Source organism: Mus musculus, chromosome 17 (genome assembly GCF_000001635.26).
Source record: "Mus musculus strain C57BL/6J chromosome 17, GRCm38.p6 C57BL/6J".
Taxonomy (NCBI): Eukaryota; Metazoa; Chordata; class Mammalia; order Rodentia; family Muridae; genus Mus; species Mus musculus.
In genome coordinates, this window is record NC_000083.6 from 19,831,743 (window position 1) to 19,903,831 (window position 72,089).

The 72,089-nt window shown below is 37.0% G+C and overlaps 1 pseudogene; it reads left to right on the forward strand.

Annotated features, from left to right (window-relative positions):
* Vmn2r-ps123 (vomeronasal 2, receptor, pseudogene 123) lies at positions 6,823-42,614 on the forward strand (annotated as a pseudogene).

Consider the following 72,089-nt stretch of genomic DNA (forward strand, 5'->3'; position numbering starts at 1 on the left):
CGGCCTTCATTAAAAAAAATGAGAGACCCTTAAAAACAACTTAACAGTTTCCCTACATGCTGTAGAATGAAAACTGGTAATCTCCAAAAATGGCAGGTAATAATCAAAATCAAGGCTGAAATTATAAAATGGAAACTAAAAGAACAATACAATCAACCAAATAGTAGGTTGATTCTTTTAGAAAATCAACAAGATACTTGAATCCTTACCCAAACTAACTAAAAGTAATAGAGACAAAATCAAAACTAACAAGACCAGAAAACTGGTAACAGAGCAAGATTCACCAAGGAAATCCTAATAAAGTTTGGGTATTATGTCAAAAACCTTTGGGAATTATCTAAAAAAATGGACGATTTTATTTGTAGAAATTCTGATTGTATATGCTTCGCTCAGGGAGTGTCACTATTAGGAGATGTGGTCTTGTTAGAGTAGGTGTGTCATTGTGGGTATGGGCATTAACATCCTTGTCCTAGCTGTCTGAAAGGTAGTATTCTGCAAGCAGCCTTCAGGTGAAGATATAGAACTCTGAGCCTTGCTTGTCCTATGCCAGCATAGATGCTGCCATTTTCCTGCCTTAATGATAATGGACTGAACCTCTGAACCTGCTAGTCAACCCCAATTAAATGTTGATTTTATAAGAGTTTCCTTAGGCTACTAGTCTCTTATCTGTGAGTACATACCATGCATGCTCTTTAGTGCCTGGCTTACCTCATTGTGATGGTTTGTATAGGAACTGTCCAGAGAGCGGCATTATTTGAAGGTGGAAACTGTTGTAGTAGGACTTTCACTGTGGGTGTCAGCAATAACTCTCTCATCCTAGCTGCCTGGAAGCCAGTATTTTGCTAGTAGCCTTTCAATAAAAAGTAGAACTCTCAGCTCCTTCTGAAACATGACTGCCTGTATGTTGCCATATTCCTGCCTTCAAGATTGTGTACTTAATATCTGAACCTGTAAGGCAGACCCAATTATATGTTGTTTTGTAAGAGTTGCCTTGGTGATGGTGTTTGTTCACAGCAGTAAAACCCAAATTAAGACAGAAGTTAATTTTAGGGACTGCGGTATTGCTATGATAGGCCTGGCAATGCTTTTGTCTGGAAGAATAGATTTGGGACTTTGAATTGGGAAAGCACTGGAGTACTTTAAGTGAGGCTTAACAGGCTAGCCAAGTAAGAGTATGAAAGACTTTATTGCTCAGATTGATTTGAATGCTGCAGATCTGGTCCAATATGGTTCAGTGGAGAAGAATTTCACTATGTCATTACTGTGTCTGTTTTCTTTTCTTATATTCATTGCTGTGTCTGTTTTCTTTTCTTGAAGAATTTGGCTGCTTTCTGCCCTTGTCTGAGGAGTCTACCTTAGACAATAAAACTTACAAAATTTAAATCTATATTACATAAACCATCTAAATAGACCTATAGCTTATAAGAAAATGAAAGACGTCCTTGAAGGTCATATATACAAGAAAATTCCAGGACATTTTGTTTTAACACACAATTCTTCTAGACTTTCAAATAAACCCTAATATCATAATGCACAAATGAGTTCATAAAATAGAAACAAAAGAAAAGCTATCAAATTAATTTTATAAGGACATAATTACACTGATATGTAAACAACACAAAGACTCAGTGAAGAAATGTGGAACTTCAGATCAATTTTTGTCCTGAATATTGATGCAAAAATACTCAATAAAAAATTGAGAAACTGAATCTAGGAACATCTCAAAATAATTTTCTACCATAGTCAAGTATAGTTCCTCATACCAAAGATGCAGGTCGAAAAAAGTTTGTGTCAATGAAATCTACCATATAAATAATACAAAAATCAAGTATACTTGATTAGAAACTTCTTGGAGATATTAGGGATAAAATGGACGTGCCTAATCTATGTAAGAGCACTATACAACAAACCAATAGCCACCATCAATTGAAGAGAGAGAAACTTAAAGGACCTCCATCAAAATTACGGATAAGAAAAGACTTGTCACTTAATGAGTATTCAGTATAGAACTTTGTTTTAGTTAGAGCAATAAGACTAGGGGGATACAAATATAAAAAAGAATGAGTCAAAGTACAGCAAAGTTGCTGATGATATAATAATATAAACGAGCAAAAGCAAAAATACTCCAGGGACCTACCACATCTGAGAAACCTTTACAGTGCAGTATACTGATACAAACTTATCTCAAAATTATTAATAGCCTTCTTTTACATAGATTATTAATGTGTTATGAAAGAAATCAATAAAGCAACACTATCCACAATATCTACAAATAATATAAAAATATCTTGTAACTCTATCCAAGGAAGTATAAGTCCAGTGTGACAAAATCTTCAAGTCATTGAAGAAAGAATGTAATGGTATGAGAATATGTAAAGATCCCCCATCATGGTTTGGAAGGATTAACAGAAATAATTTTCATCCTACTAAAAGCAATCTACATATTCAACTCAATTATCATCAAAATTCCAGCACAATTTAAACTTGAAAGAGAAATTCTCAATATCATATTGAAAAACAAATAGCACTGCTGCAACAATACAGCACAATAATAGACCTGTTAGACGTATCACCATACAGGTACAAGCTGTATTATAGAGCAATTATGTATATACATATATATATATGCATATATATGCATATATATGTATATATATGTATGTATGTATGTATGTGTATATGTGTATATGTGTATATGTGTATATGTGTATATGTGTATATGTGTATATGTGTATATGTGTATATGTGTATATGTGTATATGTGTATGTGTGTATGTGTATATGTGTATATGTATGTATGTATGTATGTATCTATCTATTTATCTATGTATCTATGTATCTATGTATCTATGTATCTATGCATATATGCATATATGCATATATGTATCTATGTATCTATGTATCTATGTATATATGTATACATGTATACTATGTATATATCTATGCATTTTGAAGAATGAATACAGATCCATATTCTGCAGCAAAATCAAATCAAACTGGATAAAATAAAGCAAGATAAAACATAGTACAATAAATCTGATTGCCGAGAAATTGGAGAAGTGTGATGACTATATTGCCATAGAAGACAACTTCCTAACAGATTATGAACAACTCAGTCATAAAAATCAACAGTAAATAAATAGGACCTCATAAAATTAAAGTCTTTTAAAAGGCAAGAGACAATGACAAAAGTCGCAAAATACAACCTATATAATGGGAAAACATATTTTTGTCATATATATATGACAAATATATATATATATATATATATATATATATATATATATATATATATATATATTCTTGCCTTAAACATAGCTTATTCACTTTAAATCATACTCAGTGTCCCTTCCAGGTAACCTCCTTCCACAATCCATCTCCCCATGTCCTCTTCTCCTTCTCCTCTGAGCATGAGTTGTCTTCCCTTGGTATCTCACAACCATTGCATATCAAGTACCCAAGGCTATATACATCTTCTCTCTTGGAGTCTAGCCAAGTAACCCCATTTGGAAGAATATATCTGACAGCAGGCAAAAGCTATTGTTCATTCTCTCTCTCTCTCTCTCTCTCTCTCTCTCTCTCTCTCTCTCTCTCTCTCTCTCTCTCTCCAACAAAGCAGGATCCACTAGAAGACCAAGATGCATATGTGCTGCAAATATGCCGAAAGGTCCAAGTCCAGATCATTTACCTTATTTGGTTGGTTTATATATATATATATATAACTTCAGAGAAAATGGACTGGAAATATTTTTAAAAAGTAGACACAAGAAGCTAGCAAAAGAAACCTTTCTAATATCGAATACAATAGACTTTCAACCAGAAAATTAATCAAAAGAGACAGTGAGAAAAGTTTATACCTATAAAACTACTAATCTGCCAAGACTATATCTCAAATTTGTACATGTATGCCCCAAACACATGGGCACCCAAATGTGTAAAAGAAAAATTGCTAAAATTTAAAAAATGGGAGATTTCAACACCACATCCTCCCCAATTGGCAGGGCTTCCAGACAAAGGCTAAAGAGAGAAATAATGAAACTAACAGACATTATAAATCAAATGTAACTAAGAATATCTATAGAAGGTATAGACTGATCCAAGTACAATTGTATATACCTTTTTCTCAACACCTCATAAATCTTCTAAAAGTTGACCATAAAATCTGTCAAGTAAGCCTCAACAAACACAAGAAATTTAAAATAATATTTTGTGTTTTATCAGACGTCCTTAAAATTAAAGCTGGACTTCAACAACAAAAGAAACAACAGAAAACCTAAACACTCCTGTGGAAGAAGAATTCATGTAGAGAACATTTCTCCTGTTACTGTGAGAGGTTGGGAGAATAGTTGTTTTTGCAAGGATTTGATTATATAGGGAGGTTGTTTCCAGCTTGTTAATGGTCAAGGATGAAAGAAAAATACTCATGGATCTCATTCTCTCTCTCTCTCTCTCTCTCTCTCTCTCTCTCTCTCTCTCTCTCTCTCTCTCTCTCTCTCTCCCTCCCCCCTCCCCCTCCCCTGCCCCCTCCCCATATCATTTCTCTTCTGTCTAGTGTTGGTAAAACTCGGAGTAATTATATGGTGGAAAGGAAAAGAAGGGTAAAATATTATATCTTTATTTAGAATATGAAAGTGACAAAAGTCTGTAATTTCTTAGGTTGGTAAGGATTTTTGGAAGATAATTGAAAAATATTGTCATAAATATCTAAGTAGATTAACAATAATTACTTAAAATCTATGTCTTACTACTTATGTCTTTGTCACTTGCTTATCAACAAGCTGTTAAAGAATTTAGATAAGTAACTACATAGGGTTTTTGGTCCCACAAGAAAATCTTTTCCCAATATACCTGATTTAGATGGGAGACCCAATTCATCAGAGGGTTGAAGAAGGTGGCTGCTTGCTAAAATGAGAGTAATTCACATTTTCTCTGGGAAGAGAAAGTTAAGTCCCTTCCATTAATATAGGAGTGTTACCTATCCCCATGTCAATGTCACTACTGGATACTAGAAATTCTCTGTGATTACCTGGAAGAAAGTTTTGGCAAACTAGAATTGCCCTTTTCCGTTTAAGCCATGGAGTGATTATTTTGGTTTCTTTATTGTACCAATATTCATGTTTAGTTAAGAGGCCTGTCTCCTAATACACTGTGTCCATGATAATGTCTTTAATTGTATAATAAATGAGCTTGAATTTAAAATCCTTTGTTTAAGATTCTATATTTTAAAAAGCCACTATAACAAACTGTTAGTAATAATTAAGAAAACCTTCTTGTGTGTAAGTCAGTCACCTTACAATTGATCAAATCTGGTAGTGCATTCACAATTGCCACTGTAGTCATGCTCAGAATTGATGCACATATTTACATGAAGAACCCTAACATTGGCTGCTATATATGTCTTGCAGCGTAAGCTTATCATGACTAACAAGAAAAAAGTCTATTTTGATTGACTTTAGACAGATAGGTTCTCACACATTTCAGAGACCTTGAGAAGGTGGTATATAAGTTATTTTAATACAAAAGTTTTTGTGATAGAGAGACACACCAAGTAAGGCAACATTCTGTGTCTCCTCCAAAGATGATGGACAAAAGTCAATCTTCACCTTGAGTTTGCTACAAATGTCTTAATAATGGCCACTAGGCTATAAAATGCCCTTTACCTTGAATGATGACAGTATAGAGTCCAAACTGTTGACAAGCAAGGTACTGGATTGGCAACTACCCCAAATTTCCAAGACAAGGTAGTAGATTCCTCCAAATTTGTGGATCGCAGTCAGAACTTATGAGCATGACTGACAAAATGGATGTCTCCACTGACATAAACTTTGGGTGCAGTCCCTGGAGCCATTATATCTCTGTCTTTTTATTTAAAATAGAAGCTACTTGGTCTACACATCCTGGTTACTCAGGTGAAATTTTTCCTCACAAATATTTGATGGATTTAAAAAGTAGATTAATGATAGAGATTCCTAAGACAAGAGCATAACATTAATCAGTGAAATTCTGAAAATATTATCATAACACAAACCTAAAAACTTACATTTCCTTACAATATCTTCTGAATATAAACCTTAAATCTACTTATAATTTTGCTCATTTCACATAATTCCTTTAGAGACCTTTGGACTTTACTTAAAAATGTAAATACAAATTAACTAGATATTGTAATAATAAGTCTTACACTGACAGTTCTCATAAGTTTTATTATTGTATAAAGTTTACAGATATTAGAGATAAAGTCCCTTTCTTTGACAAAAACAGAAAAAGTTCAGATAAACTACACCAACGTGTATTGTATAAATTTTCTTGGTTGTGTTTCCATAATTCACACTTCTTAGTTGCCACCAAAATCTCTGAAATATATTAATTTTGAGTGGTTATACCTGCAATGTTTTATTTTTAGCCTTTTCTTTTTTAGATAGTTGGCCTCCTGTGAGGTAACTTTTGGGATCAACATAAATTGTTTTTCATATTAAAAGTTTCTTGCTTCACAGGGTTAGCCAACTCATCCCAAGAGAAGACCAGCCCTGAGCCCTGGCTGTTTGTAGTCTTTGCTGAAATCATAATGCCTTTGGCTAGTGAAGAATATAAACAAACTTAATTCCAAACTTGTTTTGCACATGAATAGAGGGCCACAGTGGCAGAGTCCATGTGAAAAAATAGTTTCAAAATTCACAATAGCATTCTCAATTCCCTGGAATAATTAGTGTGACAGACTGAGTCATGAACAAATATAAAACATACATGATCACAAAAACATGAAACAAGCATATATATACTGGACACTTTATTCTGCATCAAGAAGACCCTTATACTGTTAGGATGCTCTCTTGTATTTTTATCTTCTGGTTCTTGCAAATAAATAAATTTGTCTCTGCTTTTACCTATGATATCAGTAGATGTTATTACAAAATTTCTGAAGAATTTCACCATGAAGGAGATGTTGTGATTGGTGCATTTTTCCCACTCCATACTTTCTACACTGAGAAGAGAATGCCACACCCAACTGTACCATATCAATATTTGGACTATCACATACAGTGAGTAGAATTATTATTTTTTTTTTGAGTTCAGAAGTTTTGTGACATTGAAGGTGTAGTCATTAAATTTTACTTATTGTTTATTTTTTATTTTGATACATTCACTCTAAGTTTCTAAATTCTTTTCATCAGTTTTATTTTCCATTCAGATTGTTTCTGTCACCTAAGGGAAAAGGAAATAGAAAGTTCAACTGTTTTCACTTTAGATTATTCATTTGATTGTTAAGCATAACCTCTTATTTGTCATTCTTGATATGCCACAATGTCTGAAGGTTTTTCAGTGTCATGATTTCAAGGAATGATGATTTATTCTAATCTTTATGGTAGAAGTTCTGATTGCACCTATGATGTTAGATGATGACACTAAATACTAATAAGTTCTGTTTGAATATTGTGATACCTGAGAGAAGAGGCCATGTGCGTTTCATGCAGCTGATTCCAGAGTTAACAACATCACAATTAGAAGTTGTGAATACTTCTATGTTCCATATATATTTTATCTATTTCATGTTTTATTATAAGTATTTCTTTGATAATTTAAGTTTTATTGTCAGACACATTACTTGTATTTACCTGTTTACACTATTGGTTTGCAGTATTTATTCTTATTTTTAAATATGTGTCTACCAAGACTTTATGACTATGACACTTTTAATTTGGTTAGGTTTCTTAACTTTAGTTAAATATTCCAGGTTAATGGGTATTGTTAAACAGGTATTGCTGAGTTGGACAGAAATATTCATGTATGTTTCTTAATAAAGTAAATAAGACGACTTAATCCAAGCCAGATTTTCATATCCCAAGAACACCTTCTTATATAGGTACGGAATAGGGCGTGTGGCATGAAAAGAAAACAATATTTTTTATATAAATCCCTGTGAACACATGAAGAAATGTGTTAGAAATCAAGAAGCAGACAATGACCAAAAGAAATACATAAAATTTTAGAATCACGAAAATTGAATTTGACAAAACAACAGTTAAAAAAAAACCAAATAAGTGTAAAGGTGAATTGTGCTCTACTAGACAATACTTAGTGCTTGAAAAAAATCTTTGGAGGTATTAAGGAATTAAATTAAAGAGAGTGAAGGTGAAAAATGTTTAGATAGAAATTAAAACTTAACGTTTTTTTGTTTGAACAATTTATTTTGAAATTTTAAAACATAACAAATATAGGTGTATAATTTTTTTAATTTGGATAAAATATTTAATTGCATTTCTAAATTTTTAGGTGATGATATGTTGACCCCCCCCCCAAATCATAATATTTTCTCATATGCTTAATAGATGTGGCAACTTTGGTTGTTGGGTAGGCCCTCTTCTATTTCATTATAATTAATGCTCTTCATAAATCCTCTTTTCTGGTGCCCTTTACTCTCAGCAGTTCATGTGCCATGTGTATGGGTATTTATTTCTCTTATTTTGTGCAGCAGCAAAGGCTTCACTGTAAAGAATGTACTTCCTGATATGTGAACAAGTAGTCTGGTTTGGTCTTTATAAAGAAGAGCATTGATTCCTGTGAAAAACATTTAACTTGCATAATATCAGAAAAACATAAGCCAAATTAATGACAAAATCCAGTCACTTTTATTATAATGTATTAAGCATATTTGTTGTGTAGTGTGTTCCTTATGAGTATGGAATGATTTTAAGAGAAAAGTGCCTGGTTTTATACTCTCATTTGTGGTACAGTCATTAAAAACTTGTTATCACATCTATTCTTTGCATGTGTGTAAATACCTTTGATGTAGCCCAAATTTGCTGGAGAAGGTAAAATTGTTCAAGCAAATGTATTTCTGCAATATGGGTGCTAAAATCAAAATCAGGTTCCCAAGTTCATCAATAGGATCCTGAAATGAATAAGTCATATTATTGGCCAATATGTTCAATCCTTTGGTTGACATATCTTGAATCTGTCCATTGCAAACTGATAATTTTCTCTAGCGGCTTATGAGAGTGAAATATTTTCTTTCACATCAAGTAAAATATGGGTTTGATCTTATACATCAAAATTAATTTCATCAAATTACTATTTATTTTTATTCTTTATAGTTTGATAAATTTGATATAAGAATTCCATTCTAGGTACTTTTATTTTTAATAGACTATCATTTTACTAGGGCTATGCAACATTGTGTACAACTTTACATATTAAAAGACAAGCCACTTTTCTAGAACATTTCTCATGCAGATAATGACATTTGGGATTCATTCTCACCTTTATTCCCTCATGCATATTAGCAGTGAATATTGCTGCATTGTAAACTATACTGTGATTCTGAATTGGCTTTATAATTGATTTATTTCTGTGAATTTCAGGAATGCAGTTTTTCAGGACAAAAAAAATGACTGATTTTGAATGCAAACACAGTTCCTTCATGGCTTTACTTTTGTTTGAATTAACTAAAAAAGTTCTTTCTTGGTGTCTACCTGTTGTAACCACTGACCTTCATTCATCCCATGTGCACTTCTCCTTAGCAACAATGTCTTTTCTGTGAGCACTCTTTTTCTCTGTGTATATTCTAAGGAAGACATAATCTGCAGTTATATTCAATCAAATTTTAAAGTACAAACAAAAGCAGCTCATAACATAAATTTCAGACTTTGTAGCATATGTTTGTTTGGCAAGTTCTCACTGTAGTATGGACTTATGGCCCTTTTTGTTTTGTTTTGTTTTGTTTTTGTTTTTGTTTTTTTGTTTCCTTTTGTTTGTTTGTTTTTGTTTTTTTGAGACAGAGTTTCTCTGTGTAGCCCTGGCTGTCCTGGAACTCACTTTGTAGACCAGGTTGGCCTCGAAATCAGAAATCTGCCTGCCTCTGCCTCCCAATGCTAGGATTAAAGTTGTGTACCACCACTGCCCAGCTCATGGTCCTTTTTTTTATCAGCACTGTAAGGTTTATTTTACCATTCATCTTCTATAAGTGGATGAGTACATCCAACTAAAACATTATCATACAATACTAATATGACAGTTGTAGAGTGATTTTATGAAAAAAATAATTCATTGTGAAAATTATAATCTTTCCTGTTTAAGAACATTAAAATTGGGTAACTATTTCACAGCATTCATCAGTTACCTACAATTCTATGTTTGTGTGTATGTGTGTATACTCATAGGAATGTTTATTTGTGTGTGTGTGTGAGTATGAGGGTGCATGTCTATTCTGTGAGTGTGAGTATGTGTGGATGAACTTATGAGTGTGCATTTGCATGTGTGTGTGCATTATTTGTAAGATCAAGTCCGGCTGGGCAATTAATGAAAGATGACTCCATGAAATTAAAATGAGAAAGGAAGTACATATGAAATTGCCTAGAAAGAATGAAAGGAGGGAATTATACAATCACTTTATAATCTAAAGAAGAGAAAGATAAAAATTGTTTTCACTTTCAAATTATATTTATTATAAATTATGTGTTTTAAACGTTAAGTATGCAAAAGAGAGTGATCAAGACTCTTTTATTGAAGTTGCCTCTGATCATGGTTCTATGATTAGACTTTGAATTTCTCTGCTCAATTTGTAGTGATTGTTATTTAATTTCCCACATGTATAGAATTCTCAAAAATTGTATGTATTTTTAAACTTTTATATGTATTTATTTGAATATATGATATTTATACATGAGAAAATGTAATAGATCTTGTTTATCAAATTAAACATCCTAATTAACCTTTTTTCCTCTGCTCTATATAATTTCATTTAAATTTTTATCCATTTGCTTTCCTTTGAAATTAATATTTATTAATATTTACCATTTCTTTTTTTAATTAGGTATTTATTTCATTTACATTTCAAATGCTATCCCCAAAGTTCCCCACATGATCTCCCCCACCCCCCACCTGCCCCTCTCAATTCTTGGCCCTGATGTTCCCCTCTACTGAGGCATATAAAGTTTCTATGACCAATGGGCCTTTCTTTCCACTGATTGCTGACTAGGCCATCTTCTGATACATATGCAGCTAGAGACACGAGCTCCAGGGAGTACTGGTTAGTTCATATTGTTGTTCCACCTATAGGGTTGCAGATCCTCCCAGCTCATTGGTTACTTTCCTCCATTGGGGGCCCTGTGTTCCATCCAATAGTTGACTGTGAGCATCCACTTCTGTGTTTGATAGGGCCCAGCATAGTCTCACAAGAGACCTCTATATCTGGGTCCTTTCAGCAAAATTCTCCTAGTGTATGCAATGGTGTCAGCGTTTGGAAGCTGATTATGGGGTGGATTCCTGGGTATGGCAGTCTCTAAATGGTCCATAGTTTCATCTCAGCTCCAAACTTTGTCTCTCTATCTCCTTCCATGGGTGTTTTGTTCCCAATTATAAGAAGGGGCAAACTGCCCACTGTTTGGTCTTAATTCTTCTTGAGTTTCATGTGTTTAGCAAATTGTATCTGATATCATGGGTATTCTAAGTTTCTGGGCTAACATCCACTTATCAGTGAGTACATAATGTGTGAGTTCTTTTGTGATTGGGTTACCTCACTCATGATGATGCCCTCCAGGTCCATCTACTTGCCTAGGAATTTTAAAAATTCATTCTTTTTAATAGCTGAGTAGTACTCCATTGTGTAAATGTACCACATTTTCTGAATCCATTCCACCGTTGACGGGCATCTGGGTTCTTTCCAGCTTCTGGCTATTATAAATAAGGCTGCTATGAACATAGTGGATCATATGTCCTTCTTACCGGTTGGAACAACTTATGGATATATGCCCCGGAGAGGTATTGCGGGATCCTTCCATAGTACTATGTCAAATTTTCTGAGGAACTGCCAGACTGTTTTCCAGAGTGGTTATACAAGCTTGCAATCCCACCAACAATGGAGGAATGTTCCTCTTTCTCCACATTCTCTCCAGCATCTGATGTCACTTGAGTTTTTGATCTTAGTCATTCTGACTGGTGTGAGGTGGAATTTCAGGGTTGTTTTGATTTGCATTTCCAGGATGATTATGGATGTTGAACATTTTTTCAGGTGCTTCTCAGCCATTCGGTATTCCTCAGGTGAGAATTCTTTGTTTAGCTATGAGCACCATATTTTAATGGGGTTATTTGATTTTCTGGAGTCCACCTTCTTGAGTTCCTTATATGGATATTACTCGTCTATCTGATTTAGGATAGATAAAGATCCTTTCCCTATCTCCTGGGGGCCTTTTTGTCTTATTGATGGTGTCTGGTTTTCAGAGACAGGGTTTCTCTGTGTAGCTCTGTCCTGGAACTCACTCTGTAGACCAGGCTAGCCTTGAACTCAGAAATCCACCTGCCTCTGCCTCCCAAGTGCTGTGATTAAAGGAGTGTGCCACCACCGCCCGGCTGCCATTGCTCTTCTATTCAGGAATTTTTTTCCCCGTGCCCATATCTTTGAGGCTTTTCCCTACTTTCTCCTCTATAAGTATCAGTGTCTCTGGTTTTATGTGGAGTTCCTGAATCCACTTAGATTTGACCTGAGTACAAGTAGATAGGAATGGATCAATTCACATTCTTCTACATAATAACAGCCAGTTGTACCAGCACCATTTGTTGAAATTCCCTGGATGGTTTTTGCTCCCTTGTCAAAGATCAAGTGACCATAGGTGTGTGGGTTCATTTCTGGGTCTTCAATTCTATTCCATTGGTCTACTTGTCTGTCACTATACCAGTACCAAGCAGTTTTTATCACAATTGCTCTGTAATAAAGCTTTAGGTCAGGCATGGTGATTCCACCAGAGGTTCTTTTATCCTTGAGCAGAGTTTTAGCAATCCTAGGTGTTTTTGTTATTCCACATGAATTTGCAGATTGCCCTATATAATTCGTTGAAGAATTGAGTTGGAATATTGATGGGGATTGTATTGAATCTGTAGATTGCTTTTGGTAAGATGGCCATTTTTACTATATTGATCCTGCCAATCCATGAGCATGGGAGATCTTTCCATCTTCTGTTATTTTCTTTAATTCCTTTCTTCAGAGACTTGAAGTTCTTATCATACAGATCTTTCACTTCCTTAGTTAGAGTCACGCCAAGGTATTTTATATTATTTGTGACTATTGAGACGGGTGTTGCTTCCCTAAATTCTTTCTTAGCCTGTTTATCCTTTGTGTAGAGAAAGGCCATTGACTTGACTTAATTTTATATCTAGCTACTTATATGCAGCTATAGCCATGATTCCACCATGTAAACACTTTAGTTGGTGGTTTATTTTCTGGAAAATTTGGGGGTACTGGTTAGTTCATATTGTTGTTCTTCCTATGAGGTTGCAAAATGCTTTACCTCCTTGGGTCCTTTCTCTATCTCCTTCATTGGAGACACTATGCTAATTTCAGTGGTAGGCTGTGAGCCTGAAACTCTGTATTTGTCAGGTACTGCTAGTGCCTCTCAGAATACAGCTATAACAGACTCTGTCAGCGAGAACTTGTTGGTATCCATAAAAGTGTCTGGGTTTGGTGATTGTACATGGGATATATCCCCAGTTTGGCAGTCACTAAAAAGTCATTCTTTCTGTCTCTGATCCATATTTTGTCTCTGTAATTTTTTTCATGGTTATTTTTATCACCCTTAAAAGAAGGACTGAACTATCCACACTTTGTTCTTCCTTCTTCTTGAGTTTAAAGTTTTTTTGTGAATTTTATCTTGGGTATTCAGAAATTCTGGGCTAATATTCAATTTTCAGTGAGTGCATACCATGTGTGTTCTTTTGTGATTGGGATACCTCACTCAAGATGATATTTTCTAGTTCCCTCCATTTGCCTAAGAATTTCATAAATTCATGGTTTTTAATTGCTGCGTAGTACTACATTGTGGATATGGACCACATTTCCTGTGTCCATTCCTCTGTTGAGGGACATCTGGGTTTTTTCAAGCTCCCTGCTATTATAAATAAGGCTGTGATGATCCTAACTGAGCATGTGTCTTTATTACATGTCAGAGCATCTTCTGGGTAAATGACCAGGAGTGGTATTAGTGGGTCTTCAGTTAGTATTATGTTAAAAGTTTTTAGTAACTTTCAAACTAATTTCCAGAGTGGTTGTATCAGTTTGCAATCCCACCAGCAATGGAGGAGAGATCTTCTTTCTTCACAACCTAGCTAGAATCTGCTGTCACATTAGTTTTTTATCTTAGCCATTCTGACTGCTGTGAGGTGGAATCTCAGGGTTGTTTTGATTTGCAGATGAGTAATGATGTTTAACATTTCTTTAGGTGCTTCTCAGCCATGTGGTATTCCTCAGTTGAGAATTCTTTGTTTAGCTCTGTGTCCCATTTTTTAATTAGGTTATTTGTTCCTCTGGTGTTGAATGTTTTGAGTTCTTTGTATATACTGGATAGTATTCCTCTATCAGATGTAGGGTTTCTAAAGTTATTGTCTCAATCTGTTTGTTGCAGCTGTGTCCTATTGACAGTGTTCTTTGCCTTACAGAAACTTTGCAATTTTATGATGTCCCATTTGACAATTCTTGATCCTAGAGCATAAGCTATTGGTGTTCTGTACAGGTAATTTCCCCTGTGCCTATGTGCACGAGGCTCTTCCCTAATTTCTCTTCTACTAGTTTCCGTGTATCTGGTTTTATGTGGGAGTCCTTGATTCACTTGGACTTGAGCTTTGTACAAGGAGATAAAAATGGATCAATTTGCATTCTTCTACATCCTATCCGTCAGTGGAATCAGTACCAATTGTTGAAAATGCTGTCCCCTACCCCTGATGGTTTTAACTCATTTGTCAAAGGTGAAGAGATCATAGGTTTGTGGGTTCATTTCTGGGTCTTCATTTATATTCCATTGGTCTCCCTGCCTGTCACTCTACCAATACCATACAATTTTTGTCACAGTTATAAGTAGTACAGCTTGAGGTCAGGGATGTGTTTCCACCAGAATTTCTTTAATGTTAAGAATAATTTTGACTATCCTATGTTTTGTTGTTATTCCAAATGTATTTGCAAATTGCTTTTTTCAATTCTGTTGAAAATTGAATTGGAATTTTGATGGAGCTTTCCATTTAATCTGTAGATTGGTTTTGGCAAGATGTCCATTTTACTATATGAATCCTGCCAATCCATGAGCATGGGAGATCTTTCCATCTTCTGTTATCTTCTTCAATTTCTGTCTTTAGAGGCTTGAAGTTCTTATCATACAGATGTTTTACTTGATTATTTAGAGTTACACCAAGTTATTTTATATTATTTGTGACTATTGTGAATGGTGTTGTTTCACAAATTTCTTTCTTAGTCTTTTTATGTTTTGTGTAGAGGAAGGCCACTGATTTGTATGAGTTAATTTTATATCCAGCTAGCTTTCTGAAGTAACTTATCAGATTTAGGAGTTCTCTGGTAAAATGTTTGGGGTATATTAACTTTTCATCTACAAAGAATGATATTTTGACTTCTTCTCCAATTTTTATCCCTTTGATAATTTTTGTTTTCTAATTTCTCTGGCTAGGACTTCAAGTACTGTATTGAATAGGTAGTGAAATAGTGAGCATCCTTGTCTAGTCTCTGATTTTTGTGGAAACACTTCAAGTTTCTCTCCATTTAGCTTGATATTACTTTTGGTATGTTTACGTATGTGCCTTAAATTCCTGATCTTTCCAAGACTTTTATCATGAATGGGTGTTGGATTTTGTCAAGTGTTTCCTCAGCAGCTAATAAGATGATCATTTTTTTTGCTTTTAGTTGGTTTATATAGTGGATTACATTGATGAATTTCCATATATTAATCCATCCCTGCATCCCTGGGATGAAGCCTACTTGACCATGTGAGATGATTGTTTGATGTGTTCTTGAATTCAATTTGAGATAATTTTATTCAGTATTTTGTGTCAGTATTAATAAGGGAAATTGGCATGAAGATATCTTTTTTTCCTGGGTCTTTGTGGGGTTTAGGAATCAGAGCAATTTTGACTCCATAGAACGAATTGGGCAGTGGGCCTTCTGTTTTTGCTTTGTGAAATAATTTGAGACATATTGATATTAGGTCTTCTTTGAAGGGCTGATAGAACACTGCACTAAACCCATATGGTCTGGGGCTCTTTTTGGTTCGGAGACTATTAATGACTGTTTCTATTTCTTTAGGGAATATGAATTTCTTTAGATCACTTATCTGATCCTGATTTAACATTGATAACTGGTATCTGTCTAATAAAGTGTCCATTTCATCCAGATTCTCAAGTTTTGTTGAGTATAGGTTTTTGTAGTAGAATCTGAGGTTTTGTTTGTTTGTTTGTTTTTGTTTTTATTTCCTCAGTTTCTGGTGTTATGTCTTCCTTTTCAGTTCTGATTTTTTAAAATAGGATACTGTCTCTGTGCCCTCTAGTAAGTCTGGCTATGGTTTTAATATTTGGTTGATTTTCTCAAAGGACCAGCTCCTGGATTTTTTGATTCTTTGTACAGTACTTTTTGTTGCCACTTCTTTCATTTCAAAACTGAGTTTGATTATTTCGTGACGTCTACTCCTCTTGAATGAATTTGGTTCATTTTTTTTCCTAGAGCTTTTAGATGTTCTATCAAGCTGCTAGTATGTGTACTCTCCAGTTTCTTTTTGGATGCACTCAGAGCTATGACTTTTCCTCTTAGTGCTGTTTCATTTTATCCCATATATTTGGGCATATTGTGGCTTCATTTTCATTAAACTCTCAAAAGATTTGATTTCTTTCATTATTTCATCCTTAACAAAATTGTCATTGAGTAGAGTGTTGTTTAGATTCCATGTGTATGTGGGTTTTCTATATCAGTGAGCTGAAGGTGTTCCACACCCTGCTGTGTATGAGTCCTGCCAAGAGATTCCTGTTCTCCCAGGAGTGTTTTCATTTCTGTGCTTGGAGGTGAGATAGCCACTTTCTCCAAAATCTTTGTGTCACAAGGCCAGCCAGGAGCAAGCAGGAAACAAGAACAGTGGAGCAGATGTGTCAGAATCCTTCCATTCTTCTATATGAACTCATGACCTGAGGCTGTTCCACAGCTAACTCTGCACAGTTTCAGGCAATAGAGACCTGTTCTCCCAGGAATGTTTTCACTTCAGGGCTTGGAGGTGAGATTGTCACTTTCTCTCCAATAACTGTGTTGAGCAGGTCCAGACAGGAGCATAAGGACACAAGCTCATTGGAACAGCTGGGACAGGATCCTTCCATGGTACCATCTCCACCTACAAGCTTATGGTTTTCCACAGCCAGCTGTGTACAGGTCCTGCCAGAAGTGAACTGTTCTCACAGGAGTGCCGAAACAGGCTTACAGCCCCCAAGAATAAAGAACTCCAGCCAAAGACAGCAAGAACATCTAACACCAGTGATAACCAGTTGGTGAAAAGTAAAGCATTACAGGAAAACACAACAACTTCTTGTTATAATAGCCAGAAGCTGGAAAGAACCCAGATGTCCCTCAGCAGAGGAATGTATACAGAAAATGTGGTACATTTATATAATTCAGTACTACTCAGCAATTAAAAACACTGAATTTATGTAATTCTTAGGCAAATGGATGGATCTGGAGGATATCATCCTTAGTAAAGTAACCCAATCACAAAAGAACTCACATGATACATACTCACTGATAAGTAGATAGTAACAAAGAAAGTTAGACTACCCAATATACAATTGCAAAATACATGATACTCAAGAAGTAGAAGAAGGAAGACCAAAGTGTGGATATTTCGCTCTGTCTTAGAATAGAGAACAAAATTCCCATGGAGGGAGTTATAGAAAAATTTCAGAGCTGAGACAGAATAAAGGGCCATCCAGAGATTGCCCCAACTGGGGATCCATCCAATATACAACCACCAAACCCAGACACTATTGCATATGCCAGCAAGATTTAGCTGACAGGACCCTGATATAACTATCTCTTGTGAGGCTATGCCAGTGCCTGGAAAATACAGAATTGGATGCTGACATTCATCTATTGGATGTAACACAGGGCTCCTTATGAAGGAGCTAGAGAAAGTACCCAAGGAACTAAAGGAGTCTGCAACCCTATAGGGAGCATTGACAATATTAATTAACCAGTACCCCCTCCCCCAGACCTGTGTCACTAGTTGCATATGTAGCAGAGGATGGACTAGTCGGCCATCAATTGGAGGAGAGCCCCTTGTTCTTTCTAAGATTATATGCCCCAGTACAGGGGAATGCCAGGACCTGGAAGCAGGAGTGTGTGGGTTGTGGAGCAAGGCAGGTGGAGGGTATAGGAGACTTTTGGGATAACATTTAAAATGTAAATGAAGTAAATATCGAAGAAAAAAAAAGAAAAAAAAAAACTACCACCAAACAGATAAAGGAATTAAACAAAGTCGCCCAGGATCTAAAATGGAAGTAGAGACAATAAATAAAGCAAAAAAGGGAGACAACTCTGCAGATAGCAAACTTAGGAAAGAGATTAGGAGACTTAGATACAAGCATCATCAACAGAATACAAGAAACAGAAGAGAGAATATCAGGCACAGAAGATACTATAGAAAACATTGACTGACACAGCAATCAAAGAAAATGCAAAATGCAAAACGATCGATCTTAACTCAACACATCCAGGAAATCCAGGACACAATGAGAAGACCAAACCTAAGGATAATAAGGGTAGAAGAGAGCAAAGACTCCTAACTTAAAGGGCTAGTAAATATCTTCAATAAAATTATAGAAGAAAACTTCCCTAACCTAAACAAAGAGATACCTAGGAACATACAACAAGTCCATAGAACCCAAATAGATTTGATCAAAAAGAAATTGCTCCTATCACATAATAATCAAAACACCAAATGCACAAAACAAAAATAGAATATTAAAAGCAGTAAAGGGAAAAGGTCAGGTAACATAAAGGCAGACCTATTTGAATTACAGCAGACTTCTCACCAGAGACCATGAAGGTAGAAGATCCTGAGCAGAACTCATACAGACCCTAAAAGAACACAAATGACAGCCCAGGCTACTATACCCAGCAAAATTCTCAATAAACATAAAAGGAGGAACAAAGATATTCCATGACAAAAAAAATTACAAAATATTTCTCCACAAATCCAGCCCTTCAAATGATAATAAATGGAAAACTCCAACACAAGAAGGGAAACTACACCATAGAAAAAGCAAGAAAGTAATCTTTTTTTTAACAAACCAAAAAGAAGATAACCACACACAAAAAAAAAAAAACCATAATTCCATCTCTATTGACAAAAATAACAGGAAGCAACAATCTTTTTTCTTTTCTTTAATAGCTCCTAATTTCAATGGACTCAATTCCCCCCAAAAAAGACATAGACAACAGACTGCATACATAAACAGGACACAATATTTTGCTTCATACAAGAAATTCACTTCAGTGACAAAGGCAGATACTACCTCAGAGTAAAAGACTGGAAAACGATTTTTCAAGCAAATGGTCCAAAGAAACAAGCTGGAGTAACCATTTTAATGTCAAATAAAATAGACTTTCAAGCTATAGATATCATAAAGGATGAGGAAGGAAACTTCATACTCATCATAGGAAAATCTACCAAGAAGAACTCTCTACTCTGAATATCTATTCTCCTAATGCAAAGTTGCCCACATTCATAAAAGAAACTTTACTAAAGATGAAACCACACATTGAAACTCACACTAAAATAGTAGGGGACTTTAACAGCCCACTCTCCTTAATAAACAGATCATGGAAAGAGAAACTAAGCAGAAACACAGTGAAACTCTGAATCAAGAAGTTATGGATTAAATGGATTTAACATTTCTGTAGAACAATTTTTCCTAAAACAAAAGAATATACCTTCTTCTCAGCACATGGTTCCTTCTCTAAGATTGACACAAAACAGGCCTCCACTGATACAAAAAGATTGAAATAATCCCAAACATCCTATCATATCACCATGGTGTAAGGCTGCTCAGTAATACCAACATAAACAAGAGAAAGCCCACATATACATGTAATTTGAACAAAATCTACTTAATGATAATGTGGTCAGGGAAGAAATAAAGAAAGAAATTAAAGAGGTTTTAGAATTAAATGAAAATCAAGCCACAACATACCCAAAATTATAGGACATAATGAATACAGTCATAAGAGGAAAACTCATATCTCTGAGTGCCTCGAGAGTTCTGACAGAGTCTATTACTGATGTTATTATGCATAATCTTAAAGAAACTAGTCATTAAATTCAGCACTATCTAGCTGACTGACTTTCTTCAGTTTGTGCAAATGGTCAGTTCTTGGGTTTTAGGAAGGAAACATTAGATATGAAAATTTAGGCAGATAATTACTTCTAATTGATATTCATGTAAACATTCTTTGTTTTAAACTGCTATTTCAATTTATTATTTGATTTTACGTGAGACTTGTGATGGGCTTTTTAACATGTGATCATTTACTTTAAAAGTTATACAACTGCTGAGGACCAAGGGAAGAGTGGGAGAAACTGAGGGGATTTTTTTTTTTTTTTGACAGAAAAATTCTGAGCCAAAGACGAAAAAAAGGAATACTTTTTTCTTTTCACTTGCTTGCTTAGGATCTTTATGCTTTCCCTATTTTTTAAATAGGGAAAAAGTTTTACAAATTAGAAAAAAAATTCTATAGTCTCCTTTCAAAGTGTCCATTATTCTTCCTGAGACATCCAACTAGCAGACTGAAAGTTAGAGCTGTGCTGTTCATGCTGAGATAGATCAAAAGTCATATTATTGTTGCCTGGCTAGAGATGTCATTCTCCTAAGCCAGTAGTCATTTACTCCCAAAAAGAGCAAGGAAGACTTTAGGACTGTTTAGACATTAACATGAGCATTTCAGTACAGTTGGAAAGGTAGAATGTCCATAGACCCTCACTCTTTAAGCCATACCAGAGTACTTCTCACTACCCTGTCTCTACCCTCTCTAGGTCAGGAGGTTTCATAACCTAAATTGGATACTTGGAACAGGAACTTTGAAGAGGTATACCCATTACAACAACTTCACAAGGGCAAAATACTATCCAAAATCTTATTAATCAATGGCAGTAAAAAGTAATAAATCAAGATTGACTCACAAAATTATTCAAGGATCAAGAATGGTCATGTCAGTCAACAATGTTTCAGGAAGGTGGGGGATCCCATAAATTTTAATGTTCCTGGTCCCACTCAGAGCAGAAATCAAACTCGATATCCTACTGGTCTGAAATGGTACCACTGGCATAAAGAGTGCCAAACTAATTTTCACAAAAATGTCACTGCTTTATCTGGTGCTACTATGATCCCTAATAATATGGGAATCTTATCAAACCAGGGAAACTGTGTGAGGAACCTACCTCAGGCCCCTCAAACAATAGAGGTAATTCAAGAGGCTCATACAACCATTCCATTTGCCAATGGAGAACTATCTAATAGCTGCATCAAGCAACCCCTGGCAGTACAGGACTTAAACTCCCCAGAAATATTTATACATGACTCCTTCTCAAACAGGTTACCTTAATTACTAAGATCTTTAAATGGTTTTCTTCACACAAGCAACCTTTGCATAACAAATGTAGTTAATATAGTTCTTGCCTTTTAAGAACTAAAAACAAGCCCCTTTTAAGAAATCTGTGTCACTGTTTTATAGCTATTTTTACAATTTTTTGCCCAAATCTTGGAATTACAATTCTTGCTTTGATTTAGAAATTGGCTTTTCTCTATTGGACATGTTGAAGTTCCTTCTATGCTTTTTGGTCCTAGGCATGCAGGTAAGGATGAATTTAATTCATTAACAAAGTACTCTTGCTTTTTCTAGGAAGTTAATTTAACAAAATCTCACAACATCATTAAATCACCTTTGCACTCAGAGAAAATGTTCCTGACAAAGTTTAATACAATTCTGAATCAAGTCCACTTTGATTATTGCCTTAGTAACTTTGAGGGTGAGGCCATCCCAGAATGAGACTTGTCTAGAAGAAATCACATTATTGAAGAAAACTGACTCTCCTTCCAAAAGTTATCAAATAGCAACATTTTTGTGCTGTTACTATAAATGGGCCCCATAAACTTATGTGTGCAAATGCTTAGTCCATACTGAAGGGCCTTTTAGGAGTAGGTGTGGCTTTTCATAGGGAGAGTTACACTTTCCCTATGAAAGGGTGGTTTAGAACTCTAAGAAAATCAGTTTTGCCCAGGGTCTTAACTTCTAGTTCTTGTGGATAAAAAAATATAACACTCAGCTCCTTGTCTAAGAGCATTTCTGCCTGCACACTGCAATGCTTCCAACCAGGATGAAATGGACAAGATCTCTGAAATTGTAAGTTTTCCTTCATAAGACATAATATGGTCATTGCGGATCTTCAGATCCACCAAGCACAAGGAAGACAGAAGTTGATATTAGAGAAAGGGTTATTGCTTTGAAAGTCATATTTTTGTGTTTGGAAGAATAATTTTTTTAACAAGGCAGTGAAATAATTTAAGTGCTGCTTAATGAGCCAACCAGTGAAGTATGTAGAAAAAATTGTTTCTCAATGTAATTTATCTCTGCATTACTGGCTCAAGTCAACACAGAGAGATGAATATTAGTGTTTCCTGGAGATTGCTCTTTGGATATCTTGGAAAAGAATTAAGCTGGATTTTGACCTAGTTCAAAAAGTGGCCCTGAAGCTAAAGTGTAGGGGTATAGATTTGTTCCATTGGCAAAGAAAATGTAAACATAGCCTCTTATTACCACTGACATGTGGTCACTGGTATTTGAGCATATGAAAATATATAAAGAAAAGTATAGAGCTGAGAAACAAAAGTACACAATGTACAGATGGAGTAGAAAATTGTACTAAAAGCTGCCATTGACCTAAGTCCTTTGTTCAAACACATACAGATGTTAAAGGAAAGCCTGATGTTAAATGAAATAAAGGTGGTGAAAATCTCAGGGCAAAATTCTACCCAGCTATGCTTCCAACTTGTGAAAAGGTGTTTAAGGCCATCAACATTGTATACAGGTAGAGTTTCAGGATATCCAAACTTAGAAAATAAAGGAAAAAAACGAGAATAGAAAATTGGTAAAGATTTAATTTTATAAGGGAACCATGTTTCATCCCATCAAGGAACATAACTTGGCAGGTTCAGCTGTGTTGTTCAGGCGGTAAGAGTCAAGGATTGAAGAATGGTGGTCCAGCATTTTTCTCTGTGACTAAAGACATTTGTCAAGGTCAGTATTATATTAGGGATGCCTGTGCAAGAAGTCATAGAGGATCCATTATGACAAGCTCCAAACAAGAAGCCTGGATTTCCTCATGATGAAGATGAGAGAGATGTGATATAACTGTCCAGGACACTGCTAAGAGGGAATTGGAAATGCCCAAGAGAAAGAAGTGTTTTGAAGTCAATAGAGATGAAAGGAATTGGAGATGTAAAAAACAATTTGAAATCAGATATGGAGTTGCAGAATTTGGAATTGCCTCAGGTTGTTTTGATCTTGCTTTGGTACATTATTTTCTGACTATTTTTTTTTCTCAAATTTAAATGACATTCTGTTCCATTATATGTTGGAGGTATATGGCCTACATTTTTATTTTTACTTTTTTCAGGCAATTACATTGTATGGTGCATAAATTTCAAAAGAGACTTGAACTTTGGATTTCAAACAAACTTGAGGCTATTTAACAATACAGGCAATTAATTGGGTTAAATCCATTTTGCACTATTTTATGGCTAAAACACTATCAGGGTCAAGGCATATTTAGCAGTTTGTACAGGATTGGCTCCATATATTATCCTGTTTAGCTGTTTTGGCCATACTGTGTGGCACTTTTAAGATATGTGTCCTTGTTCTAGTAGGCATGGATTTGTTAGAGAAAGTGTGTCACTCTGTTGGTGAAATTGTAACCTAGCCCCAGTTAAATATTTCCCTTTATGGAGTAGTCATGCTCATTGTGTCCCCTCACAGCAATAAAACTCTAAGAAGAATTCCCTCTTAAATAGGGTTTGGACTTCATAATGATCTCCATTTTCCTTGTTGGGGTTTTGATTCACTTGAACATTCACAGATGTCATTGTATGTTATTATATTTAGGGTGAGATCATAATTATAACTTCCCTCTTGTCTTGAGAATTCATTGGTTCCATGAGGTTATTGCTAACCTCTGGTTCTTAGTTTCTTTCCAGTGCTTTTGACATAAATTTGTAAGCACTGGGAGAGAAGATAAAGTTTTACAGTAAAATTTATTGAACCTCTTTTCTGTGGTCCACTTTGACAGAGATAATAAGTAGTATTCTTTTATAGGTGAGGATTGGGGCCCTTTTGCAAGAAAATGTATTTTTTTCCGCAAAAGTTACTATTAAACTGATGAAGAGATGTTTTAGAGAATAGAATACATATTCATAACTCTCAAAAGAATATGAGTGCATGTCCAGTGATCATATGGAAGATAGGAGATTGAAAATAAGAGAATCTCTACAAGTTTGCTCTGAAGATACCTAGGCAAATGTTATAAGAAAATAAAGAAAACCAGAAGGTAGATATCCTAGTGCAAGACTTTATTCCCAGTAGTCTAGAAAAAGAGATGGATGGTTATTCACATCTTGATATACACAACAACTTATAGTCAAGTCATAGACACTATGTTACTGAGTTATTGTTACAGAATATTAATTGAATGAAACGTATAAATGCATAAGTGCATTAATAAATAAATTAATGAACAAATAAATAAAATATACTGTAAGAAAGGTGAATAGTTCAAAATCAACCTGTAGTTGCATTTACTTGAATTTATACTTTCAGAATTTCATACAACTGTATATTCTAAGAGACATGCCTGCATGCAGTTACACATAAAAACACCATAAATATATATATGATGAAAATATAAATGAATGGTACTTCATTCATTTAATCTCATTTATTCAGATACAGAAGCAGGCTTTTCTATGGCTTTTCTATGACAATAATACATCCATGCTCACATACTCAAAAAATTATATTAGAGAAATAGCTACAGTGGACACATGCAAAGAAATGAACTTCAGGGTATTATTTAGTTAAGATATATCTTTTTGTCCCGTCCAGCAGGACCCAGTTTTTCGTGGGTATGAGAGGGACTGCAAACCTGCAAGATAAATAGGTGGAAGGGAAAGAAAGGAGAAGACCAAGGAGGGTTCCTGTCAAGGTCTCAGTTTATTAGGCTGAAAATACCAGGTTATAAGCACACAGCAAAGGGAAAATAGGGAGGGGTTGAGGGGGAATTAACAAAGAAAAAAGAAGCAGGCATCTGGGGACATGAAGGCTGAATTCTGACTGCAGGCTGGAGGTAACTTGAGTCCTATCTCAGAAAAGTAGATTCCTCCTTAACAGTCCCGGGTGTCAAGCTGGGCTCAGCACATAACTCATGTCCTTAGAAGTCTTGGGAGTCAGGAAGAGATAGAGAAGAGGAGGCGACCAGCTTCTTAACACAAGGCCATTTGGCTTGTTAGGGTGGGAAACTGTGAAAGGTGTACTTTCTTATGGTATGGTCTCCAACATCTTTTAAATATTGTTGGGTTAATAAAAAAGTACTGAGTTTTCATTTGTAAAGACCCCAGTAGACCAAAGATCTACATTCATATAGATGTGCTATTTGGGAGAAAATAATTCCTGACTTGTAAACAAGTAAACAGAATGTATAAAGAATCAAACTATTAAATATAAATAATGTATGATTTAAGGATTTATAAATAATGAGTAGTATGATAAAACATCTAAATCTAAGGTATTTGCCAATATAGTTCATTGATATAGAGTGCAGAAGTTATAGTACATGTTTTATAGATTCAATGTTAAACTATAAAATTTATTGTACAGAATAGCTAGGTGTGTGTGCTAACTTGATCATCTTATGTGACTTTATGTCACTTACACAGGTATAACTTTAAGAACTACCAGTATATTCTGGCTCTACTGTTTGCCATTGAGGAGATCAATGGGAACCACAATCTTTTACCCAACATATCTCTTGGATTTGATTTCTACAATGTCAGATACATTGAGAAGGAAACACTTATGAATGCTGTTATTTGGCTCACAGCTCGTGTACAGACAATTATTTTACCTAATTACAATTGTAAAAAGAGAAATTTCACTGCTGCACTCACAGGAACATCATGGATAACATCTGCCCAAATTGGGACATTGCTTCACCTCTTTAAATTTCCACAGGTAAGAAATTTTGGATTATGAGAACTGAGAGTCAGTTCTCTTTGTTCATATTATCAGTGTCTTCAAACTGAACGAGTGATTTATCAATTATCCAAACATTAAAAAATACCAAGTCACATGGAGATCAATCCATATATATCGTGGTTGAAAGAGAAAGGCTGGTGTAGTAAATGAAACCAGGTAAGCCCTTGAAACTTAGACCTAAGAAAATTTTCTGTAAATTGTAGTAAATGAAATGTTGCTTTAAAATATTCTCCTATTATCATCTCTAGCTTCAGGAATCAAATCTTATTTGGTTTTAAAATTCTTCCTCAGCTGGGCGGTGGTGGCACACACCTTTAATCCCAGCATTCAGGAGGCAGATGCAGGCAGATTTCTGAGTTCGAGGCCAGGCTGGTCTACAAAGTGAGTTCCAGGACAGCCAGGGCAACACAGAGAAACCCTGTCTCAAAAAACGAAAACAAAAACAAAATAAAAAATAATTTAAAAAATTATTCCTCTTCTTTCCAATTTGCTTCAGATTACTTTTGGACCTTATGATCCTCTCTTCAGTGACCGTGGTCAGTATTCTTCTCTCTACCAGATGGCACCAAAAGACACATCTCTTTCACTTGCCATTGTTTCTTTGATTGCTCATTTTAGGTGGTCATGGGTCGGTCTCATCCTCCCAGATGACCACAAAGGAAATAAAATTCTATCTGATTTTAGGGAGGAGATGGAGAGAAAAGGAATCTGCATAGCTTTTGTCAAAATGATCCCCGCCACATGGACTTCATCTTTTGTCAAATTCTGGGAAAATATGGATAAGACTAAAGTCATAATTATTTATGGTGACACTGATTCTCTAGAAGGTGTGATGAGAAATATTGGACAAAGGTTATTGACATGGATTGTCTGGGTCATGAACACTGAAAATCATATTACTGACAGAACTGACTATTTCATGTTAGACTCATTTCATGGAAGCCTAATTTTTAAGCACAATTATAGAGAGAATTTTGAATTTACCAAATTTATTCAAACAGTTAATCCTAATAAATACCCAGAAGACATTTATCTTCCTAAGTTGTGGTATTTCTTCTTCAAGTGCTCATTTTCTGACATTAATTGTCATGTTTTGGAAAACTGTCAAACCAATGCTTCTTTGGATGTATTACCTAGTCACATATTTGATCTGGCCATGAACGAAGAGAGCACAAGTATTTATAATGGTGTGTATGCTGTGGCTCACAGCCTCCATGAGATGAGACTTCAGCAACTTCAAATGCAACCATATGAAAATGGCAAAGGGATGGTGTTCTTTCCATGGCAGGTAATAACCTTTCTACTATATTTTATTGTCAGCACTCTGACATATGAGATTTGCAACAGCACTAACTTAGGTACTGTAAAATTCAATAATCTTGTCTGGAATCACAGAATTGTTTGAGTTTCTAAATTTAAATAAAAATTAAGATAGTTTCAAGAGTAAGATGTTGTGAAATGCTTCTGAACTCGGCAGAGTCCACTAAGGGCATGAGAGTCCTCTCCATGCTGCAGGACCTTGGGATCACTTCAGGATTACAGGTGAGTGGAACACAGCATCAGCTGAGAGAATCATGGGAGGTTCTTGTGCCAGCAGAAACAGGGGCAAAGGAACCTGCCCGACCAGAGTCTGGGATCCATTCCAGTCAGGGCCATCGCCCTCCCCCTTCCCCCAGCCATCTTCCTTCTGAAACCGCTGAAAGCCACCAGGGGTCCTAAAATACTCTCTACTCTGCAAGACCTCTGGATCACCTCAGGATCATGTGTGAGTGGAATGCAACATAAGGTCCAAAGAATCCAGAAGGGTCTTGCGCCAGCAGGAACAGGGATGCAGCAATCCCGCATGACCAGAGGCTGCGATCCCCTCAGGTCAGGGGCCACCCCCACCATCTTCTGCTTGAACCTGGCCGAAGGTGTCTAGGGCCCCAGAGGACTCTCCACACCACAGGACCCCTAGCAATTCCAGATCCTCATAATCACCTGAGAGCATGTGGGAAACAGAAGCAACAGAACTTCTTGGACAGGGTCACTTCGGGCCTTCAGCCTCAGACAGGAGGCTGAGCTGAGACCCAGACCCCTGGACACCTTCCTTGCCAGAGGAAAGTCAGCCTACAGGGAGAGTTCTGACCCCAGGACTCAGGAGGTAGATCAGAGCTCTAGACTTTTGGACACCTGTCCTACGAGAGGAGAGCTTGCCTGTAGAGAGTGTTGTGATCAATGGAGTTCAGGTGAGAGTTGGACTCCAGGAATGCTGACAGAGGCTAACATAATCACAGGAGGATAAAGCTCCAGCCAGAGACAGCTTGAACATTAACACCAGAGATTTCCAGATGGCAAAAGGCAAACCTAAGAATCTTACGAACAGAAACCAATACTAGAACTGGAAGAAAGAATCTCAGATGCAGAAGATTCCATAGAGAACATGAAAACAACAATCAAAGAAAATGCAAAATGCAAAACGATCCTAACCCAAAATATGCAGAAAATCCTGAACACAATGAGAAGACCAAATCTGCAGATAATAGGAGTAGATGAGAATGAATATTTTCAACTTAAAGGGCCAGCAAATATCTTCAACAAAATTATAGAAGAAAACTTCCCATACCTGAAGAAAGAGATGGCCATGAATATACAAGAAGCCTACAGAACTCCAAATAGACTGGACCAGAAAAGGAATTCCTCCAGACATGTAATATTCAGAACAACAAATGCACTAAATAAAAACAGAATTTTAAAAGCAGTAAGGGAGAAAGGTCAAGTAACATATAAAGGCAGGCCTATCAGAGTTACACCAGACTTTTCACCAGAGACTATGAAAGCCAGAAGATCCTGGACAGATGTTATACAGACAATAAGAGAACCAAAACGCCAGCCCAGGCTACTATACCCAGCCAAAATTTTAATTACCATAGATGGAGAAACCAAAGTATTCCATGACAAAACCAAATTCACACAATATCTTTCCACAAATCCAGCCCTTCAAAGGATAATAAAGGGAAAACACCAACACAAAAAGTAAACCTCACTCTACAAAAAGCAAGAAAGTAATCCTTCAACAAAACTAAAAGAAGACAGCCACGAGAACAGAATCCCAACTTTAACAACAAAAATGTCAGGAAGCAAAATTAATTTTCTTTGATTTCTCTTAACATCAGTGGACTCAATTCCCCAATAAAAAGACATACACTAACAGACTGGTTACACAAACAGGACTCCACATTTTGCTGCTTACAGGAAACCCATCTCAGGGACAAAGGCAGACACTACCTTAGAGTAAAAGGCTGGAAAACTGTTTTCCAAGCAAATGGTCCAAAGTAACAAGCTGGAGTAGCCATTCAAATATCAAATAAAATCGACTTCTAACACAAAGTTATCAAAAAAAGACAAGGAGGTGCACTTCATACACATCAAAGTTAAAATCTACCAAGATGAACTCTCAATTCTAAATATCTATGTATGCTTGAAATGAAAGGGCAGCCACATTAAAAAAAAAAAACCTTTAGTAAAGCTCAAAAAACACATTGCACCTCATACAATAATAGTGGGAGACTTCAATACCCCACTCTCAACAATGGACAGATCATGGAAACAGAAACTAAACAGAGGCACAAGGACAGTAAGAGAAGTTATGAAACAAATGGATTTAACAGATATCTACAAAACATTTTTTCCTAAAACAACAGGATATACCTTCTTCTCAGCACCTCATTGTACCTCCTCCAAAATTGATCATATAATTGGTCACAAAACAAGCATTAACAGATACAAAGTTATTGAATTTTTCCCATGCATCCTATCAGATCACCAAGGACTAATGCTGATCTTCAATAACAGCATAAATAATAGAAAACCAACATTCACATTGAAAGTGAACAACACTGTACTCAATGATACCTTGGTCAATGAAGAAATAAAAAATGAAATGAAAGCATTTTTAGAGTTTAATGAAAATAAAGCCTCAACATAACCAAACTTATGGGACAAAATAAAAGCAGTCATAAGAGGAAAACTCATAGCCCTGAGTGCTTCCAAAAAGAAACTATGGAGAGCGTACACTAGCAGTCTGACAGAACACCTAGCAGCTCTAGAACAAAAGGAAGCAAATTCACCCAAGAGAAGTAGACAGCAGGAAATAATCAAATTTATCGCTGAAAATAACCAAGTGGAAACAAAAAGAACTATTCAAAGGATCAACTAAATAAGGAGCTTGTTGTTTGAGAAAATCCACTAGATAGATAAACCCTTAGCCAGACTCATTAGAGGGCACAGGGAAAGTATCCTAATTAACAAAATCAGAAATGAAAAAGGAGACATAACAACAGATCTGGAGGAAATCTAAAACATCATCAGATCCTACTACCAAAGGCTATACTCAACAAAACTAGAAAACCTGGATGAAATAGCCAACTTCCTAGACAGATACCTGGTACCAAAGGTAAATCTGGAATAGATTGATGATCTTAACAGTCCCATATCCCTTAAGGACATAGAAGCAATCATTAACAGTTTCCCAACCAAATAATAAAAAAGCCCAGGACAAGATGGGTTTAGTCCAGAGTTCTATCAGACCTTCAAAGAAGGCCTAATTCAATCTCTCCTCAAACTATTCCACATAATAGAAACAAAAGGTTCTCTAACCAATTCATTCTATGAAACCACAATTACTTTGATACCTAAACGCCAAAAGATCCAACAAAGAAAGAGAATTTCAGACTAAATTCCCTTATGAATATCAATGCAAAAATACTCAATAAATCCTTGCAAACTGAATCTAAGAAGACATCAAAACGATCATCCATCATGACCAAGTAGGCTTCATCACAGAGATGCAGGAATGGTTTAATATATGGAAAACCATCAACATAAACCACTATATTAACAAGCTAAAAGAAAAAAATCACATGATCATCTCTTTAGTTGCTAAGAAAGCATTTGACAAAATCCAGCACCCCTTTCTTGGTAAAAGTCATGGAAAGATCAGGAATTCAAGGCCAACACCTAAACATAATAAAAGCAATCTACAGCAAACCAGTAGCTAACATCAAAGTAAATGCAGAGAAGCTAGAAAAAAATCCCAGTAAAATAATGGACTGGACAAGGCTGGCCACTTTCTCCCTACATATTCAATATAGTACTTGAAGTACTAGCCAGAGCAATTCGACAACAAAAGGAGATCAAGTGGATACAAATTGGAAAGGAAGAAGTCAAAATATCACTATTTGCAGATGATATGATAGTATATATAAGTGACCCCAAAAATTCCACCAGAGAACTCCTAAACCTGATAAACAGGTTCAGTACAGTAGCTGGATATAAAATTCATTCAAACAAATCAATGGCCTTTCTCTACACAAAGGATAAACAGGATGATAAAAAAATTAGGGAGATAACACACTTCACAATAGTCACTAAATAAATAAATAAATAAATAAATAAATAAATAAATAAAATACCTTGGTGTGACTGTAACTAAGGAAGTGAAAGATTTGTATGACAAGAACTTCAAGTCTCTGAAGAAATATGTTGACGAAGATCTCAGAAGATGCAAATAACTCCCATGCTGATGGATTGACAGGATTAATATAGTTAAAATTGACTATCCTGCCGAAAGCAATCTACAGGTTCAATGCAATCCTCATCAAAATCCCAACTCAATTATTCACTGAGTATAGAAAGGGCAATTTGCAAATTCATATGGAATAACAAAAAACCTAGGATTGCAAAAACTATTCTCAACAATATAAGAACTTCTGGGGGAATCACCATGCCTGAACTCATTCTGTACTACAGAGCAATTGTGAAAAAAAACGCATGGTACTGGTACAGCAACAGACAGATAGATCAATGGAATAGAATTGAAGACCCAGAAATGAACCCACAAACCTATGTTTACTTGATCTTTGACAAAGGAGCTAAAACCATCCATTGGAAATAGATAGCATTTTCAACAAATGTTTCTGGCACAAGTTGTGGTTATCATGTAGAAGAATGCGAATTGATCCATTTTTATCTCCTTGTGCAAAGCTCAAGTCTAAGTGGATAAAAGAACTCCACATAAAACCAGAGACACTGAAATTTATAGAGGAGAAAGTGGGGAAAAGTCTTGAAGATATGGGCACTGGGGAAAAATTCCTAAACAGAATAGTAATGGCCTATGCTGTTAGATCAAGAATTGCCAAATGTCAACTCATAAATGTGCAAAGCCTCTGTAGGGTAAAAGATACTCTCAATAATACAAAAAGGCCTCCAACAGATTGGGAAAGAATTTTTACCAATCATAAATCTGATAGGGGACTAAAATCCAATATAGACAAAATGCTCAAGAAGATGAACTCCATAAATTCAAATAACCCCATTCAAAAATGGGGTACAGATCTAAAATAATTCTCAACTGAGGAATGTGGAAGGGCTGATAAGTACTTCAAAAAATGTTCAAGATCCTTAGTCATTAGGGAAATGCAAATCAAAACAATCCTGAGATTCCAACTTACACAAGTCAGAATTGCTTGGATCAAAAATTCAGGTGACAGCAGATGCTGCCAAGGATGTGGAAAAACAAGAACACCCTTCCATTGCTGGTGGGATTACAAGCTTCTACAAGCACTCTGGAAATCAGTCTGTCTGATGTTTTTTCAGAAAACTGAACATAGTACTAGTGGCAGATCCAGCAATACCTGTCCTGAGCATATACCCAGAAGATGTTCTAACTGGTAAGAAGGTCACACGCTCCACTATGTTCATAACAGCCCTATTTATAATAGTCAGAAGCTGGAAAGAACCCAGATGTCCCTCAACAAAGAAATGGATACAGAAAATGTGGGACATTTACACAATGGAGCAATACTCAGCTATTAAAAACAATGAATTTATGAAATTCTTAGGCAAATGGATGTATCTGGATTCATATCATCCTGAATAAGGTAATCCAATCACAAAAGAAGTCCCTTGATATGCATTCAACAAGTGCATGTCAGCCCAGAAAACTAGAACACCCAAGATCCAATTTCCAAAACACAAGAAAATTAAGAAGGAAGACCAACGTGTAGATACTTCATTCCTCCCTAGAATAGGGAATAAAATACCCATGGAAGGTCTTGCAGAGACAAAGTTTAGAGCTAAGAGGAAAGGATGGACCATCCAGAGATTGCTCCACCCAGGATCCATCCCATAATCAGCCACCAAAAGCAGACACTTTTGCATATGCCAGCAAGATTTTGCTCAGAGAACCGTGATATAACTGTCTCCTGTGAAGCTATGCCAGTGCCTGGCAAATACAGAAGTGCATGCTCACAATCATCTATTGGATGGAACACAGGACCCCCAATGGAGGAGCTAGAGAAAGTACCCAAGGAGCTGAAGATTTCTGGAACCCTATAGATGGAACAACAATATGAACTAATCAGTACCCCCAGAGCTCGTGTCTCTAGCTGCATATGTAGCAGATGGTGGCCTAGTCGGCCATCATTGGAAAGAGAGGTCCCTTGGTCTTGCAAACTTTATATGTCCCAGTACAGGGGAATGCCAGGGCTAAGAAGTGGGAGTGAGTGGATAGGGGAGCAGGGAGGGAGTAAGGAATAGGGGAATTTTGGGATAGCATTTGAAATGTAAATGAAGAAAATATCTAATAAAAATAATTTAAAAAAAGAAGTTGTGAAATTTTGGGTGAAATATGAAGAGCAAAAATGTTTAGTTAAAATCCAGTTCATGCCATCATATTTAGCTGTATAATATTCTAAATGCAATAGTTTCAATCATAAGACTTATTGCTTTATATGTGTGTGACAAGAGAAATTAAAACAGAGACACTTAAGTGAAACAAGGATGACTGGTTTATATAGAAATCATGCACTATACTTAATTTCTAGATACTCAATTTAGACACTGAATCTCTGCAGATACTTTAAAGGCAAACGGGTCTCCCTACATTTCAAAAAGGTTGATCTTTTCATAGATCAGTTGTCACTGATTGATTACTTGAACTTGGATCTTATTTTCCACTTGAAGATCAGTAATAATTCAGAAGCAGAATGGCATACTGAACACTCAGGTTTTTAATTTCTCATCATTAATGGAATCTTCATTGATGTTGATGTTCACAACAGAAGTTAAGAACAAAAAGACTCATTCCAAACCCAATGCTTTGTTCTGCCCCTTGTGAACAATGTAATATAAAATTATGTTTCCCTTTAAGCTTAACATTTTTCTGAAGAATACTGAAATGAGAGAAAAAAGAAGTTTAGATTGGAGACAGACAATAAATACAGAATATGATATTTTTAACCTGTGGAATTTACCAAAGGGTCTTGGATTGAAAGTGAAAATAGGATCCTTTTCTGCAAATGCTCCCCAAGGTCAACAGTTGTCTTTATCTGAACAGATGATACAATGGCCAGCAATATTTTCAGAGGTAGGTTATGTATTTTCTAAATGCTTTGTGCTTATATTTCTAAGACAATTATGTTCTCTGATATAATGGTGATTGACTCAACTTCCATTAAAATTGGAGTATCAGTATAAAATACCATAAAGAAATTCTAGTATACTAGCTTTTGATTTTCCTTGATTCAGCTTAATGGAAGTATATAGTATTCCATATGAGGATTAGCTTTCCTCCATCAGCCACAAATTAGGGATGGGACACATGGTAAGAGAACATTTTCATCTCCAAAAGACTCATGCATTAATGTACTTGAGAAAAATATCTTCTGTGGTATTAATATCATGAAACAATACCAAATTATTTTTGTATGATCAAATACCATGACCAAAAAAGATCTTTAAAAGATTATATTTTGTTTTATGATCTAGAAGTATCAGAGTTTACAAAGGATACAAGCATGAAAACAAGTGGTCCTACTGGAGAGTCATAGGAAATGGAAAAGAAAGGTTTATATCCACAAGTATTAATAGTAAATAAAATTAGAATCCTGGAATTAGGGAAACATTTTAATTTTTCAATTCCCAACCACTCTGTCCTGATTTCATCAGGAAGTCTGCATCCTCTAAAGTTTCAATAACTTCCTATATAATGTCACCAAAAAAGAAATAAGCACCAAAATGATTGAGCCTATAGGGAATATTTTTCTTAAAAAATATCATATATCATATCCATTAACATTCTATAATTGCCCTTCTATTCTCATTATGTCTTATTTCATCCAATGTTTAATAATAACTTGAAAGAATTTACAGAAAATTTTTAGAGTACAGGGCATTATATTTGAAAATGCATGATTTTCAAATATTAGAGGATGCTGGTGATATATCATCCTCTGAGTGCAGAAACCAAGGAATACTGCAGCTCTTTTCTATCTTCTATGCAATTGTGCCATTTGTACAATAATAGTGACATTTAAAATTTATTTTAACCTTTTCTCCTTAGCTAAATTTATCTCTATATTTCTTCCTGCAAATATATGTTTGCATTATAATTATAAATCTTCTCAAATTGACAGTCGAGATTCACAATAATGGTGGAAGCTGAGATGCTCAACACAGGTGTCAGAAAGTATAAAGATAGTGTTAGGCTAGGTGGACCCCATGGACTCCTATATCATGTTCCTAGTCACTAATGTTTCATAAATTTGTCATTAACTCGTTAAAATTCCAAAATTTTTAACACTATGATAATGCTCAGACAAAAATTTAAGCACATTTGCCTTTTCAACGGCATAATTTTTATTTTGTTTTTATTAGTTTTTTAAAAAAATATTGGTTATTTTGTTTATTTACATGTCAAATTTTATCCCTCTTCACGGTTTCTCATCTGCAAAACCCCATCACATCCGCCAACGCCAGCTTCTATGAGGGTGCTCCTTCCACCCCCACACTCCTACTTCATCATCTTAGCTGGCATTCCCCTATGCTGGACATCAAGCCTTTAGAGGACCAATGTGCTTCCCGCCCATTGGTGCCAGATATGATCATCCTCTCCTACATATGCTGCTGGAGCCATGGATCATTCCATGTGTATTCCTTGGTTGGTGGTTTAGTCCCTGAGAGCTCTAGTTGTACTAGTTCCTTGATATAGTTGTTTGTTCTATGGGGTTGCAAACCCCTTCAGCTCCTTCAGTCCTTAAATAATCCATTGGGATCACTGTACTCAGTCAGATGAATGACTGTAAGCATCCCCATCTGTATTGGAAATGCTCTGGCAGAGACTCTCAGGAGACAGCTATATCTGGCTCCTCTCAGCAAGTACTTCTTGGCATCAGCAATAGTGTCTGTACTTGGTGACAATATATGGGATGGATCTCCAGGAGGGGCAGACTTTGGATCTCTTTCCCTTCAGTCTCTCCTCCACTGTTTTTGTCCCTGTATTTTCTTTAGGTAAGAGCAATTCTTGGTTAATATATTTTTGATAGGTGGGTGGCCCCATCACTCAACCAGGCCTATGCTACCCTCTGGATATGGTCTCTACAGGTTCTCCCTACACTTTGTAGGTTATTTCAGCAACTGTCATCCACATTCGATCCTGGCAGTCTCTTGCTTTCCTAGCATCTGGGACTTTCTGGTGGTGTCCTCCAGTTCCTGATCGCTAATTAGTACAAATAATCTCTTAAATAACTCTAGGTGTTAATAGTAATAATTTGCCCTTCATTGTATGACCTTCAAAAGCTGTGCTTTTATGATTTTTCATAAAACCGTAATATTAGATAACATTCTTTTCATTCTTCTCAGATCCCAAAGTCTGTGTGCAGTGAGAGTTGTGGGCCTGGATTCAGGAAAGTAACCCTGGAGGGCAAGGCCATCTGCTGCTACAAGTGCACTCCTTGTGCAGACAATGAGATTTCTAATGAGACAGGTAAATGCAAAATTTAAAACTTCCTGTTTATTCACTGAATGCCACAATGTGCTGGAAAGTTGAAAAAAAATAATAGGTCCGTGTAGAAGTCAAATATGATTTTTTTTTTTTACTTTTTGAAAGGAATTTCAATGTTATATGCATCACCATCTCCTTGAAATAGCTTAGTGTGGCCATTTCAAATCATTCTTAATTTATGTCTTTAATCCAGTGCCAATATTACTATTGGAAGATACAATATATCCCCATGTACTTTTCAATGCTTTTCATTTCACTCTTCCATTTAGCACGTTTTAATTAAGTATCAAAGATAATTTTTAAAATGTACTTCAATGATTTTTATGAAACATATAAGGCTCAGATCTGTTGCATCTTCATAGATATAATTAACAGCTCATTTCTCATTTTTGATAATTTCATAGAATGTGTTTCATCAGATTCACCACTCATACTCCTTCCAGAATTATTTCACCCTCTCCTAATTCCCAAAATTTGCAATTAAGCTCTCTAATACAGTTCATGACACTCATGTATACATACACATGTGCATGTCACATAAAGCTTGTTAAGCAACCATGTTCTGAACACTGAAAAGAAAAACTGATTATCCTCCCAGTAGCTATCAAATGCTAATACCCCATTTTCTGGAGAGGGAGGTATATTCATGATACCTCCAATATCTATGCAGTAACTTGTCTGTGTTAAGCTAGACTACATCTACCACATTTTCTTGTGCATTATGAATTTATGGGTACAATTTCTCTGTGTTTAGAAAACAGTAATATTTTCTAGTCTTCTGTACACTGAAAGATTTGGTAACTTTCTTTCTTCTCTTTGGATAGAGTTTTGCAGAACTTTTTATTTTGATACTGGACCCATTAGAAAAGATTATGGGTTGTGGTATTTTAGGGGGAGGTGTATATCTAGGTAATGGTTTTAGTTTTATAAGTTTTTAAAGGTTTTAAAAGCTCATGCCCAAAATGACACACTTCCTTCAACAAGACACACCTATAAATAGTGCCACTCCTTGAGGCAAGCATATTCAAACTAGAACTTTCTACTGCGTAGGCCATATAGAGATGTTTAAACACTTAAGTCTATTGAGGCAATAGCCAGGCATAGCATTAAAAAAGTACATATTGTCCAAATTATAATATTCACATATTTTATAACAGTTTCAACCATGTTAAAAATACAATTTCAAAGACTCTTCTGAGATTAATTCAATTTCTTTCGTGTAAACTCCAAAGCAAGATACAAACCAGTGGGGCAAATTCCAAACTCTGGATTTCCATATCTAATGTCAAGGAGGTTTTCAGAACTTCACTACTTTTTCATCTTTGTTGACTGCAACACACTTCCTTCACGTGGGCTGGTTCCAATCCCTGTGAGCAGCTTTCCTCAGGAGATATTCTATGTCCTTCGAATCTTGAACATTTGAGGGTTTCCAAGGCAATTTCAACAGCATTGCTTCCCCTTCCAAAGTCTGGGATCTAGAAATGATCTTCTAGGCTCCTGAAAAGGACTTGCATTATTTCTCCAACTCTGCCCTCTGTAGCATTCTAGGCTCTGGTTGACTCTACTCTATTTTTGCTGGTGGTTTTGGTGATTAACCCAGGCTATTAGCATCTACAGTACACTGGGGTCTTGCACTGCATATAGGATTCATCAGTAGCCTCTCATAGGCTCTCTTCATGGTACTAAGACTCACCTTCTTTGCATGACCCCTCTAGTCCTGTACTATCAATTTCAACTGTGGCTTTACCTTCACCAGTGTCATTTCTTCACTTCTCACAGTATCAGACATCCATGACCCATTAATACTATCAATTCCAGTAACATGGGGGTGACTCTAACAACAATTCAAGCGGCAAATCAAGGTTTAACCTTGGGTATCTATGGAACACAACTTTTTTACTCTCAGAAAACACTTATCAGATGATTTCACCACATTCATGCTGATCTATTTTTACTTTTCGCTAATTTCTTAGCTCCGGCTAACCAGAATCAATTATTTTGATAGTCTCCTTCTCTTATTGACCCATAATCCAGAGCTACATGGCCAATAATGCTGAGTTTTGCTGCTTACTGGGACTGGAATATCCTCCCCCTTACTTTATTACTAGCTTTTATTTTACAATTCTATAACTGCACAAGCTTGGCTGTTCTTGGACTTGCTCAATAAATTGACCTTGAACTCAAAGATCTGTATGACTCTGACTCCAGAATGCTGATCTGTAGTGCATATACATCACATCTGGATTTAAGCTTATCTCTTCTATCACGGGCTGACCTCAAACACATATAGCGGCTTGTCTTTACCTCCTGGGATTAAAGAAGTGTACCATCATGCCTTAGCCTAAACTCATGGCCATTGTTTTACATGATCTGGGTAAAAATCCTGTTCCTTTCAGTTTCAAGATCTGGATCACCTATTTGCCCTCTATTTCTGAATTGTAGTTTATTTCATATTAAAGCTCCAAAGTATTGCTTCCCAACTGCAAATATAATCAATAGTTTCGTTGGGTGAGATTTTGCACAGTGATTACTACTTCTTAAATCTTTTTCTCCTTGAAGCTATCATTCATGTTAATTTTTGTTTGTTTGTTTTTTGTTCTTTGAGACAGGGTTTCTGCATATAGCCCTGGCTGTCCTGGAACTCACTTTGTAGACCAGGCTGGCCTTAGACTCAGAAATCTGCCTGCCTCTGACTCCCAAGTGCTGGTATCAAAGGCATGTGCCACCACTGTCTGGCTTCATGTTAATTTCATTTCCTGGTGCCACTTTAATTTTATTTGAACCATTTTTCTTCTACTTTAACTTTCTAAGCTTGCTATGCATGCATGAAAATATTCTTCATGAAACTTAATCAGATATCAAAGCCTCTGTTCTGCTTTTTGGGACTTCCTTTGTTAATTCAGTTAATATAAACCTCTTTATCTTAGCCTCAGGTAGGCTCTTTAGACAAGGGCAGAAGGTAGCCACATACTTAACCAAAATATAACAAGAGTAGCCCCATATAAAAATTCTTCTCCTCTGAAACCTCTAGAGCCAGGCTTCCATAGTTAAAATTACCTTCAGCAATAAAAGTTTCCATATCCCTAAAAGTATTTCACATTTTGCCCCACTTAAAGCATTCTACTCCTTTCCAAATCCAAAATTTCAAAATCCACATTCTTTCAACCAAAAACATGGTCAGGTTTATCATATAAATACCATACTCCAGATACTAAGTTATATCTTACTTAGGGTTTTAATTCTGTAAACTATCACTTTGACACAGTCTATTTTTATAAGGACATTTCATTGGGACTGGCTTACAGGTCAGAGGTTCAGTAAATCATTGTCAAGTCTGGAGATTAACAGCATCCAGGCAGGCATGCCAAAAGATGAGCTGAGAGGTCTATATTTTCAGGTAAAATCTAATAGGAAATGACTGACTTTCAGGTATCTAGGATGAGGGTCTTAAATCCCAATTCCATAGTGACACACTTCTTTCAACAAGGCCACAATTCAAAATAGTGCCACTCTCTGGGCCAAGAATATTCAAACTCCCATACCAACATAATGTATTTTATAAATTTTGCTGCATCTATTTTATGTTAATCATAGTATTTATGAAAATGTTCAAAATTTACAGAGCAGAGTATTTTTCATAAATCTCTCACATTTACTAAGAAGATTCTATGTGAAAATATAAGCTTGCTCCAAGTGTTATGAAAGCATATTATTGGGTGATTTTGAGAGCTATCAGATATAATAGTATCTATTCCACAAGCAACAGCAGAGAATGAACAGAATTTGAAAACACAATGATTTTTTTGTTTGTTTGTTTGTTTTTGTTTGTTTGTTTGTTTGTTTGTTTTTCAAGGCAGGGTTTCTATGTATACTCCTGGCTGTCCTCGAACTCACTCTGTATACCAGTCTGGCCTCGAACTCAGGAATTCACCTGCCTCTGCCTTCCAAGTGCTGGGATTAAAGGTGTATGCCACCACCGCCTAGCTAAGCCACAGGATTCTTAATAAAGGAATCAATACAATGAATTTTAAGGAGAAAAGTAAATTTAGGATTTGCATATAAGATAACATTATATGAAATATTTTGCAAATAATATTTCCTCTAATCTAGAATTCCCATATTTAAGTTAAAGAGGATCTGTGAATTATGCTTACTATCAGGGACACTGAAGGTTGCTGCAATGTAATTTAGTATTGTAAATTATTTTCAAAAGAGTTACAGCATTGTCAGTAAAAGCAGAGAAATATTATATGTGCAGAGAACAAAGGCATTTAGAGAGTAAAATTTAAATCACAACCATGATTTTTTTAAGGAATTTATTGGAAGTTGAAGGGTACCTGGAAAGTTACAATACTGTTCTTTAAAAACGTAGGGCTTGAAAATTTGTGTATTTTCCACCTGAAGCCATCCCCAGTTTTTCAGATACTGCCTATACTGAATGGATTGGGTGGTTATTAAAATCTAACAGGTATAGTGAGCACAAGGGGTTGTGAGTAAAAACTGAGGGAAGGGAAGGTGTGTGATGGTACTATTTAAAGAAAGTTCGAATCAAATTCTATTATATGTCAATATAATAAGGAAATAAATATGTAAGGAACAAGGTGCAATTTATAAATCTAGACTTATGAATAACAATGTATAAATTACTTTGTCCATGAGAAAACAAAGTACAGTGACTTCTGTGACAGTCACTGACCTTAAAATAGTTAATAAAAACATGGAATCATCATAGACAGTAGTCCTGATATCAAGATAACATATATTTCTGACCAGATGTAGACCAGTGCATGAAGTGTCCAGAGAGTCATTATGCAAATACAGAGAAAAAAAAACTGCTTCCAAAAATCTGTGAATTTTCTGGCCTATGATGACCCATTGGGGATGGCTCTAGACAGTTTAACTTTGTGCTTATCAGCAATCACTATCTTTATTATTGGCATCTTTGTGAAACACAGAGACACTCCAATTGTAAAGGCAAATAATCGAGCTCTGAGTTATATTTTGCTCATCACACTCACCTTCTGTTTCTTATGTTCTTTGAACTTCATTGGTAAGCCAAACACAGCTACCTGCATCCTTCAGCAGACCACATTCGCAATTGCTTTCACTATGGCTCTTGCCACTGTTTTGGCCAAAGCTATTACTGTGGTCCTTGCCTTTAAGGTCAGTTTTCCAGGGAAAATATTAAGGTGGTTAATGTTATCAAGGGGTCCAAACTACATCATTCCTATCTGCACCCTTATCCAGCTTCTTCTTTGTGGAATATGGATGACAACTTTTCCACCATTCATTGACCAAGATGCTCATACTGAATATGGACACATCATCATTTTTTGCAATAAGGGCTCATCTGTTGCCTTCCACTCTGTCCTGGGATACCTCTGCTTCTTGGCCCTTGGGAGTTACACCATGGCCTTCTTGTCTAGAAATTTGCCTGATACATTCAATGAATCCAAATTTCTGTCATTCAGTATGCTGGTGTTCTTCTGTGTCTGGGTCACCTTTCTTCCTGTCTACCACAGCACAAAAGGGAAGGTCATGGTGGCTATGGAAGTATTGTCTATCTTGGCTTCTAGCACTTCACTCCTTGCCTTCATATTTGGTCCCAAGTGTTACATTATTTTGTTGAGACCAGAAAAGAATTCATTTAGTCATATAAGGAAGAAGACATCTTCTAGAAGGAATAATTTTCCTAAAATATAGTTGAAAAATATAACTTTTATGTTAACAACTTCATAAAAGGCATCATTCATATATCATTCTAAAATATGTTATACAATTATAGAATGAATGTGATTTTATCAGGTTTTATTCCATTATCCACATATACTATAGTGTTATAATAAGAACACCATTTATTTTTCATGATTGAAGACCACATTTCCTCTGGTGATTCAACTTCTCTGAGTCTAAGACCTGATGGCCCCATTCCTGGATCATGTCAAATATTTGTGTACTTTCTTGATAGAAACTACTATTTTTCAATTATTGTTTCAATTTTATTAAACATCATGAGAATTCTTTAATTCTTTCTTCTGCCTGAAATAGCAAAACATTTAGATTGGAAAGTCCATTGAAATATAACTTCTTTCTTTCTTTCTTTCTTTCTTTCTTTCTTTCTTTCTTTCTTTCTTTATTTCTTTCTCTCTCTCTTTTTCTCTCTCTCTCTCTTTCTTTCTTTCTTTCTTTCTTGTTGGTTGCTTGTTTGGTTGGTTGTTTTTTTTTTGTTTTTGTTTTTGTTTTTTATTTTTTTGGTTTTTTGGTTTTTTGAGACAGGGTTTCTCTGAGTAGTCCTGGTGGTCCTGGTCACTTTGTAGACGAGGCTGACCTCAAACTCACAAATCTGCCTGGCTCTGCCTCCCAAGTGCTGCCCAGCTGGAATATAACTTCTTAATGTCTGTTAATTAATCGTACTAAAAACTCAATTGTTATATAAGTAGTGTTTAAATTTATTATATATTTAATTTTCAATATACCATATTTGAAAATGAATGACATGGTATATGTAAAGCTCTCATGGAATTTAAATAATATATATAATGGTCTGTTTTTATTTATTTGTTTATATTGAATGTACCACGTCATACTTTAAATAAAAAAGATTTATAATGATATAACATTCTAGTGAATGGAATTTTGTTTTGCATACTAACTTAGTGTGAAGTTTCATTTAGAAATATATTTTACTATCCAAAGTAAAATATGAATCAACCAAAGTCATCCAATTAGAGCCCATATCCATAATTTGACAAAATGTACGACACATCCAGCTGTTTGAATGATAGCTGACAGGCTGGTGAGATGGCTTAGTGGGTAAGAGCACTGACTGCTCTTCCGAAGGTCCTGAGTTCAAATTCCAGCAACCACATGGAGGCCCACAACCACCTGTAATGACATCTGATGCCCTCTTCTAGTATGTCTGAAGTCAGCTACAGTGTACTTACATATAATAATAAATAAATTGTTGAGAAAGAAAGATAACTGACTATCTTTACATGCATTTAAATTTAAACATTTACATATATATTATGTAGTATTTACCTTTTTGGTACATCAACTCATCTGAGAATTGCTGGTGCTACAATTTTTTCATGTTGGTTTTCTCTTTTTTTTTTCTGTTTTGTATTTTTCTTTAACATAATTGGTTCATGTGATTTTTCGTCATTTAATTTTCTCTAACCTAATTTTCCGTAAATTGGTATAAAATACACATTCAAACTCCAAAATCACTTATAGTCTTCTATTTTATTACTGCCCTTTCCTCCATGATTCATTATTATTTTGTAAAAATAATAGGCATTATACCTAAAATAATCTTTTTTCTGTCCCCATTGTTATATGAAAGAAAACATACAAAATTTTTAGGATAATAGCCTATGGCTTTTCACTTAGTGATGGCCCATTTTTCCTCTTATCACTATATCCTTGGCTATAACTTTTAATATATTCTTGGTAACTCTACTAATTGGCTGACAACTAGCTCAACTAGAGGGTAACTGCATCTTCAATGCAATTCTGTAGCAGTCTACCCCATCACAGAAATGCCATGAGTATTGAAGTTAAAATTGCAACTAAAGCAGTAAATCTAAAAATTTTTCATTTGACCTTTTCCAAGTTTGTATTTCCGGATTTTTTAAACGAAAGATAATTTTTTAATATTAACAGGCAGCAGAACATAAGGAGGTCTCTTTAACAAAATCATAACAGCAAATTCCTTATCTAACTTAGGATCCATAGGATTAGTTAATTGACAACAATTACAATGAATATGAAAAGACTTGTCAAGATTGGTGATCTTAACTCTTAAAATTTTCTAACAATATAGCACATAGGTAAGGTACAAAAGCTTTCAAAGCTATAGGGGAGTTGGCCTGAATGGCCAAAAACAGTGTCTCTAATGAAATCTTGTTAAATACACGGTAGCAGTCTCTCTGCCCCACGGGTCATCATTTATACTTGTCCTCAAGTGGACACTAGGTCGGCTCTCCTTGCTGTAGCCCATGGCGAAGATAGGAAGTTTCTTCATCTTGTTTGTAAGTGTCTGCTCTCCCTGATTCTTCTTTTTCTGTACACTCAACACAGCTTTCTTGTCATCACTGCCAGGGCACTCATGAACTCACAGGTCAGTCTGTCACACGAATCATTCTGGAGGCTAGCATGCTTTTGCAGCATTCTGTGGATAAAACAGAAACACCGCCCCCCTTTCCCCATAATAACCTGTTTAGGCTTATGCCATGTGTCAATGAGTGGATCTTTTCATCTCACCTAGACATGATTATCTCTAGTTTTAAGATACTATGAGGCATTTATTAAGTTCTTAGACATCTAAAATTTAAAACTCTTAACAATAAAAGTATGATTTAAATAATGTACAGGGGGTATAATTTTTCCCCTTTTTTATGTTTTTAAGAAGATAGAGTTTTAAAGTGTTATAATACCTTGTCTTTGAGAATTAAAAATTTTTTGACAAAACCACTTAAATACTGGACTATTATAGTCGGTTTTAACATAACTTCGACAGTGACTAATTACACTTTTAATTGTTTCTCTTGAAGAGAGATTGAAACTAGAATGTTTGAAAAGTTATTATAGTCACATGTGTATAATTTATATATTTATTAATCAGAAATAAGAGAAAGTCTTTAAGTTGTCTCTGTAAATAACTATCTTCTAGGGAAAAACAGTTTGATCAGTAAGTCTAAAACCCAAATAATTATAAGGATCCTGAGTTTGTATCTTTTCAGGAGCTATCTGTAATCTTTATCAGTTAAAGCTTTATGTAAACCTCTATAACACAAAAGCAAAACCTGGGGGGTCTGTTTCAGGCGACCTAGGACAATCTCTTAACTGTCTAAAAACAGTCTTCTTAAAGAAACAGCATTTTTTTCTTATAAGTTGCATAAGCAATTGCAAGCTAGAGAATTAATATTGACTATTAATATACAACTTAAAGTTTGATTGTACAACATTTTCAAACCCCATCTTTAGCACATAATTAAATTATCTGTGCTGAAACAGGAGGAAACTCAAAAGAATAATCATGTGATTTAAATCACATATACTTTTCTCTCATATAAAGGCTATTTTTTAAACACAGTAAATGGGATGCAATGCATGTATGAATTTTAGAAGATATACAAGCATGCATGAAATAATTTTTTTAACTATCTTACGATAATGATTATCAATTTTACTTTATATGATGGTATGTTTAGAACAACATCTGGCTAGGTCTGTAATAAGGCTCTAAGAAGGGCCATACAAGCTGTGCTGAGGCTGCTCCCCTCTGAGCTCAGCCTTAACCCAAATGCAAACCTTTTTTTTTTTATCTAAACACTCTGCCAGAGTCTTGGCTCAAAGACTATCCCTATGTTGAAGTATCCTAAAAGACCTGTTTTCTTGTGTTTGTTTATGTTGTTTAGAAAGATTCTAACCTTGAGTTCCCAATTTTAAGCTTACTTTTTGTTACAAGCAAAAGGCTGCCTACCCCTTTAAGAGCTCCTTTTGTAATCAAGCCCTCAGCAAGGCTTTTTCAGCTGTACTTGGCTCCCAGCCACAGTGTAGCTAACTTATCAACTTGTGCTGTGTAATTTTGAAACTGCTTTTTAAACAAGTTTTAAACATGTATATTTTTCAACATGAAACACAGAACAATAATCATTCAAACCACAAAACAAAGACACACATGAATTGACAAAAATATGGACAATTTGTTTTGGTGCAAAAAAAACAGACAATAGACAGATAGGGAATAGAACTTGGTGTCTCAAAGGGACACAGATATACTAACCAGAGCTAAGAATATCTCTATAGGAGGCAGAGAGAAAACGGGATGTCTCCTGCTTTCCTTCTTTCTCCAGGATAGCTCTGAAATAGCTTATTTTCATTTTTTCTCTGTTTTGCTAAAAGATCTCAAACAGGGGATAACTGCTTTTTTAAAACTTATTTTCTTTCTCTCATGTTCAGAATCTACTTTCTTATCTCCTTCTTCTGGGAATACTTCCAGAGAAGGGAGAGGATGTACAGTGGCTGCTTCTGATAGTTACTCTTCAATAAGAAAAATCATCGGGACAGAAAAGACAGTTGCAGGGACCACATTGGGACCCTCATTAGCTAGTTTATCATTTACATCTCTACCAACCTTTCACCATTTTTACAACGTATTTCTGCTTCATCTATAATAAACCATGGACATACCTGGTCTATGAAAATAAAAGGTCTATCTAATCTTTTTTTTTTTTTTTAACTCGTACTCTTCTTTCTCTGAGAGCTATCTTTAAACCTTTGATGAAGGCTGCCTCTTTAGATAGCTTATTTCTCATAACCTGAAGTGGAGATGACTCAACTTACCAAGGACTTCTCACTCTTCTGTGAGCAGCGGAAGGGGTCCTTCACTGCTTCTGAATTGTTGGGGTCGCGAGAACTTCTCTGGAACCTCCACTGATCAGGAATTACAATCCGGACCTCGCCCTCACGTCAGGTGCCACTTATCCCGTCCCTCGAGATTCAGTTATTCGTGGGTGCAAGGGGGACCGCAAACCTGGAAGGAAATGGGAGTAAAAGAAAGAAAGTAGGAGGACCAAGTAGATATCAACCTATCAAGGTCTCCTTTATTAGGCTGAGGTGCCTACTTTTTAAAGCATACATCGCGGGGAATATGGGAGGGGTCGAGGGAGAATTATACAAAGAACAAAGAAGTGAGCATCTGCTGGCATGGGGGACGAAGTCAGGCACCAGGCAGCGGGCACTCTGGATCTTATCTCTGGAACATCGATCCTCCTTGACAGCCTTGGGGGTCAGGCCCTGGGCTCAGGCGTAGCTCATGTCCTTGGATGGCATGGGAACTCAGGAAGAGATAGGGAAGAGGGGACTATAATTCAGCTTTTACAGCCTCAGGTGCCAAGAAAGGAATAGGGAGGAAGGGGGGTGATAACCAGCTCTTAATACAAGGCCATTTGGCCTGTTAGGGAGATTGTGAAGGGCTCACTTTCTCACGGGATGGTCTCTGACACCTTCCTTTATTGCTTTACCTCATTGTCCCTTCCCTCATCCTGTCCCAAACATTTACTTATCCTTGGGCACAAAGTGTCTTCAATTTTAGACTCCTCCTCTCTCATTGAGGCCACAAAAGACAGTCCTCTGCTATATTTGTGTCTAGAGCCATAGAATAGGTGGTTTAGGCTCCTATCTTCAGCACAAATTTGTATCACTAATTGTGCCAGGGATTTGGTGCCTGCTTATGGAATAGATTCCAAGTTATGCCTTCACTGTTAAACCTTTCTTCACTATGAAACCAGATTTTTTCATTGCCTAGGAATGGGTTGTCATGCCTTGCCAAAAATTGCCTTGGTATTATTAAATGTTATGATATGTGTTTGTTGAGGAGGAACTATTGTAAAAGATAATTCTGTTCTATCATGGCTTATTAGTGATGACTTTACATATGACTCCAGACATCATTATAAATGATAACTGTGTTCAATCATGGTTTTTAAATGATGATTATATTTATATACTTATGGACAATATAAAGTCAGAACACATGTGTTAGTGGGAAAATGATGCAATATAGGTTTGGGTAAAAAAAAAAAAATCAGTTGCTGGGTGGAACCAGTCAGAGTACAAAATGCTCCTGTCTGCAAGTGTAGCCTCCCCAGCTTGAAGCAGGCTTGTGCAGACCTTGTTGCCACTGAGGTGGAGCCACCTGTGATGCAGCTTTCCAACTTGGCTGGCTTCCTTTGAAGTGTCAAATGCCCTACTCTTCTCTGAGATCCTGTTGAGACACTTTTGAGACAATCCATGTTGCACGGCATCTTAGGGCTGGCAACAGGCACCAAGGATGGACTGGAAGGGGGATGGGCCTTCCCCCTTTTAATCACAGTCTCTTAGTAAACTAGCGGGCTTTGATCAGAGCTATTTGTCTTGGCCTTATTATTTCTCTCACCATCTAGTCTCTCTTTCAGCCACAGCCTGCCTTCCAGGAGTACCTGGTTCTTTTAGGCTGCAAGCAGCTTGCAACTACAGATTGGCACCTGAACCAGGGATCTGGAAACATTGGGAAACACTGAGGGATCGCTGTCTTATGTGTGGAGCTCCACAGAAGGAAAGAATAAGAAGATCATATCAGTCACAGTGAGCAACAGGTATTTATGCTAGCGCTGGTTTTAAACTTCATTTTTTAAAGTGTTGCTGGAAGTACCATAGGATACGGGCTAAGTTGGAACAGTGCTGACCTGGCACTGATTCCACTTAGGGTTTGGCAGCGAAAAATGGCACTAGAAACTTCAAAACAGGCAATTGTCAGCAGTCAAGGACTGCATTAGGTGAGAGGAGTAGGGCTTAAAATTAAAATAAAATAAGGAAAATGGATTTCAGAAATATCCCAGGGACACAAGGAAATCCAGAGACATCCAGACTTATCTCTGGCCCCTACAGGAGAAGTTCTCTACCCACTATGTATTGTCTGTGTTTGGTGCACCAATCCGTCCACGTGTCAATTCATGTATGCTTTTGTCTCGTTATCTGAGTGACTGAATGTTCTGTGTTTCTTGTTGGAAAAGAAAAATGGATAAAACTTTATCTGCTGATTCAGCAAAGCCTGAGAGTGGCCCACACTTTAGCCAAGAATCAAGCAGAGCATGGGAGGCACTGCTGAAAATCTGTTTTTAAAGAAAAGGAGTCTGCAGCTTCTTAGTTCTAAGGCAAAAAAGGTGATAGTTGTTTTTTTCCTAGAAAATTCTCCACAATCATGATTATTGTGTTTAGCAAATGACAAAGTGCTTTTTAATTTTATAATTATAGCTAGAAAAGGTATAATTCTTTGATTGGTCTAAATTTAAAAGATTCGTGTAGTCAGTTAAATTGGTTTTTTAACTGGTGTTAAATGTATAATATGTTCTACATGTCTTCATCATAGAGTATTAGCTTATAAGTTATTGGGTATGATTAAAAGGGTGTAACATTGGTAGCAAGAGAGCTTTGACTTATTAACTCAGGGTTGGAGTCTTTCAAACATGTGGCATAAAGCAAGCCAAAAAACCTAGGCCTCTAAGTGATACTTCTAGTTGAGATAATGTTTTATGTGATTCTTATCCTAGAAAGTAGACTTAGAGATAATATTTAAAATAATGTCTCTTTAATGAAGCATTAAAATTTGCACTGGCATGCATTCATAGGTATAAATTGGCAGCCAAGCTTCATAACATGATAGTGACGTTTCTAATATTGATTTTAAAAATGATAAATTGTTTTAAAATGGGTTTTGCTTTCCCAAAGTTGTAGTTATAGTCTAATATTGCAAAAGAAACTAAAAAACTCTAAAATCTGTCCTCACTGCAAGAGGAATAAAGCTCAGAAGGGCCTCAGGGAAGCTTGTGTGACTTTCTTTTGTTTTGCAAAAGGTGCCTAAGGAAGTTCTTGAAACTTGCCTTTCCCTATCTTCTGGGGAATCTTTTTAGCTATACTATCTTGTTGCAGATCTATCCAGATGTTCTTCTAAATAAAGTTCAAATTCAGAATTTATAAAAAGTCAATCAGACTGTAGAACTTATAAAGGCATTAAAATCTGGATTGCCTACTACATATAAAATTATTATAGACTTAAAATTTGTTTTTTTTTTCCTTTGCATCTTGATAATTATAAAGGGTTTGGTTCTAATGAACTGGTAATCACTGGAAAATTTTGCCTCTAGGTATTGCTAATATAGCTTTACATTATGTAAGAAAGAAAAAATTTTTTATTGTGTCTGCTTCAATACAAGAAGCTGAATTTGAATCTTTCAGTGTATATTGTTTCCTAAGTGGAAAGTATTTTATTAGCCATTGCCGCTAAAGGAAAGTTTACTTAAAATCTTTGCTCTCACACAATGAGCTTTAAAGTTCTGGGGAGTAGCTGTTGCTCCAGAAAAGATTCAGAGGCAACATATTTTTAATATTTAGGGTTTTAGTTATACTAGAAAATTGTGGTACAGAAATTCTAAGAATGAAAAATTCATTTTCTTCAAATTTTATTTTCAAAAGCTTCCATGATATGTTAATTGGCTAAGACCTCACCTTAAGTGACTTAAACCTTTTTGGATGTTATCTTGAGAGAAACAAATTAACTAGTAAAAACCAAAAGGCTTTCCACAAAATAAAGGAAGCTTTTAAAATTGTTATCAATTATAATCAATGGTAATTAAATATCAGCTGCTCATTTTAGTTATGGTTATTAAATGTGCCCCCAGCAATTCTTTGGCAAGAAAAAACATTAATGTATAATCATCTTTCTTCACCTCAAAGTAAAGTTTTAACATCCTATTATAGGGCTGCTGTGGTGCTAATAAAAATTGTAATATAAAATCATATATTTTAGAAAAACTATAAGAAAAAATTGTGTCTTAAAAACCTGACAAAGTGTCTGTTTCTTGTTCCAAACAGCAATTAAATTGGTTGTTGCAGAATATTGATATTTGGCCTATTGCATATCATCATTTTAAATAAAATTAATGATCACTATCCTAAAGATGCATTGAAAATTGTTTTTATGCATGCTTTTGTACCTTCTATAAATTCATACATGCATCCATCCCATTTACTGTGTTTAAAAACAGCCCTTCTATGGGAGAAAATTATATGTGAATTGGATCACATGTTCATTTTTTTCAGTCTCCTGCTTCAGCACAGATAATAAAATTGTGTGCTGTAGATGGTGTTTTAAAATGTTGAATAATCAAGCTTTAATTTTTATATTAATAGTCAATATTATATCTCAGAGCTTACAATTGCTTAAAATTGTTCATCCCTCAGATACTATAAATTCTCAAATTTGCAATGGTTTATGCATATACAACTCATAAGAAAAAATGATGTTCTTTTTAGAAGACTGTTTTTGGACATTAAAATTGTTCATCCCTCAGATACTATAAATTCTCAAATTTGCAATGGTTTATGCATATACAACTCATAAGAAAAAATGCTGTTCTTTTTAGAAGACTGTTTTTGGACATTTAAGAATTTGTCCTAGATTGCCTGGACAAGACCTTAAGGTAATGCCATGTGAGATTTATATTTCAGGCAGATTACAGGCCTTACACAAAAATAATTGGCCACATAATCTCGTTCTTTATATAATCAAAACAGTAATTGCTTAAGATAATATTTTGGTATTTTTAGAGAATGTGCATGTCAAATTGTCAAAACATAATTTGTTCTTAGTGCCCTCAGTTTCTACCTTTTTCCACATAATAGTGTGAATTCTTGAGAACTTATACTTAAGCAGTTGCTGCAAATCTTATTTCTGATTAAGAAATAAATTATGCAATGTGACTAATAATACCTTTTCAAACGATTTCTTTTTGCTTCTCTACATACAAGAGAGGCCTCTAAAAATGTAATTGATCATTGTTTACAAGCCTTTAATGCTATGGGATTGCCTAAACTCATTATGACAGATAATGAGCCATCCTATACTGGCAACAGTTTTACTTCATTTTGTAAGGAATTTGGTATCAAACATAAAACTTGAATTCCTTATAACCCCATGGGACAAGGAATTGTTGAACATACTCATCGCACTCTGAAAAATTGGCTTTTAAAAACAAAACAGGGGCAATTATACCCCCCAAAAGTCACCAAAAGCACATCTTTCTTTTGTCTTGTTTATTTTATTTTATTTTTTATTTATTTTATTTTATTTTTTTGTAAACTAATGTTAAAGGTCAGTCTGCAGCAGATCGCCACTGGCATTCAGTTACTTCCAGTTCTTATGCCATGGTTAAATGGCCGGACCCATTACCTAGTGCGTGAAATAGTCCAGATCCTATTTTAATCTAGGGAAGAGGTTCTATCTGTGTTTTTTCACAAAAAGAAGACAGAGCACGATGGCTGCCTGAAAGACTGGTTTGTCAAGTGGACACAGATCCTGAATCTTCTAGTAAGTATGATTCTAACCTCATTGATGGCTAAAAATCCTTTTTAGCCAAAAAACTTAAGTTGGAGCAGTTTCCATTCTCAGAGAATTTTCGGCTTTTCTGCTAATTCTCAAAGCCAGCTCCTCCACACCTGGAGGCCAGAGTCTGAGCTTGATGGTTGCTAATTTGCAACTGAATAAAGTACCTGGACTTCCCCAAAGAAGATTTTATCCTGTTGTTTTTCAACTATTTCGACTTTGTTTTTCAGGAAGGTCAGTCTCTGCTCACAGCCTGATTTCAGCAAGCATGCAGCCTTGTCTCCAGCAAGTGCAGGTGGCAGAAATTCGTCATTATGAAGAAGCATATTCAGTATATATCATGGCTTTGGTCTGATTTGGGAATAATTTGATTGGCCTGTCAGCCAATGACGGGCAACCAGATTTCGGAACTATATCAATTTAAGAGAGAGGTATATGACAAGAGGCCGTGGTTTGTTAATAATACACCACAGAGCCATGTTTGTGTAAAATAAACACAAACAAGCTACATATATACTCCTACAGATAAGAATGGTTAGGGAAAATTTGAGTCCCCAAGCTAGGAGTAGCCTCCAGCAACCAAAACTCCCAGGCAGGACTATGGAGCATAAATACATTTTATGTCTTGGTCAAGCTATTTTTATTATATAATCAGGGGTAATTGTAGCCTCCCCCAGCCTGAAGTGGGCTGATGCAGACCTTGTTACCACTGAGGTGGGGCCACCTGCTATGTAGTTTTCCAACTTGGCTGGCTTCTTTTGAAGTGTTAACTGCCCTACCCTTCTCCGAGACCCTGCTGAGACATCTTTGAGACAATCCAAGTTGCATGGCATCTTAGGGCTGGCACAGGCACCAAGGATGGACAGGCAGGGGAGGTGGGCCTTCCCCCTTTTAAGCACAGTCTGTTAGTAAACTTGCGGGCTTTGATCAGAGCAATTTGTCTTGGCCTTATTATTTCTCTCACAGTCTAGTCTCTCTTTCAGCCCCAGCCTGCCTTCCAAGAGTACCCGGTTCTTGTTGGCTGCGAGCAGCTTGCAACTACATGGAAGTATAACAGAGTGTCATTTGTAGCTTCACCCATAGGACAGCTATCAATTCGGGCTGATTATTGGATGGTTATTCCCTTAATCTCTGGTTGATCCCCCATGCCTGCATTTCTTGTAGAAAGAATATAGCTTCATTTGAAAGTATTTGGATTCCTAGCTTAGATCAGGTTCCATATCTGCAATAGAATCAGTCACATAAAAGGTAACTCCATTTCTTCTTCAGCTTTTCAGTTATCCCAGGTCTCTGTTGATTTCTGATGATTGCCCTGCCACCTCCTCAATCCCATTAGTTACATATTTCAATTCATTTTCATGGCCAATTATCCATCTCACCTATCCTTTCATAGACCTGATACTGAAATGTTCTTCCCCCTTTCCATAATCTCTCTGCTGTACTCTGAAGATTTACCTCCAGCAGATGACTCACACAGACACAGTCACCTACAGGCAAGCAATGATGGAGATTGGGGACTCTTATGGAAGAAAAGGAGGAAGGATTGCAGGCCCCAAGTGTATCGGAACTCCACAGGAAGACCAATAGGGTCAAATAACCTGGACCCATAAGTCTCTCAGAGAATGACCCAGCAAGCAAATAACATAAAAGAGTTTAACATAGGCATCCCCACATATGTGTAGCAAATGTGCAGCTTGGTGTTCATGGGTGTCGGGAAAATCTGGAACAAAAGCTGTTGCGTATATGTGGGATAAATTCTTCTTGTTGGCATGCCTTTTCTGGCATCACAGAGACTGGAAGTGCTATGGTTAGAGTATAACCAGTGTGCCCAAACCTTTGGAGAGGAGAATTAGAGGGTGAGTGTGAGAGGGATTGTAGGAGAGGGTAACTGATATGGGGCAGTGAACAGTATCTAACGTGAATAATATTTTTTCCATTTTTATTAGGTATTTAGCTCATTTACATTTCCAGTGCTATACCAAAATTCCCCATGCCCACCCACCCCCACCCCCCTACCCACCCACTCCCGCTTTTTGGCCCTGGCATTCCCCTGTACTGGGGCATATAAAGTTTGCAAGTCCAATGGGCCTCTCTTTACAGTGATGGCCGACTAGGCCATCTTTTGATACATATGCAGATAGAGACAAGAGCTCCGGGGTACTGCTTAATTCATATTGTTGTTCCACCTATAGGGTTGCAGTTCCCTTTAGTTCCTTGGGTGCTTTCTCTTGTTCCTCCATTGGGGGACCTGTGGTCCATTCAATAGCTGACTGTGAGCATCCACTTCTGTGTTTGCTAGGCGCTGGCATAGTCACACAAGAGACAGCTATATCGGGGTCCTTTCAGCAAAATCTTACTAGTGTATGCAATGGTGTCAGCGTTTGGAAGCTGATCATGGGATGGATCTCTGGATATGGCAATCACTAGATGATCCATCCTTTCGTCACACTTCCAAATTTTGTCTCTGTAACTCCATCCATGGGTGTTTTGTTTCCTATTCTAAGAAGGGGCAAAGTGTCCACACTTTGGTCTTCGTTCTCTTGAGTTTAATGTGTTTAGCAAATTATATCTTATATCTTGGGTATCCTAAGTTTCTGGGCTAATATCCACTTATCAGTGAGTACATATTGTGAGAGTTCCTTTGTGATTGGGTTAGCTCACTCAGGATGATGCCCTCCAGGTCCATCTACTTGGCTAGGAATTTCTTAAATTCATTCTTTTTAATAGCTGAGTAGTACTCCATTGTGTAAATGTACCACATTTTCAGTATCCATTCCGCTGTTGAGGGGCATCTGGGTTCTTTCAAGCTTCTGGCTATTATAAATAAGGCTGCTATGAACATAGTGGAGCATGTGTCCTTCTTACTGATTGGGGCATCTTCTGGATATATGCCCAGAAGTGGTATTGCTGGATCTTCCGGTAGTACTATGTCCAATTTTCTGAGGAATTGCCAGACTGATTTCCAGAGTGGTTGTACAAGCTTGCAATCCCAAAAAACAATGGAGGAGTGTTCCTCTTCCTCCACATCCTCGACAGCATATGCTGTCACCTGAATTTTTCATCTTACCCATTCTAACTTTTGTGAGGTGGAATCTCTGGGTTGTTTTGATTTGCATTTCCCTGATGATTAAGGATGTTGAACATTTTTTTCAGGTGCTTCTCTGCCATTCGGTATTTTCGGGTGAGAATTCTTTATTCAGTTCTGAGCCCCATTTTTTAATGGGGTTATTTGATTTTATGGAGTCTACCTTCTTGAGTTCTTTATATATATTGGATATTAGTCCCCTGTCTGATTTGGGATAGGTAAAGATCCTTTCCCAATCTGTTGGTGGTCTTTTTGTCTTATTGACGGTGTCTTTTGCCTTGCAGAAGTTTTACAATTTTATGAGGTCCCATTTATCGATTCTTGATATTACAGCACAATCCATTGCTGTTCTATTCAGGAATTTTCCCCCTGTACCCATATCTTCAAGGCTTTTCCCTACTTACTCCTCTATAAGTTTCAGTGTCTCTGGTTTTATGTAGAGTTCCTTAATCCACTTAGAGTTGACCATAGTACAAGGAGATAGTAATGGATCAATTCACAATCTTCTACATGATAACAGCCAGTTGTGCCAACACCATTTGTTGAAAATGCTGTCTTTTTTTTTACTGGATGGTTTTAGCTCCCTTGTCAAAGATCAAGTGACCATAGGTGTGTGGGTTCATCTCTGGGTCTTCAATTCTGTTACATTGGTCTACTTGTCTGTCGCTATACCAGTACCATGCAGTTTTTATCACAATTGCTCTGTAGTACAGCTTTAGGTCAGGCATGGTGATTCCACCAGAGGTTCTTTTATCCTTGAGAAGAATTTTTGATATCCTAGGTTTTTTGTTATTCCAGATGAATCTGCCAATTGCCCTTTCTAATTCGTTGAAGAATTGAGTTGGAATTTTGATGGGGATTACATTGAATCTGTTGATTGCTTTTGGCAAGATAGCCATTTTTACTATATTGATCCTGCCAATCCATTAGCATGGGAGACCTTTCCATCTTCTGAGATCTTCTTTAATTTCTTTCTTCAGAGACATGAAGTTCTTGTCATACAGATCTTTCACTTCCTTAGTTAGAGTCACGCCTAGGTATTTTATACTATTTGTGGCTATTGAGAAGGGTGTTGTTTCCCTAATTTCTTTCTCAGCCTGTTTGTCCTTTGTGTAGAGAAAGGCCATTGACTTGTTTGAGTTAATTTTATATCCAGCTATTTCTCTGAAGTTGTTTATCAGGCTTAGGAGTTCTCTGGTGGAATTTTTAGGGCCATGTATTTATACTATCATATCATCTGCAAAAAGTGAAATTTTGACTTCTTCCTTTCAAATTTGTATCCCCTTGATATCCTTTTGTTGTCTAATTACTCTGGCTAGGACTTCAAGTACAATGTTGAATAGGTAGGGAGAGAGTGGACAGCCTTGTCTAGTCCCTGATTTTAGTGGGATTGCTTCAAGCTTCTCACCATTTACTTTGATGCTGGCTACTGGTTTGCTGTAGATTGCTTTTATTATGTTTAGGTATGGGCCTTGAATTCCTGATCTTTACAAGACTTTTATCATGAATGGGTGTTGGATTTTGTCAAATGCTTTCTCAGCATCTAATGAGATGATCATGTGGTTTTTGTCTTTGAGTTTGTTTATATACTGGTTTACGTTGATGGATTTCTGTATATTGAACCATCCCTGCATCCCTGGGATGAAACCTACTTGGTCAGGATGGATGATTGTTTTTATGTGTTCTTGGATTCAGTTAGTAAGAACTTTATTGAGGATTTTTGCATCAATATTCATAAGGGATATTGGTCTGAAGTTCTCTATCTTTGTGGGGTCCTTTTGTGGTTTAGGTATCAGAGTAATTGTGGCTTCATAAAATGAGTTGGTTAGAGTACCTTCTGTTTCTATTTTGTGCAATAGTTTCTGAAGAACTGAGATTAGATCTTCTTTGAAGGTCTGATAGATCTCTTCACTAAACCTATCTGGTCCTGGGATTTTATTGGTTGGGAGACTATTAATGATTGCTTCTATTTCTTTGGGTGATATCAGGCTGTTTAGATCATTAACCTGACCTTGATTCAATTTTGGTACCTGATACCTGTCTAGAAACTTCTCCATTTCATCCAGGTTCTCCAGTTTTGTTGAGAATAGCCTTTTGTAGAAGGATCTGATGGTGTTTTGGATTTCTTCAGGATCTGTTGTTATGTCTCCCTTTTCATTTCTTATTTTGTTAATTAGAATGCTTTCCCTGTGCCCTCTAGTGAGTCTGGCTAAGGGTTTGTCTATCTTGTCGATTTTCTCAAAGAACCAGCTCCTCGATTGGTTGATTCTCTGAATAGTTCTTCTTGTTTCCACTTGGTTGATTTCGCCCCTGAGTTTGATTATTTTCTGCCGTCTACTCGTCTTGGGTGAATTTGCTTCCTTTTGTTCTAGAGCTTTTAGGTGTGTTGTCAAGCTGCTAATGTATGCTCTCTCTAGTTTCTTTTGGGAGGCACTCAGAGATATGTGTTTTCCTCTTAGAAATGCTTTCACTGTGTCCCATAAGTTTGGGTATGAAGTGGCTTCATTTTCATTGAACTCTAAGAAGTCCTTAATTTCTTTTTTTATTCCTTACTTGACCAAGGTATCATTGAGAAGAGTGTTGTTTAGTTTCCACGTGAATGTTGGCTTTCTATTATTTATTTTGTTATTGAAGATCAGCCTTAGTGCATGGTGATCTGATAAAATGCATGGGACAATTTCAATATTTTTGAATCTGTTGATGCCTGTTTTGTGACCTATTATGTGTTCAATTTTGGAGAAGGTACCATGAGGTCCTGAGAAGAATGTATATCCTTTTGTTTTAGGATAAATTGTTCTGTAGATATCTGTCAGATCCATTTGTTTCATAACTTCTGTTAGTTTCACTGTGTCCCTGTTTAGTTTCTGTTTCCATGATCTGTCCATTGGTGAAAGTGGTGTGTTGAAGTCTCCCACTTTTATTGTGTGAGGTGCAATGTGTGCTTTGAGATTCACTAAAGTTTATTTAATGAATGTGGCTGTCCTTGTATTTGGAGCATAGATATTCAGAATTGATAGTTCCTTTCGGAGGAATTTACCTTCGATGAGAATGAAGTGCCCCTCCTTGTCTTTTTTGATGACTTTGGGTTGCAAATGAAGAATGGAAAATTACTGGCCTCTTGTGAGAACATGAACTTTTTACCTCGGAGCCCACCCCCTCCCATCTGGAAAACATACTTGAGAAAAACATTTTCTGGAACAACCACAGAATGTTTCAACAGGCCAGATGTATTGCCAAACACAGGATATGACTCTTTGGTTGAGTAAACCTGTGGTTGTTAAACTTCCCCTATTCCCTCCCCATTCCCCCTCCCAGTTTGTGGTTTTTGCCTTTAAAAGCTTGTGAAAAATTTGAGTCTTCGTCGAGACTCCTCTACCCTGTGCAAAGGTGTACGAGTCTCGGCCCCAGCGCGCTGGCTTCCCCCCCCCCCCCCGCTTTATTAAATGGCTTTGTGTGTACGCCATTTCGGTCTCCGCGTCTCTCTTGGGTCCGCGCCACATCCCGAGGCTTGAGTGAGGATCTCCCTTTGGGGATCTTTCATTTGGGGGCTCGTCCGGGATTGACGCGACCACCCAAGAGACCGAGACCATCCTATCGGGTAAGTTCTGTCGCTTGGTAATTTTGTTTGTTTATACTATCATTCTGTCACAATCGGGTTGAAGCGATCGCACTTTCGGTTTTTAGCGGACGCTCGAGGAGGCCGCTCTCCGAGATGGAGAGAAGGGCGTAGATAAGGATAGATGTATCCAGGTGTCTACTGTCCGCTCTCCCTAGGAGACGTCCTAGGAGGACCGGGGGAGGATCAGGGACGCCTGTTGGACCCCCAAGGTCACGAGGAGATCAATCTCCTAGACCATCTGGGCTCGCGGACAGCTCCGCGGCCATCTGATTCTTTAGGTTTTTGTCTATCTACCCCAACTCGGTGCCGGTTTGGGTTTCTTTTTGGCTTAGCATTTGTGTTTGCGTCTATTGTCCTTATCGTTGAACCTGTCTCTCATTTTCGGTTTCTGTATGTGTCTTGTGTGTCTCTTTGTGTTCAGACTTGGACTAATGACTGACGACTGTTTTTGAGTTATGCCTTCTGAAATAAGCCTAAGAATCCTGTCAGATCCCTATGCTGACCACTTCCTTTCAGATTCTCAGCTGCCCTGCCTCCCACTCCAACTCCAGGGAGCAGCCAGCAGGTCACAGTGGTCCCGCCCATGGACCTGGAGCCTAGGGGGAAATGAGCTTGGAAAATCCGGAGTGGTCCTTGAAACGTCAGTGGCTCTGGATGTCGTGGCTGCTAAAGAGAAAAAGAGGAAGAGGCTGTGAGAGCAGCCAACCAAGAGCTCCGCAGGTTTCCCTGATTGCTTCTCATTCCCCTGTCCTTTGCATCCCGTCTCTTGTTAACAGAAAAACTGCTTTCACTTTAAGATAAGTGCCGGTTGCAGCCAGCTGTGAGAGCTGCACTCCCGTCTCTGCTCTAAAGTTCCCTCTTCTCAGAAGGTAGCACCACCCTGAGTTGCTGGCAGTGAGTCTGTTCCAAGTTCCAGTTAGGGAGGCATCTGCCCACTTGGGGCTTCTGTCCAAGGTAAGGAGCACCTGTGAGTCTAACTGCCAGGCTCTGATGGGGGTCTCATCTCTGTGGGACTAGAAAGTCCCAACAATCTGACCAAGGTAACAGGAAGTTACAAAAGCAAAGAAAAGAACAGGGTAAGTTGGTAAAAAAGTTAGTGTAAGTAGATAAGAAAGTGCAGAGGAGGAGAAACAAAGGAAGGATAGAGGTCTGCAAAGAAGTGAGCTAAAAGCAAATCTTCAGCAGACTCAGGAGAGATAGATGACAGTGGCAAATAGAGAGGTTAACAGTGAAGAGAAGTGAAAATAGAGATGAAGGAGATTAGAGAGGTCTGAAATGAGAGAGATACTCTGAATGAGAAATATTTAGAGGAAGAACCAGTAAATAAGAGTCAGACAAGAAGAAGAGTTAAGGAAACATGAGGCTGACAAAGACAGAAACCAGAGTCAGAATCAGAGCTGTGCTGTGAGACAGAAAGATAAGAAAAATAAAATGCTGGTCACAAAAGTCAGGAAAATTAGAAAACTTAGATAGTACCTGGAAACAAACGAAAGCTTTTGGCTAAAGATCAATGTGTTTAAGAGATAACAAAAGGGGTGCTAATACAGAAGCTGAGTCCTTAGAAGAGTCCGGTGGCCTACCTGTTGAAGCAGCTAGAAAAAGAGACTGTGTTTCATACTCCTCCACCGACCAGTGCAAAACAAGCTAAAAAGTTCCTGGGCACTGCGGGCTTTTGCAGATTGTGGATTCCAGGTTTGCTTAATTAAAGAGATAAACAGCCCTTCGTATAGAGAAATAAAAAACAACCTTGGATGGCCTTGGATGCCATTAAGACTGCCCTGATGTTATCCCCAGCTATGGGACTCCTAGATGTGACTGAGAACAAAGGTATTGTCAAAGAAGTTCTTACTCAGAGATTGGGACCCTGGAAAAGACCTGTGGCATACTTGTAAAAAATTAGACCTGGTGGCTGTAGGATGGCCTGCTTGTCTGCACATAGTGGCTTCTGGTCAAGGACGCAGATAAATTGACTCTGAGACAAAACTTGGCACATGTCCTAGAAAGTGTGGTTCAGCCCCCATGACCGATGGCTGACTAACGCTCTTGAAAGCATTATCCAACTGTTCCCCTGACCGATGGACACATTGTCAGAGCTTTTTGTTGACTGAACGAGTGACCTTCGCTCCCCCTGCTATCCTCAATCTCACTACTGCCTGAGACTTCACCTACTCATCATTGTGCTGACATTCTGGCAGAAGGAACTCATACTCGAAATGATCTGAAGGATCAGATCAGCCTTGGCCTGAGAGTTTGAGCTGGTACACGGATGGCAGTAGCCTGGAGGTTGAGGGTAAGCGGAAGGCGGGGACAGCAGTGCAGTGGTGGACAGAAAGCAAGTGATCTAGGCCAGCAGCCTCCCTAAAGGAACTTCAGCCCAAAAAGCCAAACTTGTGGCTTTAATACAAGCTCTATAAATGGTAAAAGAAAAGTCTACACGGACAGCAGGTATGCCCTTGCCACTGTACAGAGCAATATACAGACAAAGAGAGCTGTTGACATCTGCAGAGAAAGACCTAAGATGCTGTGGCTAAAAAAATCAGGTGGCAAATCTAAACGCCCAGGCATCCTAAAGAGCAATGATCCTGACAGTCTAAAGACTATCAAGTTATAGACAAATTAAGACTGGTAAAAGAAACCCTGTATGACATAGTAAAAACTGAAGAAAGAAAACTAGTCCTCTCATGAGCAGACAGACCTGACATCTACTGAAAAATAGACTTTACTGGAAAAAAATATGTGTATGAATACCTTCTGTTTTTTGTGAACGTTCTCAAGATAGATAGAAGCTTTTCCTTGTAAAAATGAGACTGCTCAGATAGTCATCAAGAAGATTATTAGAAAAAATTTTCCAAGGTTCGGAGTGCCAAAAGCAATAGTGTCAGATAATGGTCCTGCCTTTGTTGCCCAGGTAAGTCAGGGTGTGGCCAAGTATTTAGAGGTCAAATAAAAATTGTACAGACCTCAGAACTCAGGACAGATAGAAATAATGAATAAAACTCTAAACAGACCTTGACAAAATTAATCCTAGAGACTGGCACAGACTTACTTGGTGCCCCTTCCCCTTGCCCTATTTAAAACTGAGAATACTCCCTCTTGATTCGGTTTTACTCTTTTTAAGATCCTTTATGGGGCTCCTATGCCCATCACTGTCTTAAATAATGTGTTTAAACCTATGTTGTTATAATAATGATCTGTATACTAAGTTATAAGGCTTACAGGTGGTGCAGAAAGAAGTCTGGTCACAACTGGCTACAGTGAACGAGCTGGGTACCCCAAGGACATCTTACCAGTTCCAGCCAGAGATCTGATCTACGTACACCTGCGTCATGCTGAGACCCTCAAGCCTCACTAGAAGGGTCCCTGCCTAGTTCTGTTTACTAATCCGCCTTATTCTGTTTTTGTTCCCATGTTAAAGATAGAGTAAATGCAGTATTCTCCACATAGAGATATAGACTTCTGAAATTCTAAGATTAGAATTACTTACAAGAAGAAGTGGGGAATGAAGAATGGAAAATTACTGGCCTCTTGTGAGAACATGAACTTTTTACCTCGGAGCCCACCCCCTCCCATCTGAAAAACATACTTGAGAAAAACATTTTCTGGAACAACCACAGAATGTTTCAACAGGCCAGATGTATTGCCAAACACAGGATATGACTCTTTGTTTGAGTAAACTTGTGGTTGTTAAACTTCCCCTATTCCCTCCCCATTCCCCCTCCCAGTTTGTGGTTTTTGCCTTTAAAAGCTTGTGAAAAATTTGAGTCTTCGTCGAGACTCCTCTACCCTGTGCAAAGGTGTACGAGTCTCGGCCCCAGCGCGCTGGCTTCCCCCCCCCCCCCCGCTTTATTAAATAGCTTTGTGTGTACGCCATTTCGGTCTCCGCGTCTCTCTTGGGTCCGCGCCACATCCCGAGGCTTGAGTGAGGATCTCCCTTTGGGGATCTTTCAGAAGTCAATCTTATCAGATGTTAGGATGGCTACTCCAGCTTGTTTCTTCATACCATTTGCTTGGAAAATTGTTTTCCAGCCTTTCATTCTGAGGTAGTGTCTATCTTTTTCTCTGAGATGAGTTTCCTGTAAGCAGCAAAATGTTGGGTCTTGTTTGTGTAGCCAGTTTGTTAGTCTATGTCTTTTTATTGGGGAGTTGAGACCATTGATATTAAGAGATATTAAGGAAAAGAAATTGTTGCTTCCTGCAATTTTTGTTGTTAAAGTTGGCATTCTGTTCTTGTGGCTGACTTCTTTTAGGTTTGTTTAGGGATTATCTTCTTGTTTTTTCTAGGGCGTTGTTCTCATCCTTGTATTGGTTTTTTTCTGTTATTATCCTTTGAAGGGCTGGATTTGTGGAGAGATAATGGGTGAATTTGGTTTTGTAGTGGAATATTTTGGTTTCTCCATCTATGGTAATTGAGAGTTTGGCTGGGTAAAGTACCCTGGGCTGGAATTTGTGTTCTCTTAGTGTCTGTATAATATCTGTCCAGGCTCTTCTGGCTTTCATAGTCTCTGGTGAAAAATCTGGTGTAATTCTGATAGGCTTGCTTTTATATGTTACTTGACCTTTTTCCCTTACTGCTTTTAGTATTCTATTTTTATTTAGTGCATTTGTTGTTCTGATTATTATGTGTCGGGAGGAATTTCTTTTCTGGTCCAGTCTATTTGGAGTTCTGTAGGCTTCTTGTATGTTCATGGTCATCTCTTTCTTTAGATTTGGGAAGTTTTCTTCAATAATTTTGTGGAAGATGTTTGCTGGTCCTTTAAGTTGAAAATCTTCATTCTCCTCCACTCCTATTATCCGTAGGTTTGGTCTTCTCATTGTGTCCTGGATTTCCTGGATATTTTGAGTTAGGATCTTTTTGCATTTTCCATTTTCTTTGATTGTTGTGCCGATGTCCTCTATGGAATCTTCTGCACCTGAGATTCTCTCTTCCATCTCTTGTATTCTGTTGCTGATACTCGAATCTATGGTTTCAGATTTCTTTCCTAGGGTTTCTATCTCCAGTGTTGCCTCACTTTGGGTTTTCTGTATTGTGCCTACTTCCCTTTTTAGGTCTAGTATGATTTTGTTCATTTCCATCACCTGTTTGGATGTTTTTTCCTCTTTTTTTGTAAGGACTTCTAACCGTTTGATTGTGTTTTCCTGTTTTTCTTTAAGGACTTGTAACTCTTTAGCAGTGTTCTCCTGTATTTCCTTAAGTGAGATATTAAAGTCCTTCTTGATGTCCTCTACCATCATCATGAGATATGCTTTTAAATCTGGGTCTAGGTTTTCGGGTGTGTTGGGGTGCTCTGGACTGGGCAAAGTGGGAGTGCTGGGTTCTGATGATGGTGAGTGGTCTTGGTTCCTGTTAGTAAGATTCCTACGTTTACCTTTCGCCATCTGGTAATCTCTGGAGTTAGTTGTTATAGTAGACTCTGTTTAGAGATTGTTCTTCTGGTGATTCTGTTACCGTCTATCAGCAGACCTGGGAGACAGACTCTCTCCTCTGAATTTCAGTGCTCAGAGCACTCTCTGCTGGCATGCTCTCTTACAGGGAAGGTGTGCAGATATCTTGTGTTTGGACTTCCTCCTGTCCGAAGAAGAAGGCCCAAAACAGGACCTTTCCCAGAAGCTGTGTTGCTTTGGCAGGTCCAAGAAGCTGTCAGCTTTTGTGGTGCAGACTCTCACCTGTGCAGACTAAGTTCCTAAGTTCGGTGGAGTCCCGGAACCAAGGTGGTGTCCGCTGCTCCTGAGGCTGAGGCCTTCTGAGCCAGACGGACACCTGTCCTCTGGTAGGGATGGTGGCAGGCTGTCTGTGGCCTGAAAAGGGTGCTGCCTCAGCATCTCTGTGGCTCTGCCTGTCCCAGAAGCTGTCCGGTTCTGTGGTGCACCCTCTCACCTGTTCAGACTAATTTCCTAAGTTCAGTGGAGTCCCAGAACCAAGGTGGAGCCCGTTGCTCCTGAGGCTGAGGCCGAATAATTAAAAATTATAACAAAATAAATAAAAAAGAATTACAAAAGAAAACAGGTACTGATCTCTGCCTACAGAGTTTCATACAACTAAATTAAACAGGAAATTTGATTGTCAGGGAGTCAAGGTTCAAAGATCCTGCTGAATTATGTCTAACTCACTTCTTTCTTTCATTCTTGTTACCTTTTCTCTGCTACCTACTGTCAGCTACTGGTGCTTGCCCCAAGCATAGCATTGTCTCTAAGCATTTTAAATAGTAATGTTCATATTCACACATAAAAGAATGTTTCTTTGCAACAGATCCAGATCATTAAAGAAAACCACACCACTAAAAACACAGAATTGGGAGGATAAAAGTAATACTGATGTATTTGCAACACACTAACTAACAAAGGCACATGGTTAAATGGTAATAAGTAGGCAGAGAAATTTTAAGAGCCATGAAACCAGGAAATTTGGTAAGAATTTGTATCTCTGAACAGGAAGCAGCTACCTGTAAATTTATATAAGATGTCACAAACATAACTGTCTATATATGACCTGAACCAGATCAGCAATATATATATGCTGTTGTCAACATAGACAGCTCATGATACAATAATGCATAAAGAGCTACAGACCACAAAGCTGTAAGCAGTCATTTTAGGATATTAAGTCAAAATTGAAGAAAACACATTCTGGTAAAAAATGAATGAAAATAGGCAGTGGTAAAGATTATAGTTTATTAAACCACATATGGGCCTGTCTTTTGAGTCTATGTTAAATACTTTCTTTTGTGCATGTTTAGAATGCTATGTTTAATTTCATTTTGACTTAGTTACTCAAGGAGCACTGTTGAGAAACTGAACATATAAAAAGATTTTACTGTGGACTTGAGTCAAATGGCTTCTCTTTCCCTGTTTTAAGATTTTATTTTGATTTACCTATCTATGACTTTTACCTTTTAATGACTGGGGATTTTTAACATTTCTTTAAATGTTTTTTGTCCTTTTAGATTACTCTGTCGACTATTGCTCTGTAGTGCTGCTTGACATCAGAGATGTTAAATTTTCACAAATTTCTTTTCTTTTTCAAGATTGTTTTCATTACTTGCCGTTTTGTTTTTTTTTTTTTTTTTTGTTTTTGTTTTTTGTTTTCAAAAGAAGTGGACAAAATGAATTGGAATCTACAACTGATGTGAATGAGTACATAGAGGGCCTCTCCAAGAAGAGACAGAGTCCTGGGATATAAGAGGCACCTAAGAATCAATAGGGATATCCTTAAATGTGATTCACAGGATTGGGTCTATGGATTGAATGTACAACCTCATGTTGATAGACAGGAAAACCAATAGTGTTATACGGATACTAATGCACTCACCTAAATTTCAACCTAAAATTTATCCTGTCCGCAAGATATGCAGGAGAATGATTGGAATAGATCCTGTGGGAATGGTCAAACTTTAACCAGCTCAAATTGAGACACATCCCCAGGGAAAGTACATATCCCTCCCACAATTAATTATGTTGTATTATTCTTATTGACATGAGTCTAGAATAGCAGTCCTCTGAGAGGCTCAGACAACAACTGACTCAGACAGGTGCAGACATTCACAGTCAAAACATAGATGGAGCTATGGAAGAACAGGAAGAAGGTTTGCAGCATCTAATGGGAAAAGAAATCAAAAAGAAGACAAACAGAGTCATCTAACTTATACTCTTGTGTATCTCAGAGAATGAATCACAAACTAAAGAATATTCATGGGCTGGAACTAGCCCTTTCTGGACATGTGTAGCAGATGTTCAGCTTGGCCTCCATGTGTGTTCTGAACAACTGAAGTGGGGGCTATCCATAAAGCTACTAGCTGTCAGTGGAATATGTTCTACAAGTTAGAAGGCCTTGCATATTGTCAGTGGGAAAGGGTGCACCTAGCCTCACAGAGACTTTATATGCTAGGGTGAATACACAGGATGTCCCCCACCCATTTAGAGGAGAATAGTAGGGAGTGTAGGGGGAAGGATTGCTGATGGGGAATTAATAACAATAATACAATTTAAAAGGATCTTATTTTCTTCATTGTTTCTTTTACGGTTTACACTCTTCTTTCTCTCTATATAAGTGTTTATATGTATATATCAATATATGTATGCACGCTTATTTGTGTGTCTGTATGTATATATGTATGCATGAGTGTATGTTTGTATGTATTTGTAATTTATCTACTATCTACCTATCTATTTGTGTACTGCATCTCTCTCCCTAAGTGTCTAATAGATCATATTACATGCCTCTTCCTCATTCTCTACTTATCCCTGACTCTTTGTCTTTGATTTGTTTCTTTCTGAATTTTTCCATCTACCATCCATCCATCATCGATCTCTTCCTCTCTATTTTCTTCTACATATATATCACAGATTCTGGGGACACAAAAACTAATTTTTAAATTAAATTATTGTTTGAAATTAGACTCACACTTGGTAGAAAACATTAAAAATTCATAATATGGTCAATAATTATTTTTTAAATACAAAAATCTGATCAACATATCAGTTCAGTTATATGAGTTGTCCAGTACTTTCATAAATATTCTATATTGATGTTACTTATGTCTCTCTTAGTAGTGATAAGTGAACTTATATAAAGCACTTAAAGGGACCGTATTATTTTGTTTAATTGTTTTAGATAGATTTCAGTTTATCAAGGCAGAGAAATAGTAATGGAAGGATCAGAGTAAGGAGAATATTTTCAACTCCTAACATCATAGAGAATAAGGAGCAGATAAGTTGGCTATAAGGAAAATATGCAAAACTGTCAATGCTTTTGGGAGTCTCGTCCCCAAGCAAAAGTTTCATACTACTCAAAATTGTGCCTGTGGACACCAGGGAAGTTCTAATTACAGAAGAACATTACATTACATTAGAACCCTGTCTCGAAATTCACATGAATTTCTACAGTTTCCACAATTTAGGAAGTAATCAAAAACATACTGTGGGGCCAATACTCTCTGTTCAACAATCATAAATAAATCTATTTATCTGCCCACAGAATGATATTACTGGTGTTTCTTTCATCCAGTGCATAGATAAATTCAAATCAGAATAGAGATATTCACTCCGTGTCTGAAACATTGAAATTTCCATGAGAAAACATGAAATGTACTTGAACTTTCAGATATAAACTTTCTGAAAAAGATAAGTAGTAAGTAGTGAATGATCTCTTTGAAACACCAACAAATGAGACTTCATGAAATTAGTTTACCCTCAGCAAAGGAAACAGTTTCCATAGTGACTAAACAGCCTATGGAATGAGAAAAAAATGACTTCAAAGTCTATGTCACATTGTGTTTTCTATCTAGAATGTATAATAAAATGACCAAGCCAAATACCTCTGACAATAACTTGCTAATGAATAAGTATTGTACTTCAATGTAAAGACTTTTTCAAAATGAAGAAACATTAAGGTCAATAATTATTTCTTTGCAATACATTCACCATCATCAACTACCAGAGAAAACTAAATCAATACCAAGTTAATAGTCCATTTCTCAAAGTAGAAATGGATACTTCAAAGATAGTAATATGAACACATTGAGAGTAGACTGTTGGGCTATCAGAATATTTATCCAGTTCTAATACACTTAATGACTACAAAGATACTGTCATGATTTGTATATTCTTGGACCAGGGAGTGGCACAATTTGGAAGTGTGGCCTTGTTGGAAAAGGTGTGACCTGGTTGGAGTAGGTGTGTCACTGTGGGGGTGGGCTTAAGACCCTCAACCTAGTTGCCTGGAAGTCAGTCTTCCACTAGCCACCTTTGGATGAACACATAGAACTCTCAGCTCTGCCTGCGCCATGCCTACCTGGATACTGTCATGCTCCTGCCTTAATGATAATGGACTGAACCTCTCAACCTGTAAGCCACGCCCAATTAAATGTTATTTTCTATAAGACTTTCCTTGGTCATGGTGTCTATTCACAGCAGTAAAACCCTAAGACAGAAGTTGTTACCAGGGACTGGGGTATTGCTGTGATAGGCATGACCATGCTTTTATTTGAAAGAGTGTGGATTTTGGGACTTTGGATTTGGAATGCAGTGGAAAGCTTTAAATGGTGTGTAATAGGTCATCCTAGTAGGAATATGGAAGACTTCATTGTTGGGAGTAATTTGAACTGTGTTGACCTGGCCCAAAAGATTTCAAAGGAGAAGAATTTCAGAATGTGTCATAAAGACTGCTTTTGTGGTACTATGTTGAAGAATTTTGCTATTTTTGCCCTTGTCTGAAAAGTCTGCTAAGGTGAAGAGACTCAGATTAATTGCATTGAAAAAGGAAGTTTCAAAAAGCCCGGGTAGTACTGGATTTGAAGGCATGAAGGGGTCATGAAGAACAGCTGAGGCTTGGCACAGTGAGAGGTCATGGAGGGCCATTAGAGGAGTAGCCTCAGCTGTAAGTGATGGCCCAGGACTGAATGGGTCATGCAAGGGATTTGAGGCTTTGTACCATGAAGAGAGCATATAAGAGGCTATTGGTGAAGCCTGGTTGGAGTGGAACACCCCAGTGTATTGGAGATATCAGTACCATGGGATGATCACCAAAAACAAAAGCTGTAGTGGAGTGTATCAACCTGAGCTTAGAGTGCTACAAAGGGAAGATGTGGAGAAGTTATGACAGCCCTTAGGAGGAGCCCAAAAGATTAAGTGGAATCCCAGACACTGAAACAAGAAGCTGTAACATTGAAATTGTCTTGGAGACAATTGATGCTGGTTTGCTGGAGCTTAGAAATTAGCAGTGATTAAGAAGAGACCAGCATCACTGAGGTGAAAACTTCTGGAAATTGTATTCAGGAAACACAAAGAAGCTGTGTTCCAGAGATAGCCAAGGTTGTACCTTTTTCTTCAGATGGACTTGGTAATGTGTAAGAGTCACCTTGGTAGTACTTGGAGTGGGATTAGGAGGACTGATAGATCCAGAATTGCATGGGGAAATTGGATTACCTCTCCACAATGGAGGTAAGCAAGATTATGTCTGGGGTGCAGGAGATCCCTTAGGGCGTCTCTTAGTACTACCATGTCCTGTGATTAAAGTCAATGGGAAACTACAACCCTGTCCAAGCAGGGTGACAAAGGACACAGACCCATCAGGTATGGCTCAATCCCCCAGGAAAAGAGCCAAGACCTGCTGAGATGCTTGCCAAGGGAGAAGGAAATACAGAATGGGTAGTAAAAGAAGGTAGTTAAATACCAACTAAGGCCATGTAACCAGTTGCAGAAATGAGGATTATAAAGAAATATGAATGCTTCTGTCTTATTTTGCTAATGAATACTCATCTTTCTTGCAATTTCTTTACCATCAGTTGGTATTTAAGTTGAGACACTAAAAGAATGTTCCCAAGTGACATTTCCCATTGTACATTTACAAATGTGTTTGTGATTGTACAAGGAATAGTTATATCATGTTACGCTTATTCACGAACTTGTTGTTTCATGTGTACATGAGACATTATTTGTGTCAAGTTGACATGGGGTGGATTGTAGTGGCTATTCCTGGTTGTCAACTTGACTATATCTGGAATGAACTACAATCCAGAATTGGAAGGCTCACCAGTGATCCTAATCTGGATGATGGGAGATACAAGTTTCTGACCTACATCTTGGTATCGAGGTCTTGAGACATAGTGGCTATAAATTCCAACAATTAAGACAGGGAGATCTCCAAATTCAAGGTCATATGGGATTAAAGGTATGGGGGGACAAACCTTTAATCTGGGCTACACCTTCTGGTGGAGAACTACATAAGGACATTAGAAGAAGGCTCTCTCCCTCTCCTTGGACTCTGCCCTGTGGGACTGAGCAACTGCTAGATCCTTGGACTTCAATTCACAGCTGCTGCTGACCATTGTTGGGAGTTGGACTGCAGACTATAAATTATTAACAAATTCCTTTACTATATAGAGACTACCCATAAGCTCTGTGACTCTAGAGAATCCTGACTAATACAGATACTATGGAAACTTTAGTGGAAATCCCTAAAAATATTACAACAGGACAAGAAGTCTTATGATTTCTGAGTATAACACCAAAGTATTCTTTATCCAACTTAGGAATCCTTACTTAGTTATGTTCATTAATAAAACAAAGAATCTACTCCCAAAGCTAAGAGTCAGTGGCTAAGCTGATATTCATAAAAAGGTCAGTGTTTAAGTAAACTGTAGTATATGTACACAAGGAAAATTTTGTTAAGTATTAAAAATGCATCTATGAACCCTATAATCAGGACTCAATATTCCATCTCAATTATCACACTGTTTTCTGGATACCATACCAGAACCACAGGCCCAATTGAAGACACTGTTATATGCCACAACTCCCATTAAAGTTCACTGAATAGGCTTAAACACTGCACCCAAACCTGGGCCCCATATTCTAGCCCACAAATTTGTCAGATGACCTCTTCTTTCCAGGAGGCCAAACTCAATTTTAGAATCCCGGAGGCAACATTGGTAACCAAAAAGCAACAGGAGATGTATGCCAAAACAAAACAATACAAGCACAAAACAAAACCTAGTGGAGCAACCCAAATGGACCTGATGACTCACTGATTCCCAA